Genomic DNA, 72,089 nt, shown 5'->3' on the forward strand with positions numbered 1-72,089 from the left:
AACGTCCTGTCATGATTGTGACAGTCATGCCCAGTTTTCTGCCTTCCTGACTTCCTTCCACCTTCGCCCCAAGTTTGGCATAATTAGGCTCAATCTCGATCGGTGACCACACTTCATCAACAATTCTACAGGTGTGACAACATTTGTCATATGAGGGGTGGTCCTATAATGGAAAAGAAAACTTGCTAGTTTAGTCACAATAGAATCTCCAGACAATTTCTTCATAACAGACTTTGAACATCTGAACTGCTCTCTCGACCAGTCCATTAGCAGAAGGGTGGTATGGTGAAGTTTTTACATGAGTAATACCATTGAGGCTGATAAATCGGTGAAACTCAGCACTCATAAATACTGTTGCGTTGTCTAATACAACCAGTTCTGGTAGTTCTTTGATTGCAAAACTTTGCCGTAGCTTGTCAAATGTAGTAGAAGATGTCGGCAACTTCACTTTATATATGTCCATCCATTTTGAATGTGCATCGACGATAAGCAGAAATAATGTTCCCTTAGAGGGTCCCACATAGTCGATGGGTAATCGCACCCATGGCCTTCCTGGCCATTCTCAAGGGTGTAATGGAGCTGTTGAAGGTAATTTTTGCACTTGCTAACACTGCATACAACTTCTCACTAAGTTCTCTATTTCTCCATCCATCCCAGGCCACCACAGGCAGCTGCGTGATCCGACCTTCATTCGGGAAAATCCTGGATGTGCGTGGGTAAGTTCAGACAACAATGGCTTTTGTCCTTTTGGAGGAACAATCACTTGTGCTCCCCACAATAAGATGCCTTCCTGGCTGGTTATTTTGTATCTTCTCTGAAAGTATGGTTTCATTTCGTCAGATTCCTGTTCTTATGACCAACCATAAAGAACTTGTTCTCGTACTTTGGATAAGACTGGGTCTTGTGAATCTACCTTGTGATCTAGGTAGGTTACCTCTTTTGCTTGGAATGTATATTTTTCTTTTGCAAACATACTCCCAACTGCGAAAAACATTTTAAAACTTCTTCCAAGTTTACCAATCTCTAATCTGTCTAGCACATATCAGTGATTAACCCAGGAAGTTCAATAATAAAATTAATTCTTGAGGAATTGGAACTTCCTCACCATTTACTTGCATGGGCAAATGACTAAGTGCATCAGCGTTTGCAATTTGGCTTCCGGGTCTATGAATGAAAGTATACTTATATGCTGCCAAGATCATCTTTGTACTCATGCTGAGGCTATAGGTGGTACAGTCTTGTGTTCACTGAATAATCCCAGCAAGGCCTTGTGGTCCGATATGACAGTAAAATGACGACTGTGTACATATTGGCGAAATTTCTTAACACCAAAGATAATTGACAGGCCATCTCTTTCTATCTGTGAGTATCCCTTTTCTGCTGTATTGAGCATTCTCAATGCATACCCTACAGGCCGTTCGAATCCATCGTTCATGTGATGGGAAAGCACTGCTCCCACTCTAAAGGGAGACGCATCACATGTCAACATCAGCTCTTTCTCCGGGTCAAAATGTATTAGTAGGGTAGATGATTGCAACAACTGTTTCACTTGTGTGAAAGCTTCTTCCTGTGGTGTTTGCCAAGGCCATAATTGTTTTTTCTTGAGCAAGTAATACAGTGGTGCCAGTTCGGTCAACAAATTAGGCAAGAAACATCCATAGTAATTGATTATCCCCAAGAATGATTTGAGTTTGGATGTATTCTTCGGTGCTGGTGCCTCTCTAATGGCTTTCACTTTTTCCTCAACTGGGTGTAGGCCTTGTGAATCTACCTTGTGACCTAGGTAGGTTACCTCTTTCGCTTGAAATATGCACTTTTCTTTTTAAAACGTGTTCCCACCTGCGAAAAACATTTTAAAACTTCTTCCAAGTTTACCAAATGTTCTTTTTCAGTGAACCCTGTCACCAGAACATCACCTAAATAAACTACAACGTGGGGCAGTCCCTGCAGTAAACCTTCCATGGTTCTTTGGAATATGGCGCAAGCTGAAGACACACCAAAAGGTAAGCAGGTGTATTGGTACAACCTTTTGTGTATATTAATGGTGACAAAATGGGAGGCCTTCTCTAGCTCCAATCGTTGATAAGCATGACTTATATCAAGCTTTGTATAGGCAGTTCCACCTGCCAATTTAGCGTAAAGGTCTTCAATTTTTGGTACGGGGTGTCTGTCCAACTTAGCCACTTTATTGACTGTTAATTTGTAGTCCCACAAATTCGAACACTTTGGTCAGGTTTGAGAACAGGCACAATTGGTGCTGCCCATTCTGAAAACTGCACTGGTTGTATCGCTCCCAGTTTTTCTAATCTGCCTAGTTCGGTGTCTATCTTTTCCTGCATTGCCTTCATGAATCTGGGTGTTGCTTCTGGATCCACATCAATTTTTGCTTGTAGCAACTCGGTCTTTCCAAGTTCGTCTTTGAAGACTGAGGCATATTTTTGTAGTAGCTCTGATAGCCCATTAGTTCTCTGTTAGAGGATACCAGCCCATTCCAATTTAATTTCTTTCAGCCAGTTTCATCCAAGGGGGCTAGGTCCCTTGCCTGTTACCACCATCAAGGGTAATTTCACTGTTTGACATCCGTAGTGTACTGTGACTTTACTTATGCCCTTGACTTGTATGTCTTCTCCTGTGTAAGTTTTCAATTTGGCATCAGTTTCTCCCACATTTAGTTTACATTCCCCATGATTCAGGTATTTAAAAGTATGATCACCTATCAACGTAGTGGCTGTACCAGTATCTACCTCCATTCTTATCGGCCTCTCATTCACTCTCATGGTTACATAGATAGGTTCCGTTCTTCCTACCTTTAAACTAAACAAGTGAATATCTGAATCTATTACTTCAGGTTTTTTAATGCTGTAGGTCTCACTGGGATATGTTTGTTTGAAAATCTGATTCTATCTTTACAATGTCTCATGAGGTGTCCATTTCAATGACGGAAAAAACATTCGATTTTTTTAAACTGTGGTTCATTCACTACAAGGTTGTCTGCTTCCACCTCTGTCACCATTATGCCATGTTTTTGCTGCTAAGTCATCTTTTTTTATTTGTCTGCTAGCGGTGGCTGCTTCCCACTTCTGAACAAAGCCGTGTACTTTCGCACTCTTTTTGGCTGAGGCTCCCCACCCAACGTGGAGGACGGCACCATTTTGCGCTCCTTGTATGGCTTCCGAGTTCCTGTCCCTTCCATCGGCAGAGCAATTTTCAATGGCTTCTGAAAATTAAAATTTGTTTCAGACAGTAATCTCTTCTGAATCGCATCTTCATTTGTACCGCACACCAAACGATCTCTAAGCATATCATTGATAGATGTACCAAACTCACAATATTTTATTAATTGTTTCAGACTTGCCACATAATAAGCAACTGTCTCCCCCGTGGCTCTATTTGTTGAATTAAATTTGAGCCACTGCATTGTTACCGAGGGCTTTGGCTGGTAATTATTCTTTACAAGGCTCACTAAGTCAGCAAAACTTTTCATATCTGGGGCACTGGGTGCCAACAAATTTCAAAGTAATCCATATCTCTTACTCCCACATGTGGATAAGAGGATCGGGCACTTCTTCCCCTCCCCCGCAATGTCGTTTGCCTGGAAGAAGGACGCAAGGCATTCAACATAATGAGACCAATCGTCCGAGGCTGGATCAAAAGGTTCAACTCTTCCAAATGTGGCATGCTCTGAGGGGGTTGTTTTGATGATTAGGACAGGAATTTTTCTTTCCTTGCAATTACCGTGCGAGGTACGGCCTGATTTCGATTCTCTTGATTTCCTTCGTTCTTTCTTGCTTTTTCTCGGCCCTTCATGTCTTTTTCTTGCTTTTTACTCTCGTCGCCAGTTTGTTGGATCCTGTACCCTGGTTTGTTGGGGCTAAAGGATCCAAGTTGCACGCTTGTTTCAGGGTGACTGAGTTGGCACCAAAGACAGAGAAGATCAGTAGACCGTTCTTAGAAGAAACACATTCTGTTTATTTACAAAAGGAACTCAGCAGCTATACTTGTGTGCTTACAACGCAAAACTCTGTCTTTACACTTCAGACTCTAACTCAACACTACCGACTGCAGAGGTAGCCCATGCTACTCTGCTATTGGATACAAAGATCATGTGATTTTCCTTTATAACATCCGTCTTAAAGGTATATTACACATCAGGTTACTACACACCTCCAAGCTCAGCTGATCAGGAGAGGGATACAGACTCCAGGGGCCAGCACTGAAATGGCACAACAGCAACTGCATGTGTTGGCAGGCCTGCCAGGCACACTGTCCACAGTAATAGAGAGGAAAGAGGATTCCAATTTAAACAAAGGTGGGATGGTTCTGTAGAACTTTTCAATGATGCAATTTACCATGGATTGTTTGGCAAGTGTAGCGGGCACTGACATGAGTCATTGCTGATAGCTGTTGTGTCCTACATGCAGCCTCAGGAGACAGCTCTGTGAACACTGGGCACGAGTGTGAAATGATACATTTTGGAAGGAAGAACGGGGAGAGACAATGTAAAATAAAGGACACCATTCTAAACTGGAGCAGAGAGAACTGGGGCAGAATTTCACCCATGTCAGGCTGGCTCATCGGGGGCGGGTGAGGGCGGTCGGGAAGCCGACCACTGCCCGCGATCAAGGCCGGAAGGCAATTTCATGCTGGAGGTCCAATTATGGCCCTCCCAGTGTGAAACGCAAGTGACAGCACTCAGTGCTGCCTGTGCAGGTGGGGGGGGGTGGGGATTGCAAGCCAGCCGAGCGCGATCTTCACGCCTGCGCACAAGTACGCACGTCATAATCTCCCTGAGGCACAGAGCTGCCTCCGGGAGATGAAGTGTTATATAAAAAAATAAAGAAAATAAAAATGTAATGAAACATGTACCCTCATGTGACTCTGTCACATGAGCAGGGACATGTCACTAATTAAGTTTTAACATTTTTATTTTATTTTTATTTGCTTTAGGAAACCTCATCCCGCCCGTGGATGAGGTTTCCTAAAAAGTGCAAAGGCTGCTAACCGTAAGGTTAGGCAGGCAGCGAAAAATTCAAGTTAATTGATCATTTAATGGCCTTAACGGGCCTTTTAGTTGTCGGCGGTCACGCTGCCCACTTCGGCATGTACCTGCCGGCCGAAATATCGCGTGAGTGCGGGATGACGTCGGGACACTGGCCCGACACCATCACGCGCCATTTTACGCTCGGTTAGCGGGTCGCGCCCGCCTGCCGAGCTAAACATTTTACCCATGGGGAATATGTGCACAAATCCTTGAACAAGGCAGGTTGACAAATCAGATTATGAAGTCTTCAATGGGACCCTGGTCTTTATAATTAGAGGCATAGAGTACAAAACCAAGCACGTTATAGTGAAACAAAAAACAAAAAGAGCTGGAAAATCTCAGCAGGTCTGACAGCATCTGCGGAGAGGAAGACAGAGTTAATGTTTTGAGTCCGTATGACTCTTCATCAGAACTAAAGAAATATAAAAATGAGGTGAAATATAAGCTGTTTGAGGGGGGTGGGACAGGTAGAGCTGGATAGAGGGCCAGTGATAGGTGGAGGCAGAGATTGCCAAAGATGTCATAGACAAAAGGACAAAGGGGTGTTGATGGTGGTGATATTATCTAAAGGATGTGCTAATGGTGACATTAAGGGTAGAAAGCAGGATGAGCAAGTGACAGATGGCCCTAGTGGGGGTGGGGTGGGGGTGAAGGGACCGAAATAGGCTAAAAGGTGGAGATAAAACAATGGTTGGGAATAAATTTTAAAATAATAATAGAAATAGGTGGGAAAAGAAAAATATATTAAAAAGATATCTAAATTATTAGAAAAAGGGGGATCGGAAAGGGGGTGGGGATGGAGGAGAGAGTTCATGATCTGAAATTGTTGAACTCAATGTTAAGTCCAGAAGGCTGTCAAGTGCCTAATCAGAAGATGAGATGTTGATCCTTCAGTTTGCGTTGAGCTTCACTGGAACAATGCAGCAGGCCAAGGACGGACACGTGGGCATGAGAGCAGGGTGGTGTGTTGAAATGGCAAGCGACAGGGAGGTCTGGGTCATGCTTATGGAGTTCCATTTCCATTACTTTTTCACCATCGTCGTATCCTGGGTCAGTGCCCCATCACTCCTATCACTCTGCTGCAGGCCAGCTTGGTGAGATCAGTAACCTGTTGTTAAGACAGCAGGATAAGTTTGCATACAGAGCCTGCACAGACTAATTTCAGAGCCTTTTTTGGAGCTATAAGGAGGTGTATGCTCTGTCTTATTCTTACTTCATTGTGTGCAGCCCATTCATTCGGAATGAACATTCCCTTTAATTTTTTTTGAACAGCTGCACATGCATGGTATCTTGAAGAAGGCAACTTGTGCGTGACCTGTCTGGTCCCTTCCTGGTCGCTGCACAGCCACACGCACATGCAGCTTACAGGGAACATTAAAGGCAACCTGCTCTCCATAGCAGGCATTCTCACTATTCCCTGTACCACCAATCCACTCCGTATGAAGTTAGTCTCCTCAATCCTCTCTGCTATTATGAGAGTGTGAATGCCCTAGCTTTTCATAGCTGGTTAAGTTGCTAATCAACCTCTAGAATTCTCCTTCTCAATGGTAGCCCCTGGGGTTCAGCTTCTGCATTTAGCATGATCAGGGCTTGGAGAGCATTGCACCACCCAAAGTGGACTCGCTACAGCTGCCACTGCCATCAGTGTTTGCTTATGCTCATTTGTGAGTATGAATCACAGATGAAAACCCAGTTAACTGTCCAATCGGACCCACTGCAGTGTGGGTATTTGCACTGGGGAAAGCCTGTAGATCCTGGGATGGTGCACTCTCAGAAGGAATGAATACCTCTGAAGGATCATCCTCGTGGATGTTTTGGGTACACTTGCTCTATTTAAAGGGCTTGGAAATCAAAAGAAAAGGATATGATTCTGTCTTAGAAAAGTCATAATGTTGGTAGTCACTATACTCAGCATTCCCTTTGTTCAGTCATTTATGAAATAAAGTCAGTATATGTGTATAATTCTGTCAACAGCTATCTGTAAGCTCCCAATTTCTCTTCATCTCTGACTGAGAGTGACACAGTTGCTCCACTTATCTCCAGGACTTCCTCCTCTCTGAGCTGTACTATCTGTGATGGTCCACTTCCAATCCTGACCCTCTCTCTCTCTCTCTCTCTCGCATTTTCCACTCTCTTTTGCAATAAGGAGCTGAAAAACAGACCTGAGAGTGAGTGAAAATGAGGCCTTCACCCAATGGATGACAATGGGCGGAGTTCCCTGAATTGCACTGAGTGCAGTGGCAGCTGTGAAAAACTGTTTTTCCCATTGGCCGCAATGGCAGTTTTTTTGGGCCATACCATCTGTTTCAGGCCTCATTAATAATGCATACACAGGAAACATATCCAATCGCTGGTGGGTAGCCTCGGATTTGCCCGTAATGCTGTCACCAGAGGACTTCTGCACTCCAGGCGCCATACTTAAAGCGCACCAGAGCACAGCCTACTTCATACCTTCAGACCAGGACGGCTCCAGGCGACAGATGGCTCTGAAAGCCAGGAAGATGGCAGCCCCCAAATGTAGTGACACCTCACTGGAGTGCCTTTTGGACCCCGTTGAGGCCCACCGCGATGTCCTCTACTCCCACTCTAGCCACAGGAGGTCTACCAGAGTCATCAATCCATCCTGGGAGGCAGTGGCAGTGGCGGTTAGCGCCAATGGAGCACAGAGGAGGTCAGCCATCCAGTGCAGGAAGATGATGAAAGATCCTAACTGTTCCGCCAGGTTAAGTCAACCACCTCATCACTCTCAACACACACTCCCAAACCCGTTACACGTGCACAGGGATTTCACACCTCAAGAGACAACACTACTAACTCTCACACACACCCTCACATCTCTATCAGGCTCATATCCCCTGGAGCTCGCATCCTCAACCCATCCATGGCTCCGCTCATCATAGAAACATTTCACATATCCTTAACATCTGCTGTGGCATGCATCCGGCTCACGCTCTGTCCATCTGTTTTCATACAGGAGAAGCTGGCTCACAACAGGAGGAGGTGATCCCAGACCAGGGATGGAGTGGCTGATATTCAGCCCCTCACCTTGAGTAGCGCGCCATCGCGCTGGCTGGTGAGGACGTGGACCATTCCTGCGGTGACGGGGAGGTCAGCAGTGAACATCCAGGTGAGGATCCTGCACCATTTCATCCCTCTCTCAACACAACTGTGAGTGCTCTCTCTCCTGCTTTTGACTCTGCTGCCCTGCACTAATTATCTCTACTTTGGTTTACAGGGAGCTCTGCCAAGTGAACAACACCCTCAGCCAGCCAGTCCCTCAGCCTCATCCATGTCCTCACCTCCAGCCAAGAGGACACCTCCCCCATCGAAGAGCCGGAAATAAGCAGCCTGGAAGACCTGTCACTGCTCTTACCCACACTCTCCACCAGCGCAGAGACACACACCTCAGCGGGACCTAGATGAAGAGTAGGCTCAGGTTCACAATCTGGCGGTCACCACGCGGACAAGTGTCTGCAGCAGGAGGGGGCAGGTTTAGCCAAGCTCCAAGCACCCAGAGGACTGCTGGGGAAGAGACATCTTTGAGGTCCGAGTCAGATGACGAGCCTCTGGACACAGCCTTCCAACTCATCGTGGAGAGCCAGTAGAAGGCGGGGGAACATCACACAAAGCTGTTGGAAGCCCCGAACAGAGTGGTACGCAAGTTGGAGGGCTATGCCCACCTGCTCGTTGATGAAGTGGTGCCCACAGGTGCGTGCATGGAGGTCTCTGTGGGAAGGATGGTGGACGCCATGGAGACTCTGATCCAGCAGAGCATGAAGATGTGCACAGACCTGCACCCCAGTGCAGTAGACATGGGTGAGTTCCTACAGTGGCAACGCGAGGGGGGAACAGGACACCTCAATGTCCCTTCAGGTGCTCCATTCCCTCAAGGAGTCAGACCGGGGCCCTCAGGCACCCAAAGGGAGGAGGAGCAGCAGCTGGACACCCCTGGGTCATCCACTCAGGAAGCTCAGAGGCTGCCCGGTCCCTCCTAGTTCCCTTTGCCTGTGACCCCCCTCAACCTCATCCACTGTCACCGCAGAGGGAGCAGCCGTCCCACAGGAGGACAGCCAAAGCAAGCCCTCCAGACCTTGCCTCTCCAGAGGACACATGCTAAAGTCATTAGAGGAACAGGGTCAACCATTGCAACCCCACCCTCTCCCCCCACAAGCAGTTCAGCTGCATGCAGCCAGGCCAGGAGTGAATCTGGAGGGAGAAGTGTGTGTGTGTCAGGGCCTTTCGGAGCCTCGTGCAAGCACTCTCCCACGCACACAGAGCCTTCCTCAATCACACTCATCTCAATTCCCTGAGCATTTGCAATGCTGCCTGCTGGGGTTCGCTTTCAGTTGTCCATCTGAGCTGACCTGCATCTCCGCTTACCCACTGACCATACTCCAATGCAGCACCTGTGCCTGTCCCACACGAGGCTCCTCTCACTTTCAATTTGTAAAGCATATTCCCCATCTTTTCCCCTCCCCGAGTCACCCATGTCCTTTCCCCCATCACAGTGGACTCCCCCGGCAACACCTTCCACCTCCCCACCGTTACCCTGCAGCTCGAACCTTTCTCCTTCAGATAATGCCCAGGTGAACATATACGTTCCCTACCTTCGAGGAAATCCCACCCCCATCCACACTGACCTTGCGACCTCCTCCTTTCCACCCCCAGGGTCCATGTTTGCCTTCGTGTCCCCACCAACCACCCTCGTCGTCCCTTCTACTGGTACCAATGCACCCTTACCCTCCCACCCTACCAGCTCCCTCTGCCCCCTCTCACCCTCATCATTCCATCCTCCCACACCCATTCTGAGTTGGCTCCCCAGTTGGCTCACATTGACTCCACAGATCCCTCCCTTGCACGTTCACCTGGATATTCCACCCTTCTCCCCACCCCCTTTTACACCTTCCCCTCTCCCTACACCTTCCCCCTCACTTACACCTTCCACCCTCCATCACACCCCCCCTTACACCATCCCACCTCCGTGCACTTTCCTCCCCCTTGCACTTTCCTCCCCACTTACACCTTAGCCCCCTCCCAACTTCACTCTCGCAACACCTTTGCGTCCCTTCCTAACTTCACCCCCTTAACATCTCTGCGTCCCTTCCTAATTTCACCCCCTTAACACCTTCACCACCCCCTCCCAACTTCACCCCACAACACGTTCCCCCCACAACACCTTCCCCACGCAACTCCCAACCTCACACCACCCCCACCCTCCGGTACACCTTTTACTCCCACTCATACTTGAACCTTCCTCTCCCTCTGCCCCCCCATCACCGCCCATCCGTACCTGCCCATAGCGAAGTCCTTGAGAGATGGTACAAGCCCATGGTGAAGTCCCTGGAAGATGGTGTGAGCCCATGGTGAAGTCCCTGGAAGATGGTGCGAGCCCATGGTGAAGTCCCTGGAAGATGGTGCGAGCCCACGGTGAACCCTGGAAGATGGTGTGAGCCCATGGTGAAGTCCCTGGAAGATGGTGTGAGCCCATGGTGAAGTCCCTGGAAGATGGTGCGAGCCCATGGTGAAGTTCCTGGAAGATGGTGCGAGCCCATGGTGAAGTCCCTGGAAGATGGTGTGAGCCCATGGTGAAGTCCCTGGAAGATGGTGCGAGCCCATGGTGAAGTCCCTGGAAGATGGTGCGAGCGGATGGTGAAGTCCCCGGAAGATGGTGCGAGCCCACGGTGAAGTCCCTGGAAGATGGTGCGAGCCCATGGTGAAGTCCCTGGAAGATGGTGCAAGCCCACGGTGAAGTCCCTGGAAGATGGTGCGAGGCCATGGTGAAGTCCCCAGAAGATGGTGCGAGCCCATGGTGAAGTCCCTGGAAGATGGTACGAGCCCATGGTGAAGTCCCTGGAAGATGGTGCGAGCCCATGGTGAAGTCCCCAGAAGATGGTGCGAGCCCATGGTGAAGTCCCTGGAAGATGGTACGAGCCCATGGTGAAGTCCCTGGAAGATGGTGCGAGCCCATGGTGAAGTCCTGAAGTCCTGAAGCAGATCTAAAGCATCAGTGAAGTCCATGAAGGTCCGAAGCCTCAGCAAAGTCGAAGCTGCTGCGTGGGGACCTCCCACCTTCTGAGAGCTGCTTCGCGACGGAGCCACGTTCATGAGGATCCACCCAGAATGGGATGCACGTGTTCCTCCAGGGTCCAGTAGGTGCAGGGCTCCGGTATCTTCATCTCCTCGGATGTCCGCGATCTGAGCAAGGCCCGAGGGGTAAGTCCCGACTTTTGCATGTCATGCTTGCCCAGACGTGACTTGGGCCGACATGTTTTCCCGCTGGTATAACAGTAAATCAGGCGTGGGGGGAACAATTCCAGCCGGGCCTTACTTTGCATCCCACTGGCAGGATAAAAATCGTTTTCACGCCGGCCTCCATGGCGGAAACCATCGGATGATCCCACTGTGATTTCCAGAGCATGAAACCAATCTCGGTCCCTCCCGCCAAATCTCCCCCTCCCCCCTCACACACGCCATGATGCCTGCCACAAACTGGAGTGGAAAATCTTAGCGTATGGAACACATGCAATACATTATATAAAGAACTGAAGTGAGTGTCAGCTGTGGGTGAATATATAGTAATTTGATGAAGCGCATAGAAAGGCTGTGTGCTGCTCAAGTTGAGTGGTTGTGAAGGTTGATTGACATGATGGAGTGCACTTGGCAAGACAGAGTGTGGGGCGAGGGTGCAGGGGGTCTTAAGCCATAGGGTGTAGGTGAGTAAGAAAATGTACTCAATTTTCCTGCCTGGTTAGGTCATTAAACCACTTCCTATATTGCACCCATGACCTAGATACAATGCCTAAGCTGTTCACTTCCTCAGCTACCTCCAACCATGCCTTTTTGGTGACAGCCGCAGGTTTCTATCTCCCATTTTTGGGGAAAGTGTGTTCTTCTTCTGAAGAAAGCAGTATTCCAGCAAAGTATCATTAAATCCAAATGCTGTCCTTGCTCATCCATCCTGAAAACCTCTAATTTACATTTGTGGTGTCTCCCTTTAAATACAGCTGCATCACTTCATGCTGCTGTGCATCACACCTGCTGCATAGCATGGAGATAAGAACTCAGAAGTCAAGGCCCGAATTTTTCCCATGTCAAGCAGGATCAACGGGAGTGGGCAGGGGAGGTCGGGAACCCAACCGCCACCCACGATCGGGTGCGCACCACCATTTTACACGGGTGGGCCAATTAAGGCCCGTCCGTGTAATGCGCATCTCCGGGGTCAGTGGGAAGGGGCGGGCAAGGACAGGAGCCCAATGTCTGCGAGGTCCAATGCTGGCCCGGCAGCCTATTCAAAAGCAGCGCAGGCAGCCGCGCGAAGGCTGCCATTGAATTTGCAGAGCAGTACGGACGCAGAACGTCATTGGAGAACAGGGCAGGTGGGAGGACAGGTCAGCGGGGTAGTCGGCCCTGAGGTTTTCAGACAAGTGTCTCGCTGCCGTCCTGGAGGAGGTGGCAGTAGGCCGGATATCCTTGTCACAAGGGACAGGAGGAGGAGGCCCCCCCCGGCTACCTAACCAAACATGCCTGGGAGGAGGTGGCATCCAGGGTCAGCTCCCATGATGTGGTGAGGCGCACATGGGTGCAGCGCCACAACCGCTTTAATGACCTCCTGCGATCGGGAAGGGTGAGTACCGTGTTGGATTGGGTCACTTAGCACAGCAGTTAGGTGGCCCCCTCCCCGGACCTTAGAGTTCTTAGAGTGTGAGTGGAAAATGTCAGTGAGGCAGCATCTGGGTGAGGGGGTGAGCCCTGGCTATATGGAATGAGTGTTTTGCAGCTCCAGGATCACAAATCAGCTGAGACCTGCAAGAGTTTCTTCAGGTAGGGTTGGCCAGGCTGCAATGGCAATGCAGGTACAGGGTGGACTAATCAATGCTCCTCTCTCCTTCTAGGAGAAGACAGCCCACAATAACGCAGAGAGGCTGCAGACTGGCGGAGGGCAGTCCCACCTTCTAATCTTGACCAGATATGAGCAGGAGGCACTGGAGCTGGAAAGGCGCCATACGCCCAGATCAACTGACCGCGGTGAGGTTGGGGTACCACAGGGATGTAAGAGCGTAGTGCACTGAGGTCAGAATGTCTGTCATTGCAATTATTCCACTGTTGTCTCTATATTGATTTGAGCCTCCAACATGGGATCCCCATTGATAATGGAAAGACGAGGGCACCCTGATCCGGGTGCCAGGCAGGCACAGTAACAGTGTAACGACTTCAACTAATCACATGTCCTTGTTCTTCATTTCAGGCTCACCAGAAAACCCTCGGGGTCAGGAGGCTGAAGGACCGCCGGTCACCCCTGAGGACATAGAGGACCTAAGCACACTAGCATCACACCCTCTCAGCCAGGCAGGCACCAGCGCAGATACCAGCACCTCGGTGCGTATAAACTCGGCTAGTACCTCGGTGTACAGCAGTGAGACCACTTCACACTCGCTTGAGGTGCAGGCAGAGGCAGAGAGTGCCCAGGACGCCAGCAGTCGGAGGATGGCTGGGGACCAGGAATATGCTCAGTCGGTGGCTGATGATGTGCCTCTGGAATCATCCCTGAGGCAGCAGGTGCTGGAAGTCCAGCAGGGTGTGTGGGAGGATCTCGCGGAGATACATGAGGGAATGCGTGTCATGGTCTCCGTGTTGGAGGAGTCCATATGGAGTATGAGCAATGCAATGACCCTCATGGCCGAGTGCACTACCTACTCCATGGAGAGAGTGGCGACTCTCATGGAGAGTCTCCTCCGGGGACTCAATCAGGGTACCTGCAAGTCCTCACAGTGGCATTGGCCTCAGCTGGTCAGATCCTCCCACACACCCTGCTGGACTTCCAGCATCTGCTGCCTCAGGGATGACTCCAGAGGCTCATCATCAGCCACCAACTGAGCATATTCCTGGTCCCCAGCATTTCTCCGACTTCCGGCATCTTGGTCACTTTCTGCCTCCACCTACACCTCACACGAGTTTGAAGTGCCCTCACCGCTGTGCACCGAGATACTAGCCAATGATCTTATTCCCACCGAGGTGCTGGTACCTGCGCTGGTGCCTGCCTGGCTGAGATGGTGTGATGATGCTGCGTTAATGACTTTTGTGCCCTCAGGGGTCAGTGGCTGTCCCTCTGCCTCCTGCGTGTGGGCGTGCTCTGGTGAGGCTGAAAGGAAGAACAAGGACATTTGATTAGTTGAAGTCGTTACACTGTTAATGTGTATTCCTGGCACCTGGCTCCTCCTTCCATTATCAATGGGAATCCCATGTTGGATGCTGAAATCAATACAGTCAACAGTGGAATGTTTGCACTGACAGACATTGTGACCTCAGTACACGGCGCTCTTACCTCCCAGTGGCACCCCAACCTCACTGCGGCCACTTGACCTGGGCACATGGCGCCTCTCCAGCTCCAACACCTCCTGCTCGTATCTGGTGATGATGAGAAGGTGGGGCTGTCCTCCGCCAGTCCGCAGCCTCTCTGCATTATTGTGTGCTGTCTTCTCCTGAAAGGAGAGAGGAGCATTGATTAGTCCACCCTGTACCTGCATTGCTACTGCAGCTTGGCCAACCCCACTTGAGTGAAACATTGCAGGTATCATCCAATTCATGACCCTGGAGCCACCATACACTCACTCCAAGCAGCCACGGCTGACCCCCTTGCCCAGATGCTGCGTCCATCACACTTGCCACTCACACTCTAAGACCTTCCAAACCCATGAACGCTACCACCTAGAAGGACAAGGGCAGCAGATAGATGGGAACACTGCCACCTGGAAGTTCCCCTCCAAGTCACTCATCATCCTGACTTGGAAATGTTTTGCCGCTCCTCTACTGTCGCTGGGTCCAAATCCTGGAATTCACCCCCTAACAGTGGTGTGGGTGCTCCTGCAGATCCAGAAGGTAGCTCACCACCACCTTCTCACTGGCAACTAGGGATGAGCAATAAATGCTGGCCCAGCCAGCGAAGCCCACATCCCGTGAATGAATGAATACAAAAACAAAATTCTGAGTTGTGGAGTTGTGGGTGGAGGTGCCGGGGAGTTGGGGTAGGGGGGGAGGGGGGGGGGGGTTGCCAACCTAAGCGCTGTGCTAAGCGACCCATGCCAACATGATACTCACCCTTCCCGATCGCAAGAGGTTATTAAACCACTTGTGGCACTGCACCAGGTGTGTCTCACCATATTGTGGGAGCTGACCCATTCTCCATTCTGCCACCTTCTGCCAGGCACATTTTGTTAGGTGTGGGGGCCTCCACGTCACATCCCTTGTCACCAGGATCTCACGGCGTGCTGCCACCTCCTCGAAGAGGGCAGCAAGGCACTCATCTGAGAATCACGAGCAGCGCTCGGCTCCACGCCTGCCCTGCCCACTTCCGCCCTGGCCGATCGCTATCGGAAACATCCTGGCCATTGGCTCAATTGAGTTGAGATCGCAGATTCTGATCTGTTCAATTGACTTGTGGGTTTCCCCCACTCAATTCCACACCCTGCACAGGAACCGCCTTCAGATTAATGTCAGGGCCATTAACTCAGCTTCTCTCTCTACAGATGCTACCTGACCTGCTCAGTATCTCCAGCATTTTCTGTTTTTATTTCACATTTCTGATATCTGCAGTATTTTTCTTTTGCCAAATTAGTTTAGAATGTTCCAGTGTTCCAATACATGCTGCACAAAACCTAATGACGCCTTTGGCAGGACCATGGCAAAATGGACCATTGACCTCATTGATAAAATCATTGGCTGCCAGTCACAGCTTAATGGTCATGGAAAGTAAATTCAGCCAGCTAGGTGCCAGCTGAGATGGTGGGGGAGCGAGGTGGGGTGGTGGCATGTGGCAGGCATTGGGGAGGAGATGCAAGAAGTTGCCAGCAGCAATTCATGGGTTTGATGTGGACACAGGAGAGGTGCACCTTGGTTCTACATTTAGGTAAGTAAAGAATTTTTAACTTAATTTTTTGGTAAGAAGGTCTTGTGGTGCAGTTGGGTGGTGTCCCTGCCTCTGAGCTAGAAGATCTGGTTAGGAGTCCTACTACAGGTTTTGATGGCCATGGAAGGTGTGTTCATAACGTGGCCAAACAGGTTGATTATCATCCTGTAAATCCTGCCAATATGCCCGAGGCAAGCAATAAGAGCAAGGAAGCCTCCTGGTCAGCCATGTTCAAGCTATAGCCTCTGGCGACAAACAAGTGATCTGTTCCAGGAAAAAAATACCTATGGAAAATGATGTGCTTTGTCTGCCTCATGCATCATTGAATGCAGAAAGTGTCTACGTTTTGGGTGGTGGCCTCCAATGGTCCCTTTAAAGACCACTAATTTGGCTTTAGTGCATCTGAAAAAATTGACACAGCATGTACAGTTGCAGTCAGTTGCAAGTAAGTTTGAAAGAGACATTGGACCCCTGATTTCATAAGCAGTAGGCCTATCGCCAGTTTCAGATGAATTCCCTAGTGCCACAGGGTGCCCTATCTGATATGGCGTATGGCACACCTCTGACACAGACTGCTGCCTGTACGTTTTTTTAAGAGGAAAACTATGAATACCTGCATTACCATTCTTATTACAGTGATTATTGATTTTAATGAATTGGGTTCATAATACTGTTATCAAATCATTGATATTAACACTAATTTCGCGGTCAGTGGTGAAGCAATGGCACTATGCCATTGAACTTGAAAAAAGCTCCCCATAAAGATCCATAACTCTCAGTGATGTGTGCTTTCCCTTTCCCAATTTCAGTTTGAATCTGTTGCCCAGTCAGGGGGAATCTCCAGGTATCCAGCAACAGTGATGTCATCATGCAGGGTAGGCAGCCAATTCCCTTTAAGTATTCTCATAGGCAAAAATACAGGAAGTAAAATTCCCTAATTTTCCTTCACTTCTAATGGCATTTTTACAGATAGTGAAATAAATGGGACATACATATGGGATTAAGGTAAGGTAATGGTAATTAGCCATATTGCAGAAAGGACAATAGGCATCTCTCCCCATTAGAGACAATTGGTTAGATATAGCTTAAGGGGCATGACTCCGCAAGCATGGGAAAGGTAAGTAGGCAAGCTTCCATGAACTACCAAAGCCGATACAGGGATTGAACCCACGCTGTTGGCATCATTCTGCATCACACAGTGAGTTAACCAACCCCAAGAAGCTGAAATATCATAAACAAACTTTTTTTAAAATGTAAATTTTTTTTAATGTAAAAGAGGAATTTGCTGTTCCACAAATATATAATTAGCTTCCCAGGGCCAGCTAGAAAATACAGTTACTCTTCATTTAACATGGTGTAATTTCATTTCCAAGGATTTTTTTCAGTGAGATTAATAGCATAAAAGGAAAAATTCTCATCAGTTCAGTGGCTCCTATTTGATTGCAGTCAGCAGGGACAGCAGGCCCTAAGGAGAAGCACGGAATCACTAACCACTGCTGGATCTCCACACACATCAGCTCATGTGATGACTCCAAAGGTTTCAGTTTCAGAGGAATAATGAGGAATAATGATAACTAAATAACAGTGACAATTTCACTGCCGTTACTATACCAAAATCCAGGCCAATATAGGTGATCTCCTGTGGCATTACAAACAGGAGGCCACCCAAATTGTTAGATGGAGCAAAGTTAGAAGGCAGGGAATTATTGAAACAGGTGTGCACATGCAATTCAGTTTCCATTTAAATGGCTTATTTGATAACTTTTTATATCGACATGAATAAAGGATACTCGACACCTAAGTGCCAAATCTGCCGGGCTAGGAACAGTTACTAAGGGCCTTGTTAATGAAGCTGAATGTCCAACCAAGCTCTCATTACAGTTTTGGAAACCATCCACACGCAGAAGAAAAGAGGCACCTTCAGCCATGGTGACATATCTGAATTTATTCTGTCAAGCAAACCAACTTATTCCAAAAAAAATGAGAATAGTGTTATTAAACAAAACAAATCATAAGGACCTCACCTCGGGCCAACACTAAAAAGCACCAGTGAAAAAGCCATCGTGTGCCGAAAGTGCCTTATGCTTTCATTTCCGGGTGCTACATTTTGGTGCTGCCACATTGCTCAGAGCGGCATCTGAGACAGTCTGCTCAGTCTGCTGTCATGTTGGCCTCGATGACCTTGGTGGTCGTCCTCTGGCCTGTGGAGCCAATGCTGGCCCCGCCTGGGAGGGACCTGCCAGTTCCACAGCTGGCATCTCCCCAGTCGTCACAGCCTCATCAGATGCCACAGTCACTGGGAGATGGGCGGAGGAGCTGGTGCCCTCATCCGGAGCTCCCTTAGAGGTACCCGCAGAGACAATAGGCAGTTGCTGCGCCAACATGAGGTCGCTTCGGACCAGCCTGCTCACCGTGGATGGATGGACACCAAGTTGGGAAAGTTGATGCCCAAATCATCTCCACACTGGCACTGACCAGCTGAGGTCAATGACGATGTGAGGGCTTGGTGGTCAGAGCGCATCCTCAAGAAGCCCTGACAGGTCTCCTGGAGGTGCCTCTCCACTAGAGTCGCCACTCTCTCCATGGAGGACGGCATGGTGCTCGGACATGTGGCTTATTGCATCGGCGATGGTCCATGTAGACTCCTCCACCACGGAGACCAAGCCAAGCATAGCCTCATGTATCTCCACCCGATGCCCCCACGCACCCAGCCGCATTTCCTGTGTTTGCTGCTTCGTGGACAACTCCAGGGGTACATCATCAGGCACTGACTGAGCATGTGCCTGTTCCCCTGCGGTCCTCCGACTGCTGGCGCCATGGGCACTCTCTGTCCCTGCCAGCTCCTCCAGTGCCCTCACTACTGTGCCCCGGGACACTAGCCGATGTTCCAATTCCCACCGAGGTCCTAGTATCTGCGCTGGAGCCTTTCAGTAATGGTGTGATGCTGGTGAGACTTCAGGGCCCTCAGGTATGAGAGGGGGCCTCTGCTGCTCCTCCTCCCGGCCCTGCTCCGCTGATGCTGAAATGAGGAACAAGGACATTGGATCAGTTAACATGGAGACAATGTCAAAGCGTATCCCTGTCTCCCGTATCATTACGTACTCATCATTCCATAAGCAATGGTCAAGCCATGTTGCAAAATTAAATCAATTAACATTCAGCAGAGCTATGGCTGTTGGGAGAACAATGCTGACCTCACTGCTGGGCATAAATACCTGGCTGTAGCACCCCAGCCTCACCGACACCAATGGACCTTGGCGCATGGCACCTCTCCAGATCCAGGGCCTCCTGCTCAAACCGGCTGAGAATGGCTAACTGCGCCTGGCCACCGCCAGCCCTCACACACTCTGCCGCGTTATGAGCATTCTTCTCCTGAAAATGAGAGACGAGCATTAATTAGTGAAAATTGCACATGGACTCTCTTCGCGCACGGCCCACCCCAACCAGAGTGGGGCATATCAGGGCTCCAGAGCCTCCTCACCCCGCTACTGCTGCACACTCACACAAAGATGCTAGGCCTGCTCCACACCCCTCCACGCCCGCCTTGGCCACATGCTGCCTATATCACATTAGGCACCACACAGTATATCCTTCCACAGCAAGGAGGCACAAGCACGTGGAGTGCAGAGGGCAGCAGATGGTTCGTTGCCATGCCACCTTGAAGCTCCCCTCCCAGCCTGTCATCACCCTGACTTGGACATGTCCTGCAGCTCAAGCACAGCGCCTAGGTGCAGCTCCTCCAGGTTGCCTCCAAACCAGTCATGTGGGACTCAGTGTAACACATGCTGCGGAGGCAAAACACTTCTCTTCATTGCCCTCTCAGACTGACCTCAGCATGGACAGTATCTGCTTGCCCACCCAGCAAAGGACAAATGCCGTCAATCATTCAATGCAGTCCCTACATTCAGACTTGTGGGGGAGGGGGGCAGCAGGGGGATAAGCCGACTTGCTGGGTCACATGACTAATGCCGCCATGGTACTCACCCTGCCAGAGTGCAACAAGTCGTTGAAGCGCTTGCGACACTGGATCCAGGTGCACCGCAGGAGCTCACCACCTCCACCACCTCCTCCCAGGCACATTTCATCATGTGGGAGGGGGCCTCCTCCTCCCATCCTGGGAAACCAGCACCTCCCGCCGTGCTGCCACCTCCTCGAGGAGGGCAGCAAAGCAGTCATCTAAGAAACAAGAGGCACACTGGCCCCCGCCCTACCCTCCGGCCTAGCCTGTCCCACTGGGCTACCCTCCGGACTGGCCTGGTCACCAGAAGCCCTCTGGTGAGCCCTTCCTCCTGACATTGTGAATAGCCTTGCAAAGGCTGCCAGAGCTTCTGATAAACAGGCCGCCGGGTCACCATTGGATCCAGCAGACAATGCGCTCCTGCCGCAGCCCACCCACTCCCACTATCCTCGGGAGTCGGGCATTATGCTGGGCGGACCTTAATTGGTCCGCCCGCGTAAACTGGCGGTGCAGACCCGATCGCAGGCTGCAATTGAGTCCGTGCCTGCCCACACCCGCTCCCGCTCTGCCTCCCCCACCAAACAAAAAATTCAGCTCAGTGAATTTATTAATAGACACTTAAGAACTTTATTTAATCTCAGCATGGCTGCTGAGGTCTGCCCATGGTGGTTACTTGATGAATTGGCATGGAGGGTATAAAGGCAAAAGGTGGTGGGTGGGGGGAATGGGTTGCCATGAGTTGGTATTAGTTTACATGGGGGCTATAAAGGGCCATGGGGTGGGAAGAGAGGCATTTACATGGGGAGGTGGGTTGGGGGCATAGGTTGGCATGGAGAGTATGAGGGGCCATGGGGGATTGTTGGGGGAGACATAGGTTGACATGGAGGGTATGAGGAGCCACAAGGGGTGGGTGGGGCATATGTTGGCATGGAGGGTATGAGGGGCCATGGCGTGTGGGTGGGGAGTATGAGGTTGGCATGGATGGGGCATGGGGAATGTGGAGGGGAGGGCTGGAGGACTGCCTTTTGTTCTATTAATATTTTCATATCTTCGACCCAAGTGGTAGAGCATCAAGGCCAGCCTTTTGCCCAGCCAACCTCCACATCCAACAGCCTCCGAACCCTTTCCAGGATCACCCACCGCAATTCCCATTTTCACCTGCCCCAGGCCCCGGACCAAAAATCCGACCTTCTGGGGCACTTTTTCTGGGTCAGGTCTGCAGAGCTGGGAATTGTCCCAACTCTACGCTCCCTCTCCAAGAGTGAAAATTCAGGCCGTGGAGCCAAAGGATGCAAGAGGGAATATACAAGTGGAGAAAGTCTTTAAGGTAGGGGGCCATGGAAGAATTTTAAGATGAGTTTAAGGGTTTTAAACTGCTTTGGGCAATTGGGAGCCAGCATAGGTCCAAGCGGTTAGGGTAATGAAAAGTTGGTGCTCAGTGCAGGACAGAGTGCCACCAGTGTGTTTGGGCAAGTTATAATTTGTGGAGATGGACATCGGAAGCCCAGCAAGTAAATCTTTGGAGTCAATCTGTAGTTAATATAAGCTCATATATATAATGCCTTCAGTAGCAAATAGGCTGAGGTAGATGTACAATGTTGTTGAGATGGAAGTAAGCGGACCTAACAGTGGACAGGACATGGGGTATGAAGCTTAGCTCAGGATTGAATGAGATATCAAAGCTACACAGTTTTGTTTAGTTTTAATGACTGGCTCAGGAGAGCGATAGCATTATTGGCAAGAAAAGGAGTGCATGACGAGCACTGAAAACAATGGCTTTGGTCTTCTAGACGTTTAATTGATGGAAGTTTTAAACTTGATGTTAAATAGACTATCTGAAAACAGGGATGGCCATGCGGTCGAAGTGGGAAAATGTTAGAGCCGTCGGTGATCAACATGTCTATGGAAACTGTGCCTGGCGAGGTGCAAATGGGCAGCATATAGAAAAGGGAAAGAAGGATGGGGGGTTGGGGAGTAAGAATAGGTTCTTGGGGTGCTCTGCAGCACAAGGACAGTCATGAAAAGCTGAACAATGCAGGAAAGGCTGTGGAAGAGAGGCCATGCTGTTGGTCAGCTGTGTAAATGTTACACAGAGGTTAAGGAGGACAAGGAGAAATAACATACTAAGGTCCCAGTCACAGAGGATGTCATTGCAGCTGCAGCTGGAACCATTTTGGCAACTAGACTAGAAGTAATCAAACAGCTAAAACCATTTCCCTACCAATATTATTATGCTTTGCTCCTTGTTTGAATTCTTTTCCCTCAGCTCAAGGTGCTTTTTCTTACTTCTTTTTCCAATGTATAAATTGCTTCCTGCTGGTTCCTGTTGTAAAATATCTTTAAGGGATTGCAGCATGTCATCACTAGAAAGGAAGTGTGTGATGAGATCCAGGCTTAGTTTCACTTTTGCTTTTAAGCAGAGCACATACACACAGCTCTGCATCTCTGATGTCTTCAAGCTTTATACCTCTGTATAAATGTTCCCATGTGCCTACTCTCACTAAATGAACCCACAGTGTGTTTACATGATCCCTTATTATAAAAACACAGCTGTTCCCAAGCAGATATTGGATTCAAATATCAGTGTGAGCGGAGCTCTTCGGTGCTGTTCCCACTTCATTGCTAAACCTTTGCCAGAAATACAGTGGAAAGCCTACTTATGTGTCTAAGTGGGGTTTTTACTCAACTTCTGTTGAAGTGGGAATGGGTCTGAACAAATTTCACTCCCCCCATGTCAATGGTCAAGTACAGGAAGTTCCCTGCCAGTTACCTCTGAACTGATGGTGTTTGAATGTTTGACTGGTACATGTAATTTGTTGAACAGGCTGGTGATACACAGCATATGTTGTAAATCTCTAAAAGTCTTGCAAGGTTTGTTTTCTGCTGAACTTATCAGGAAACAGTACACTTGTTTTGAACTTTTTTTTGGTATTAATTTATTGGATTGTTCCTTGGAGCATTTCAGATGATGGAGGTTGGAATTGGTCCAGTCCCCTTTCCTGTATTTGAGTTAGTTTTCAAGAAAAGGGGGCTAACACTGACGGGGAGGGGAGGAGTGGTAGTGATGACAGGAGAAAGCATCATGTCTTACAGTAAATAGAAGGAGTTGTCAAGGGAAGCAGCAGTTCAGAAAATGACCTGTTAGTGCAAACAGAGAGGTGCACTGAGCTCTGCCCTCAGTGAAAATGGAAAGCATTGAGGTACTGTCAGACTGCGTGAGTATTAGGGTATAGCTCAGTTGACCATTACATACCGGGAATCAAGAGAAATGGGAATAGGGCAAGAAGTGGAGTTGAGATAGAAGATCAGCCATGATCTTATTGATTGTGCTGCAGGCTTGAGAGGCCATATGACCTACTCCTATTCCTATATCTCTAGTTCTTATTTGAGTGGGGTTTCCTACTATGACACAATATTGAGGCTATGGAACATTTGCCTGCACTGGAGCCAAGCTCTTAGAAAAGTACTGTTAAATATCATCACGCTGATTGAATTTCTGTGAGATGTAGTAACTGCCCACAGACAAGGGACCCTCGCTCCTTAGCTGGACCTGGTCCAACCAAATATTCACTATGTTAGAGAAGTGAAGTAGCCTGCTGTTCTCATGACAGCTCATTGATATGGCTGCAATGTTGCTATAATTTTGAATTCCCCTTTGGATACAAAAACTGCAATGCTCTTTTAAGCTGCTACAGGACTTTAAGACCTATAACTGCACATGATATTCCCCCTCTGATCCCAGGTATCACTTGTGTCCCCAGCTCACCCACAATATGGTGATTAAGTTGAACTCAGAAACTTGGCTGAGTTCAGTGGTTGTAGACTCGGACAGGTGGTAGTCCTGAGACCTGCCTCAGGTGAATCCCAGAACTAGCCGTCTGGTGTGTGACATCTTCATAGGCTAGTCCTAGCTAATGCTCGAATGAGTGGTAATGGATAGACAGGTGGATGGATTGGGGTAATTTTGTCTTTGGGTAAGAGTGTGAATACCTGTTATACATCTCTCTCGATTTGCTTTTCTGTTGACTATCAATTGATCCAATACAATATATTTTACACTATTGCGAAAAGTCAAAGTTACTTCTATTGCTCGATGCAAATTCTGAGCGAATGTTTACAACTAAGATAATTGCTAATTTGTTAAAATTCAGTGCATGAATAATTTGACAAAACATATACACAAGAAAAAGGTTTTGAAATAATAAGTGATTATACATTTTGTTAACTATTAATATTCATCTTAATAGTATACAAATTTATAATATGCCACAAGTTTTAGAAGCTGAGAAAGTGCAAAACTAATATGCTGAATATATGTGATACATTTCAGTAACAGTTTCATTTTCTATAATTGATCTTTTATAAAATTTGAAAGAGCATTGCATTTTTGAAACAGTAATGTGTCATTTAAAAATAATTTTCATCAGCTCCCAGGAGTACTGAAACCAGGATATTTTGCTGTCCCAAAAATAATTTTCATCAGCTCCCAGGAGTACTGAAACCAAGATATTTTGCTGTCCCAAAAACAATTTCCATTACTATTAAGTGTGTCTCCAGGCACCAGTACTAGACACGTGAAATTACCCAGCTCCAAATACTGTTCCTTAATAAAATTTATGAAATGTGACCTTTAAGATAATCAGCCGTAGGATGGATTCAATGACAATAGAGCAAGAGGCAGGAGTGATGGACAATTCCCTCGGCACATATATTGTTGACAAGTTCAGGAAAATGGAAATCACACACTGACATCCAAGACTAATCTTTCGATGGCAAAGGTTCTCAAATATTAAGAGTAATTTTATGACCTATACTATAAAATAAACACTTCAAGCAAAATCTTAAATGAAACCCATTCAATTCTTCCTGCCTTCGCTGACCTGCCCATCACTTTTCCTTCTTTCCCGGTTTTTTCTATTAAATTTAAGTTTTACTTTTTCTGTGTGATCTAACCTTATTTTCTAACTTGAAAGTGCTTGCTCCTTCTGACTGCCACCACCCATGGGAGCAGCATTCAAACTGATTCATAGGCTAAATTTAGGGCAGGAAAAAGGACACGAAACTTTATGAGGATGCAATGTTGCGATGTATTTTCAGCGCCCATGTATTGGTGGTCATGATGACCTACACTGGGGAAGAACCATGGGCAGAATTCCGGTCGGCGGACTCGCGCGAGAGTCGTCAGCGTGCCCGCTGACAATTAAGAGGCCTATTAAGGCGATTAAACTAGTGATTGATTTATGTTTTTCGCTGCCTGTCCAACCTTACGGTTGGCAGGCTGGCGAATAGGCCAGGCGGCCTTTGCAATTTTTAGGAAACCTCATCCACAGGCGGGATGAGATTTCCAACAGTAATTTTTTTTAAAATTAAAATTTTGAAACATCATCTTCAGTAGGCCTTTATTTTTATTTTTATTTTATTTTATTTTTTATTTTTATCTTTATTCTTCATTGTAAAATTCTTCAGCTTCCTAAGGCAGCTCTGTGCCTTCAGGGAGCTTTCAGTGAGCGCTCGCCCCACACACGTACAGACTTTAGCGCACACACCCCTCCCGCCCCCACCCTGGCAGCACTGAGGTTCTCAGCGCGGATTTCACATAGGCTGGCCGTTAATTGGCCGGCCAGCGTGAAATCACTGCCGGGACCCGATCGCGGGTGGCAGTCCATTTCGTGGCCACTCCCGCCCGCTGTGCCCGCCCAATGAAGGGAAAATCCTGCCCCATGTGTCCATCAAATCAGTGGTGGCCTGTATGAAGCAGCTTGGTTGACTCCATGGTGATGGCATGTCATAGGTTGCAGAAATTTAGCTTGCACCGGAGTTCCGATGAAAGGTTATGACCTGAAACGTTAACCCTGTTTCTTTCTCCACAGATGCTGCCAGACCTGCTGGGTACTTCCAGCATTTTCTGTTTCTATTCTAGTTTCCCAGCATCCACAGATGGTTTGTATTCCCTTGTGTTTAAAAAGTTGATAGGATTCTAACCAAAGTTTTAAAATGATGTTGATTTGCTTCTCTAAATGTGGATGCTGGGTTAACCGAAATGCTCAAGACTGAGATTGATAGATTTTTGGTTCATAAGTGTGTCGAATGATATGGAGAAAAGGTAAATGAATGGTTGAGGTGCAAATCAGCCATAATCTATTAGAATGGCAGAACAGGCTTCAGGGCAGAACGGTCTCCTCCTATTCTTTTGTCCCTATTTCATTATGATATTCAAGTCAAGATGTTAGTTGTGCATTCTGTTCTATAATTTGTTGAATTGCCCCATCCACCACGAGAAACCAGTGCAGTACTTGCTTGAGTACCTCAGTGCTGTCATCATATGTGAATGAGTTAAATTTAAGGTTTTCATTCAAAAATTAATCTAAAGACTGCTCTCAAATCAGCAATAATCTATAAACATGAGAAGGTTCTTAGAGCACAGTGCCAAAACTCCCATGGTTAAATATAATATCAGACTTGAAATTTACAATTATAATAAAGGTCACATTTTATAAATTAACATAATAGGTGTACAAACTTTGTAATTGCTTTGTATATCAGATAAATTTGATTTAGGAGATTACTGCATGAACTATTGCTTCCTGTCCCACCTGCATCTCATTTGCACAGTAGCTAACTGGAGATCTTGGCTGCACCTTGTTAATTATCACATCAGGGACTGTGAATATATCGCTAATGATCATGAAATTTGTTTCCTTACCACAGCAATACACAAAATGAAACAGCACAAATTGAGATGAGATCTGAGTGCAGCTATATTAGATGTAGACAATTCATTTGTCAATTTACATAATCCTTATTATAAATATATAATTTGGATACATATAAAAACTAGTTATGATAAGCTACTTAGAGATGAAACCACAAATCAACTATTTTATATTAGAGATACTAGACTACTGGAGGGTGTCAGTGGGAATTTAGGGCAAGTTTAATTTGTTAACTTAGTTTGGTGTCTTACTATCCGGTTTTAGCACTTGGGCCATCTATCCTTCCATCTATCTGTACCTATCTGTCTGTCTATCTGTCTGTCTCACTGTTTCTGTAAAAGTCAATGGCCCAAAATGCCTTTACCGCTGGTAGCATGCACATTCTATCACCCAACACTGGCCCCAAAGATGAAAAATCTGCCAACAGTTGGTTAGTTATGTTGGAAAGGCCTGGAAAACTCAGGGCAGGGAGAAGGATAAGATGGTGAACAGCTTTAGCTTATAGAGCTGAGCTGCTGTTCAAAGGAGTATACAGAGGCAAGTGGTACTTGGCAAATTAGCTGCTATCTCTCGGAGTTCATCAAGAGAAGGGAAGAGAACACTGAAACCAGTGCCAATGGCCAAAGAGTAGAAATGTTTTTATTAAGCTCATTCTAAAGAGACCCTCACATGAACAAAATAGGAAGGAAATAGTACAGAAAAGGTTACATTTCTTATTCTTCTTATCACCACAGAAGCACGAAAGACACTACAGAGAGAGAAGGAACCTTCAACATCTAACACAGCAGAACTTGCTTTACTCGCTTGCAGTCACCAACCCAAACAAGTTAAATTGAGGTAATGAAAATAGTTTAGATGAGGAACTGATGTAAGGTGATCAAAACACTGGATGATATATTGGACCTAGAGAATGAACGGAGGTTTTGGAAATGTCAGACCCCAGCTGAAGATTGTTTGGTTAATGATTTTAAAAGTAAAGGATTTTGTTTTCGTTCTTTAGTGAATGCACAGTCAGAATCAACCAAGGATGGAATACCTATATCTAAATAAAAACAAAACATGCTGGAAATGTTCTGCTGGCCTGGCTGCATCTGGAGAGGGAGAAACAAAGTTAATGCTTCAATTTGATCACTTTTTGTCAGAACAGTTCTGCCGAACGGTCATCAGCCTGAAATGTTAACACTTTCTTTCTCCACAAATGCTGCTTTTTTTTCAGATTTCTAACTCCAGTGGTATTTTGTTTTTGTATTTTTCTAAATAATTAGTTTTATTGACATTAAGACACAACCATTTGTTGTGGTTCTTCTAAATGAATCCGCTGGTATAATTTAGAAGTAATATTGATCAAATCCTGAAGAGAGGGATGCTCGCAGAGAATCAAACTCATAAAAAACACACTGAAACGCTACTCCAAAAAATGTCAGTTAGCTGTCAGAGCTGGTGGCAGAGCCCATTGCAATGTTTTTGAGGGGACATCAGAAGACATTTCTTGATAACGCAGAGTAGGTTGGAGCAAGTAGCAGCTGAAAAAAACCTCTGCCTATGTCCCACAGATCACAGAAGCATGGACTTAAGTCATCATCTCCGACCAATGGCATTCAGGCCCTGAGTGACAGGGATGAAATTCATTTTGGGTGGAAGCCCAAAAAAGGCAATAGCAAATTGACACCGAATCTTCTTTCCTGTCGAAGGTGGGGTGGGCCTACACCACATGGGCTGCAGTGGTTCAAGGAGGCAGCTCACCACCACCTTCTCAAGGGCAACTAGGGATGGGCAATAGATGCTGACACAGCCAGCAAAACCCACATCCCGTGAATTGAATTTTAAAAACCACTGATTCGCTATCACCTATATTGTTTTCTTACCCAATACATCTATCACCCTCACTCTCTCTCGGACATTAAAAGATATTATTGATTTAAAATGGTCTGTTCTACCAAGGTCAATGGCAACCAATAACCTGCTTCCCATGACTAATGGGAGATGGCTCAAAGGATATTGCTGTACAGAAGAACCAGAGACTTCTCTGCTCAGTCTCTTCAGGTACCTTCATAGTTGAAGAGAGTTAGCAATACAAGGTAGCAGAGATTCCAAGTGTAAAAGCAGCGCCTGTCATAGGTTCTCCCAGGGCTCTAGCCCTGAGACGGGGCCATCTCTGTTCCAAGAGGCTCCTTGCCAAATATAATACAGCCATCCCCGTCTCAGAAACTGGGCCTTCAGGTGGTACTTACAAGTGTTAGAACAGAACTAGGGAAAAATTAAGAAGTCACAAGGGGATTGTACGGTGGTATGTCTAATGACTTTCCAATTCTAAAGTGCCAGAAACCTTATATGACTGTTGTTATCTAAATTCTTTTTACCAATATTTGTCATTTTTTTTGTTGAAAACATAATGTTGCATGAAACTGAAAGAGTTGGTTGTGGACTGGGACCAAAATGGAACTTCCTTTTAGTGACGATGAATAGAGGATCTTTGGTTTAAATTATGTTGAGCATCTTGGATATTACAGAAACTATAATGTGATCAGGCATTACTGAAAATCTCTGTGCATTTGTCTCGCAGCTTCCAACAGCTATCTGTCACCTTGCTGTGCCCCTCTAAATGGCCAAGTTCTTCTACCTCAGGCTGTCAGCTTCTGACTCTGTCTCCTCCTTAGAAATCCGAATTACAGGCCTTTCTGAAGACAGAAGCTGCGGAGGATTTTGCAGAGACAGAACTTACTCTGGATAAGGAGCTTCAATGTCCATCCCCAAATGTGATTATTTTTCTTCCTGGATGTTGTTCAGGTTCATAAGCAAACAGGCATGGACAGCTTCATTATCTGAGGAATTGCTGACAGCGAGTATCTCAATTTCTGACCTTATGAAGGTGGGAAGGTCATTGATGAAGCAACTAAAAATAGTTGGGTCAAGGGTTCTGCCTTTCAGAAGTCCTGCAGTAATGCCTTGGGTTAAGGTGAGTGGCCTCCATCTTACCTTGTATCAGATCTGATTGCAGCTACTGGAACATTTTCAATCTGATCCCTTTGACTTCAGTTTCACGAAGTCTCCTTGGTCCCACACTTAGACAGATGCTGCCTTAATGTCAAAGACATTCACCCTCGCATCAGTCTCTCATGTCAAGTTTGGACCAAGGCTGGTCTGGAGTCAAATGGTTTTGATGAGCCCAACTGTATACCAGGGAGCAGGTTACTGGTGAGTAATTGTTGCTTGGTAACAGTGTTGGGATTTTCTTCTCTATCACTTTGCTGATGATTGAGTGTAGGCTGATTGAATGCTTATTGCTCAGGTTGGATTTCTTCTGATTTTATTTGGTAGTTGACTTCTTTTGAGTGCAGGGTGTTGCAAATGGTACCCATGTGGGTACCAGTGTTTTTCTACCAGCTCTATGGCCTACAGACGAAGAAAGGGAGTGTTCTCAATTAATGTTCTGACCACAGGACTGTCATTATGCACATCAGTCATTTTTATTCGGGAAAGTTCCATGAAGACCTTAGTAAATAACAATGCATGGCTGCATTTTTAGAAGTAGAAGAAACCTGTAGGGAAGCAAAGTTGTTTTTGGAGAGCAAAACATCTGTTTTCTGTTTCATGTCCACCACATCAACCTGCAGGAAAAGTGTGAGATACAGCTTTAGCACAATGAAAGAGTGTAAGTAAAGGGGCATTGATTATGTCAATATCTAAAATGTGGAAGTTCACAATTTAGTTTTGTGCCATTATGATGGACATTATCATTGCCATCACTCATACAAACTAATTTCTTCCTGATTTGTGGGTGGATATAGATGGACTTGGGTGACAACCTCTTTCAGTCCTCCTTCCAACTGTGCTTTTACTGGAGGGTAGCCATCAACTCTGTCAGAATTTGTAATATTGTTGATTAACTTAATGGTCCTTGAAGTAAAATTTGTGGTTGAGATTTGCGAATGCAATTCAATCCAGGGGGGCATTGATAGTTCAGATAAAAGCCAAAGTGCTTTTTGCTTTAACCAGCTGTCAGGCTACTTTTTCCAAAGATAAACACAGCCACTGAACTGCAGTGAAAACAACACTTTCAGGCAAATGGTATATCAGGCCAAGAGGCCCAATGGTCATAAAATCAGGCTGAAACCAGCAAAGAGCCAAATATTTCAAAGCTGTGTTTAACGTTGATGCAAAGTTAGAACTTTAACTTCATGTTTCAATAAGTCTGATAAGAAATGAAACTTGTCGGAGGCAAAATATCTGTTTCGGGTGGTTATTAGACCCAAACCAGAGACAAGGCCAAGATTTTCCAGTCCTGCAGTGGTGGGCTCCCCTGCAGCAAATTTGGTGAGCCATTCAAATGTCCATTGACTTTCAGCAGGAAGATTCCGGCAACAGGCGGGGCCAGAAAATCTCAGCCAAGGAGTCAGTAATTTGAGGGACTCTGATTGTTTAATTATTTTGATAGACTTGAACTTAGTTTAAGCCAGGCTCGAACCGTGGGGTTTGAGCAAAGAATTCGATGCCCCATTGCCCATTCTACAATTATAGTTTAAAGTGGATTTTGATAGGACAGTACGACCTGACAATGAAACATCAATGCCCACCTTGGAAGAAAAAGTGTAAAGATAATTGTAAAGAGCTGCAGCTGGTCAGTTGCTGAATAGTATGGTCTACTGGAGATGACAGCTCACTAGGCTATTGTATGTATAACTTCTTGTAATGTATTTGTGACTAATAGGGGTATTGTATTGCTGATGGCTGTATTGTATTGTTAACTGGTATTCCTACCAAACCTTGAATTTGAGCATTGAATGTTCCCTCATATTTCTTGTAATTCTTGCATCTGAACAGTAGAGTAACCTGTCAAGGGTTGAAGGTTACCTCTCAAAGCTCCATAAGAGACCAGCCTCCTTTGGTACACCTCCTGCAGCAGGTGAGGGAGTAGCGTTGCTCAGGTATCCTTGCTGTACCGTTCCGATCAGTTTGCACACATTTTTGACCCTGCCATTAATCACTCCTTAATGAGTAGCTGCAGCCCTTTATTATTTGCTGCATTGTTGGCTTTCCAATATCCCGGCAAACTCTCTGGACAAATATTTCCTGTGGCCGCAGCTACTCAAATTAGGGCATGTCCAATTGTCTATTATAGTACTGGAAATCAGATCTCATGTCCAGGAAATCTGCCCACCACCCCCCACCCCCACTCAAATACAGTAAACTCCCACCATTTGTGACCTCTATTTTGGCGAATTTGTTTACCTACACAAAAAGGTTTGTACACCCACTTGCACATCGCAGCCCAAATCCTCACCCACCCACGGTATTGGTCCCAAAATATCTTCAGAAATTGGAAGGATTTCTATTGAGGCTCATTTTAAAATACCTGTTTCTCGTCTTCAAGGTATTACAAATGAAGGAAAAAGCCTAAAAGTGAGGGTTTGACTTCCTAGATGGTCGAATTTGGAAACAAAACACTGTGTAGATTGTAGGGGTGGAGGGGGCGGGCAGTCAGCTGGTGAGCTACTTCATAGAGTAATGCTTTGCACATTTTAATTTGTTGAAACAGAAAATAGATTTGTTTGGGTGAAAGGGTTAAAAGTGCTTCTTTATGAAGTGTGAATAAGCTCAAAGCCAAGCGGCTAAATAACATGCTTGTACTGCAGAACAATTATATGCTTGGTAAAGTTAAGACTCGAATTGCATGTTGTGGTGATGGTGTTTTTGTTTATGATGACTGTGTTCAAGGACATTTTTTTTTACACTTGGGGTGTGAATTTGAGGGATGTCACAGGAGAGATAGGTAAAGAGCTGGAGAGGTTTCTACATCTGGAAGAGCAAAGCTCAGATGTACAGCAGGCAAGTAATTTTGCAACGGCTGGAACCTATCTAATTCACTCCCATTATAAAGTATGTTCGCTGTTCGCAATTTCACTCTTCACATGATTTTGCAGGAGCGTAACCCCCTGAATAGCGGGACTTTACTGTAAATGAAGAAAGTGAGCAGGACCAGCCAGTCGCCACAATATTAGATGTGGTAGAACCAGATGCAGGTCATGTCATGATGCAGCACGAGCAGAATCCAGCTCAAAGCCAAGACCTTCCTACTCAAAAACAGTCAATGACAATATTGCTAGGAGTGACCAGCACAGAGTCCTTGTGGAGGCGAGGTCCCACCATCACATTTAGAATACCATCCATCGCGTTGTGTGGCACAGTACAGAACAGGATAGATTCAGGGCAGATCCAGCAGCTCATAACTGGACATCCATGAGACACTCTGGGCCATCACCAGCAGCAGAATTGTATTCAACCTCAATCTCTAACCTCATCGCCTAGCATATCCCCTACTCTAACATTACCATCAAGCCAGGGACAAACCCTTTAATGAAGAGTGCAGGAGGGCATGGCAGGAGCAGAACCTTATGCATTGTCACAGATTTATGCATGAGGCAGAGTAACATGTAATGCACAATGTTTGCATCATTTTGTAATTCATTCTCAGGATGTGGGCGTCACTAACAAGACTAATATTTATTGCCCATTCCTAGTTGCCGTAACAAGGTGGTCATAGATCTTTTCCTTGAACCACTGTGTTGGTTTGAATGGTTTACTTCAGAGGACAGTTGGAGTTAACCACATTGATGTGAGACTTGAGTCACATCCACATGTGACTGGGTGACTACCGTAGGTTATCTTTCCTAAAGAACATTCGTGAACCAGCAGGGAGTTTTATGACAAATCAACATTTTCATGGGCACTTTTACTGGTACCAGCTTTTTATTTGTTTCCAGATCTTTTCACACTGAATACAAATTCCCTCAACCTCTGCAGCATTCATCACTTCATTGTGAAAACAAGTCTGATTCGAGGATTCACAATGTTTAGCAAACATAGTTCCAAATAACAAACTATTTATTGTGCAAAATGGGACAAATCATTACAGATTTAATCTTTTTCAAGCTGCAATCAATTTAATTTTAATTTGCTCCTTTACCTACCACATAGGCCCAGATTTTCGCCATGACAGGGAGCCTCTCCGTCGTGTCAAGAATAGCGGAACTGCACGAAATCCTAAGTCCCACTCCGAACAAGTCACTTCCCATTTTTGCAGGGGTGGGAATGGGGGCAGAACGTGCTTCGTACATGTGCATTTTACAGAGGAAACTAGCCATTTAAATCTTCAGCTGCCTCCACTCTAGTCAGATTTTGGTAGCCCAGGGCCTGAGTTTCACACTTGATGTGCACACGAAGTCGCTGGGCCCGAAAGCGGATGTAGAATCCATTCCCAGGCGAGATCGTGTTTTCAACGCGATTTCACTCTGGGTGGCCAATTAAGGCCTGTCCAGCGTGAAACATTTCTTTTTACTGGTCAGAAGGGCCGGTCGGGGGCAGGAGCCTGTCCGGCACTGGGTCCAATGATGACCTGGTGATGGATTCAAAAGCAGCAGAGGCAGCTCCCTGAAGGCTGCCAGGGGACACCGAGGGAGGTGCCGAGTTCGAGGAAGAAAGATTTGTGTGAAATAGCAATGGTATCTGCACCTGCTGGGCACGCCAGGCAGACGGCAAGTCCGGTGGGCACTCATTCCCCCCCACCACCCCGGTTCTTGGATGAGCACCTGGGAATCCTTGTGGAGGAGGTCAGTGTCAGGTGCAACATCTTGATACCCAGGGATGGCAAGAGGAGGCCACCGCACCTCACCAAGAAGGCACAGGCAGAGGTGGCAGCCCAGGTCAGTAGCCATGATGATGTGCAGCACACATGGGTGCCGTGCCATAAAAGGTTCAATGGCCTGCTGCACTCGGTAAGGGTGAGTACCGAGTTGGCATGGATCTGTGTGGAGAAGTGTTACCGGCTGGCCTCAGGGGCGTAAGAGTCAAAGTGCCAACTGTCACTGACATCAGTGCTGGCCAAGGCAGTGAGCTCTGGCTGATTGGCCTGACTGCTTTGTGGCTCGAGAGACATGACTCGTATGTGCCCTGCAAGGTGTTCCTCAGGTGGGGTTGGCCAGGCTGCAATGGCGCTGCAGGTAGAGGTAGAGAGTGGACTAATCAATGCTTCACTGTCCTTTCAGGAGAAGAGAAGCCATAACAACATCAAGAGGTCAAGGACAGGTAGAGGCCTTTCAAATCTAATGATTCTGACAAGGCACGAGATGGGTGCCCTGGAGATGGAGTGCCGACACCCAGCTAGGTCGTGGAGAGGCTGGGGTCTCTGACAAATGTAAGAGTGCACAGTGCACAGATGCGAGAGTGTCGGAGTGTGTAAACATTGTTGTGTTGTCTCATCTAAAATGGAAACCTCAAATCTTCAGTCCTCATTGTCCATTGAAAGATGATGGCACCATGATGCAGATCTCTGTCGTCTCACCAGCCCACCTAGCACCTAGCATGCACCGTGTAATGACTGATACTACTGAAATGTCATTTTACTCCCCTAGGATCGCCCTCCAGCAAATGATTGCAGGACCCCGAGGAGCCACCCTTGACACAAGAGGACCAGTGCCCTTCAGATGAACCTGCATCACACCATCTCTCTGCACCAGTCACCAGCACAGATACAAGCACCTCGGTGGCCATTAGATCATCAGCTACGATGTCAGTGCACAGTGGGGAGGGCAGAGCACACTTGCATGAGGAGCTGGTGGAGGCAGAGAGTGCCCAGGGCGCTGGAAGTCAGAGGACTGCTGGAGAACAGGACCATGCTGAGTCCGAGGCAGATGATGAGCCTCTGGAGTTGTCTATTAGGTGGCAGATGCTGGATGTCCAGCGGGATGTGCGGGAGGATCTGGCGGAGATCCCTGAGGGTTTGCGTGCCATAGTCTCTGTCATGGAGGAGTCCATGCGGAGCATGAGTACTGTGTTGACCCTGAGAACATAGCACACTGCCTCCTCCATTGAGAGAGTGGCGACTCTCATGGAGAGGCAGCTCCAGGAACAGAGTTAAGGGTCGCTGGGGTTGCGTTCGGACCTGCAAGCCCTCATACAGGCAATGACCACAGGGGGTCACTGCCAACGTGAGAGATGGAGAGGGACCTAGACTCTCTGCCAAGTGTCCGTCCATCAGTGGCGAGCAGGGAGGGCCAGACCGGCCCCACATTAGCGAGCTACGTCCTGTCTCTGCGGGCTCCTCTTAGGGTGCTCTGGATGGTGGCAGCAGGTCCTCCGCCCCCCTGCCAGTCACTGTGCCATCTGATGAGGCCGCAACAACTGGGAAATGCCCAGCCCTGGCGCTGGACCCACCCTCACAGGCTGTGGCCACGCAGGCTCTGCCTGCCAGAGGATAACCGCCAAGGCCATCAGGGCTGGCATGACACCCGAGTCAGTATGTTGCCTCCAATGCCAGAGCCAGCAAGGGAGGGGGTGGGGGAGCACCAAGACGCAGCTCTCGCAAATGTTCGTTTAAATCACCATGAGCAAAGAGGGACTTTTCATGGGTGATCTTCCGTTCTGCCATTATTTGTTAAGTTGTTTACAGGTGTCACTGTTAACACCTGATAATGTTATGTTCAATGTCTGTAAGTGCCAAGAGCATATAAATGTTGCTTTTGTGTTAATGGCCTGAGTATGCTTCACTTGTTTTATAGATGCCAGTATCACATGCTGAACGTGAGTGGCTCTAAACCTTATTGCACAGGTCCTGAGTGGACTTTGTGTTCAATGGAACAGGTCATTGCAAACAGCTGGTAAGGAGGCAGCACCCCTGGCATGAGGTGGAAGAAGTGCCTTGGCAGCCCAGCTGATGGAGCATTGGATCAAGCCTTCCCTGATGTTCCTGCCTTCCTGAAGGTTCCAGAGGCCTAGCTCCACATCCTCATCATGTTCTTGCGCGGGCTCCTCTTCTGATCCACCACAGGATTCAACCTCTGTGGCCTGTGGAGCTCCCTTGAGATCCTCTTCCTCCCTTGCCAGAGCCAGATTGTGGAGAGTGCAGCATGCAACCACTATAAGAGACATATGCTCTGGAGTGCTCCGCCTGAGTGGACTAGGCATCTGAATCTCATCTTCAGCAGACCAATGGTCCTCTCTATCACTGTCCTTGTGGAGGCATGACTCCTATTATACCTATGCTCTGGTTCTGTTCTTGGGTGGTAGAGAGGTGTCATAAGCTACCATTTCAATGGATAGCCCTCGTCACCCAGCAGCCATCCATCCAGTCGAGCTGGAGTAGTGAACAGCCTTGGCATCTGTGAGTGTCAGAGGATGTATGCAGCTTGGGAGCTGCCAGAGAACCTTGCACAGACTTGCAGAATCTGCATCTTGTGGTCACAAACCATCTGGACGTTCATCCCTTCCTGTTCACGAAGGTACCTGGCTGACCCGCTGACACCTTGATGGCCACATGTGTGCAGTCAATTGCACCATGGGTGCGGGGGAAGCCAGCAATCGCTGCAAAGCCTCTGGCTCGCTCAGCCTGGCTGGCCTCGTCTGTACGGAAATGAATAAATGGCATTACCCACCTGAACAGAGTTTCTGTCACCAGCTTCATGCAACTGTGGACAGCTGATTGGGAGACGCCGCACAGATCCCTCACTGACCCCTGGAAAGAGCCAGAGGCATAGAAGTTAAGAGCCACTGGAACCTTTAGAGCCTCTGGCATGGGGTGTCCACCCACACAGTTGGAGGAGATCTCCGGCCCAACCATCTGACAAATGGAGGTCACAGTTTCCCTGGAGAGGCAGAGCTCCTTCAGCATTGCACTTTGGGCATGTTGAGGTAGCTGCATCACTGTCTGTAAGCCCTGGCAGCAGAATTGTCGTGCCTTCTGCAGCCCCTTCCTTGGATTCTCTGCTGGCCCTGCGTCCCTTGTGTCTGTGCCTCTCCTTCCACAGGTCACTCCCTTGGACACTGCCTGCGGACTCCTGGCCTCCTCTCCCTTCTGCCCCTCTCTTCCTCCTCAGAGGAGGTGCCACCAGTGGAGTAGACAATCCCCATTAGCAGAGAAGCAGAAGGCTGTGTGGTGACTGGAAGGGTCCACATGGTATAAACCCTCCAGGGGCCTGGGAGACACCAATGATCCTGAAATGAAGTCTAGCAAAGCAAAGACTGAATCTAAAAACAGAGATGAAGCTGTCAAGTTTCACTTAGCAACTAAGCAGCAAACTATCTCCTAAACTCCTCACTACTTACAATGGCAATGCTCCAGGCCCATTTTATCCCGCCCTTGGATGACAATTTGATAAAAACGTGCCGCTTGCCTGCCTATTTTGCCCATGCGACGAGCACAAAATCGCACAGACAATGTAAAATCTTGGTCAATAGGCTTTTTACTGGCCTTAATTGGCCCTTTAATTGTTGGCTGGCGCCGCGCTCAATATTGCACGTGTGTGTGATGACGACAGCAGGTATGTGCCATGTCATTTCGCACAATTTTACATGCGTTCGGGTTGGGCACGCGCCCAGCCTCAGAATGTAAAATTCAGGCCCAGGAGCGAGGAACCCGAAGTGTGTAAAGTAGGTCTGGTAAGCGCAGGCCTGAACTTTGTGATTTCTTTGGAGAGATTGGTTGAATCTGCCTTAAAATTTTACTGACATCCCCAGAAGTGGCACAAAACCAATTCCAACAGCCTTTTCTTAACCCAAGGGAGCAGGAGAGTGGGGCTCCTGGTGTCACAGGGCAATTATTTTTGTCCCTACTGACTCATGCCCCAGGTGCCAGGAAGAACTTCATACTGGAGAAGGGCAATAGCACTCCATACAAAGGAACATAGAAGATGGGCATGGCACAGTTATTTCAACCACAAACATGGATCTGTTGTTGGCTTCTAGGGAACAAGGGCTACCTGTTAAGAACTTGGATAATGACCACCTTCAGGAATACACAAACTGAGGCAGAACACACCTACAACAGCAGCCATGTCATCACCAGGAGTACCATCAAGCAGGCAACTGGCATTTTGAAAATGTGCTTCAGGTGCCTCAATTGCTCAGGTGGAACTCTGCAGAGTGCCCCAGCAAGGATATCAAAAGTAGTAGTGGCGTGCCGCACTGGAGGGGTCTAAAAATCTCTGACGATGACACCATGGGCAGAGTTCCAACCTCTGAGGAGGAAGGAGATGAGGAGGAGGAAGCCCCTGTCCATTCAGAAGCTTCTGAAGCAGATGACGATAAAGAGGCCATCAATGGAAGTGAGTGGGTGTGTGTGGTGTGTGTGTGTGTGTGTGTGTGGTCGGTGTGTGTATGTATGTGTGTGGTCTGTGTGTGTGTGTTTGCGGGTGGTTTTGTGGGATGGTGGGTAGGTGTGTTTGTGTGTGTGTGGCTGTGGGTGGGTGTGTGTGTGTGGCTGTGGGTGTGTGGCTATGAGTGTGTGTGTTAGTGTATGGGTGCACTTGTAGATGTATTTGTAGGATAGTGGGTAGGGGTCTGTTTGGGTGTATATGTGTGTATAAGTGTGTGAGTGTGTGTGTGGGTGTGTTTGTGGGTATGTGTGTATGTGTGTGTGAGTGTGTTTGTGTGATGATGGTAGGGGCCTGTGTGGGTGTATGTATGTGTGGCTGCATGTGCGTATGGATGTGTGGGTGTGGGTATGTACACATGTGGGTGTGTGTGGGTGTGTGTGGGTGTGTTTGTGGGATAGTAAGTAGGGGTGTGCATGTGTGGGTTTATCTGTCATCAGGCGAAGAAAGGAGTGGACTTGCTTCAAGATTTGTTGGGTCCACCATCCAGAATCTAATTGAATGGCAGTAGAACAGACTCGAAGGGCTGAATGGCACACTTCAGTTCCTATATTTGTCTGGTGCCTTTTCAGACCTCGGGCGGGATGAGGTTTCATGAGTGATTTAAAAAATGCAGAATATTTTACAATAAAAGTTATTGACGTGTCCCAACTCATGTGACAGTGTCACATGAGGGGACATGGCAGGGAAATTTTTTTCTAATCTTTATTCAAAGTTTTAAATCGGAGCCAATCTCCTGAGGCAGTGCTTTGCCTCAGGGGGATTTGTGCGCTCTTTCGCGCCCATGTGCAAAACAGTGCACTCCCGGCTGAGGGAATCCACCCCCCCCCCGCCCGCACAGGGAGCGCCAACAGTTTGGACACCAATGGGGAACAACCAGGAAAAGATGAAGGAGCAACATAATTAATTAAAACATCACTAGAAGGGAAATAAACCAACCATTTCCACTGAATGAAAAGAGGAAGGGAGAAATTTAGAGGATGGCTGGAAATCTGAAACAATATAGAAAAAGTCATGGAGCTTCCTGGCACACTTCACACTGGGCGGGCCTTAATTGGCCCGCCCATGTAAAATGGCGGCGTGCCCTCGACTGGGGGTGCCAGTCGGAAGCCCGCCCGCTCGTGCCCGCTCCCACATTTCTCCCCCGACAGGGGAAATGTTGCCCCATGTGAGTGTAGAATCCAGTGGAGGTGGGGAGAGGGTGACCCTTGTTGTTGTAAGTGGCTGCACCATCATGGAGTTCAAGAGATTTATCGCAGTATGTGTGGCATGTGGAATCATTTCTGTATATCCATTGCTTGCACTCTGCTGAACTGCCCCTGACATTCTTTGTAGAATTGCTTCCTGTCCAATGTTTCTGTCTGTGCAAGGTCTTATCGGATCTGCACATCATTTAGACCTGATTACAGTTGCCATTGCATTGAGATTCACTGTAAGTAGCAAATCAACAGCACTGTCCTCTGGTTGAGAAATTGTTCATTGGTTGACCAGATTCAAAGCCAAACTTTGACCACTGCTCTGAAAGTACTACATGGAGTTGTGCTCAAATGAACCTCCCTCACACAATAAACAAGGATCGGCCCATTGAAAAAGCTTCGTGGCAACCCTAGCATTCCGTGTGGTTAAGGGACTGTTTTGTCCAGTGTCAGCAGTCAATAAAGGGTTGCTGCAATCGTATTGTTTTTCTTGCGTGTGATGGGACACTCCTGAAGAACTGGCTGCTGAAGGCCTCCCATAAGGTGGGTAAAGTAAGAGGAGCACTAAAGAGGGAACTTGCATTTTATAATGTATTCATATGTTCTGAACATGCTAAGTGCATGATGATGTCATTAAACACACACCTACCCACACATGCACACAGGCCCACCCACAGACACACACCCCCATTCAGACTCACGTACCCCCAGCCACATAGATCCTCCACACTCACAATCACAACAGATACATATACACATACACATTACTGGAAACCCACAATGATGATATAAATCAGCTGTATCGTAAGACAGCTGAAAAGGATGATTATTTACAAAGGCCAACAAAACTGAGGAGATTTTGCAGTCTCAAGAAGAAGAAATGGCTGCTAAGGTGACAGCGGTACAGAGGCAACTAGAAAAGTTACGAATCAATTATCAACTGTTACTTCATGATGAGGAAAGTCAGAATACAGAACATGGGCATCCACCAACAGTGACAGAACTGCAGGCACAGCTAGCACAGAAAATCTCTCTCATTAATGATGCTAGACTCCAGGAACAGGAGCTTGGAGAACAGGTTCATTCACTTGAGGATCAGCTCAGTTTCCATGTGCCTTTGGCAGGCGTGCCCGATCGACAGGCCTGGGTGCAGTCGGGAAACGGACTGCTGACCGAGATCAGCCCCCAACTGCAATTTCACGCTGGATGGCCATGTTCAGTGCTGCCGGGGTGGGGGGAGGGCAATGACATCACCGCGGGCACGGGTAAGCCCTGCGAGAAAGCTCCCTGAAGGCAGACAGCTGCCTCAGGGAGCTGAAGACCTGAAAATCATCAATGTTTTAAAAGCTGAAAAATAATGTCCATGCATCACAATCAATCTCCTGAAAACAAAGCTGATAAAAATGCTGCCCACAGGTGTTTATTTTAATTTTATTTCATAACGGAAATTTCATCCCGCCCTTGGATGAGGTTTGAAGAAAAATGCAAAGTTCGTCTGGCTGATTTGCCCATCTGCCAGCCATAAGGTTGGATGGGCCATGAAAAATCAGAGACAATTGTGCCACTAATGGGCTTAATTGGCCTCTTAATTGTTGGCTGGTGTGCTTCCAACTTTTGTGCGCACCCGCCAAGCGAAATATCACGCGAGTGCGTGATGACGTTGGGACGCTCGCCCAACGTTTTCTTGTGCAATTTTACACCCGATTGGGTTGGGTGCACGCCTGCCCATGGGGTGTAAAATACAGCCCCATGAGAAAAGATCCCTGCATGTCACCATGTGAGATACCATACAGAAATGGAAGATATGCTGTTGATGATTCTGTGACAACAGAGACCACAGAATTAGAATATCTTAATAAGGTGCTTTTTGAACACATGAAGGGAAAGGGAATTAAGACTTTGGTGAAAGTTATCACTACTTTGCTAAAGTTTCCAGCAGATCAGATACATAAGGTAATGGAGCAGGAAAATTCTCAATCTATGGCTGGAACAGGAAAATCTGCAACTGAAACACAATTCCACTCTCAAACAATTAATGTGAGAATTCAATACGCAACTAGCTTAGGAAGAACAAGAGCTAGATATATCTGTCAAAGAGACCATATTGACTGTTGCAAAAAGGTAAACAAAAGATTGCAACTGGAATTGAACCAAGAGAGGGAGGAAGGCTTAAACAACATGAAAGCTAATTATGAAAAGGTAATTAGCCAAGAGCATACATAGAAAGTACAAGCTGTTAATAAACTTGCTGAGATTATGAACCACAAAGATAAAGTGGATCGAATAAAAGCAAACATCAGATATCCAAAAAAAGAAAGAATCAAGATCTTGTGTAAGTCCTGAACTGAAACCAGACAGTCCAAAGCCTAACTCTCACCAAAACCTGTATAAAGATCAGGAAGACTTTGTAAACCAGTTGTTAGACTTGACTTATAGATATAGTTTAAAAAGTAAAAAAGAATCAGTTGTTATTTTGCCAAGTTTGCATATTTGCAAATTTGTTTTCTTATAAAGTTGTATAGTTAGCGTAAATTTAAATAGTTCACTAAAAAGAAAAGTAGCTTCTTTTAAAAGTATACATAATAGTATACATAAATGGTTTGGAGGAAAATGTAACTGGGCTAATTAGTAAGTTTGCAGACAACACTAAGGTTGGAGGAGTTGCAGATAGTGAAGAGGATTGTCAAAGGATACAACAGGATATAGATCGGTTGGAGACTTGGGCGGAGAAATGGCAGATGGAGTTTAATCCAGACAAATGCGAGGTAATGCATTTTGGAAGGTCTAATACAGGCAGGAATTATACAGTAAATGGCAGAACACTTAAGTGCATTGACGGGCAGAGGGATCTGGGTGTACAGGTCCACAAGTCACTGAAAGTGACAACGCAGGTGGATAAGGTAGTCAGGAAGGCATATGGCATGCTTGCCTTCATTGGCAGGGGTATTGAATATAAAAGCTGGGAAGTCATGCTGCAGCTGTATAGAACCTTGGTTAGACCACACTTGGAATATTGCGTGCAATTCTGGTTGCCACATTACCAGAAGGAAATGGAGGCATTGGAGAGGGTGCAGAGGAGGTTTATCAGGATGCTGCCTGGTCTGGAGGTTATTAGTTATGAGGAGAGGTTGGAGAAACTTGGATTGTTCTCACTAGAGCGACAGAGATTGAGGGGCGACTTGATAGAAGTTTACAAAATTATGAGTGGCATGGACAGAGTAGATAGTCAGAAGCTTTTTCCCAGGGTGGAAGAGTCAATTACTAGGGGACATAGATTTAAGGTGAGAGGAGAAAACTATAGAGGAGATGTGCGGGACAAGTTTTTTACGCAGAGGGTAGTGAGTGTCTGGAATTCGCTGCCAGAGGAGGTGGAGGAAGCAGGTACGATAGTGGTGTTTAAGAGGCAGCTTGACAAATACATGAATAGGATGGGAATAGAGGGATACGGACCCCGGAATTGCAAAATGTTTTAGTTGACGGGCAATATGATCGGCGCAGGCTTGGAGGGCTGAAGGGCCTGTTCCTGTGCTGTATTTTTCTTTGTCCTTTCTTTGTTCTATAAGAGGGAAGCAGTGTTCATATGTTCTGAGCAGGCACAGTGCGTAATGATGCCATTAAACATGTGATCTGGCCATCTTGGTGTCTGTTTCTCTTTACAAGTGTTGCATGATGCTGAGTGTGCCTGCATGCCATTGTAACATAAAGGTGCTCGGCAGACCAAGGGTTAACATGGGGCTAGAGAATAGCACCACCCATGGTATTAAGTCACATGGTAACAGTCTAGAGAGAACACTCTAGAAGCAGCCTGCATAGAGACAGCAGTGCCATGCATGACAATAACTGGGGTCTGTGTATAGTTCAAGACTACCAATAAATGGTTCATGTTTAAACATACAAGTCTCACAATCTCATAATTGAGACATTGCAACAATGGCACCATAACAACAACATGGTGATCAACAGTGATAATACAGCATGGTGAGTGGCAGCGGTGATGTGAAAGGTATATTTTAAACAATGAACCCAGAACAGGATACCAAGGTATGAGGAACTAAAAGCAACTGAAACCTGAACAGAGAGATGTACACCTAAGAAGAAAACTTGAAGAAACAGTTGAAGAAGTTTCACTACAAACACCAGCTGGCACATGGTGACAGAGTAAAGAGAGAAACATGCAGAGCGTGGTTAAAAAAAAGGAAAAAGCCTGCAGAGTTTAAGAGAAAGAGAACTCTTTCAGTCGGGTTCCTGGCCTCTTGTACAGAGGAACAAACTGCTGCTGTTTCAGAAGTACTGAAGAGTTGACAGCTCACAACTTTAAAAAAAAGGCGCACTCTCAACGAAACTCTCAAAGCATAAGACGTTCAAAACAAATGGACCTGCAGAGGTTAAAAAAAAAATGGCCCAGAGAAGAAATTGCTGCAGTTTCAAAAGTTGAAAAAAGAGAAGGCCCACAATCACCAGAGAGCCTGCTAAAATCAGAAAAGCGCAAGAAACCCACAGGTCTGAATCTTTGGCTCAGTAAGCGAGGGCAAGGCCCGCTCCCTGAGGCGTAAAATGACACTGGGTGACGTCGGGCATGCATTCCGATGTCACGGTGCATCATTCAGACTTTCAGCTCAGCGGGCGCACACCCAAGTCGGCTGCGCGCCCGCCGAATTGTCAAAGGCCTATTAAGGCCACTTAACTGTCAATTAAAATAATTAACGGAGCTGTCCATCCAACCTTAAGGTTGGCGGGCAGGTGAAGAGCCCAGGCGGCCTATGCATTTTTCATGCAACCTTATCCCGGGTGGGATGAGGTTTCATGAATGATTTTAAATTTTGGAAAAAAGATTTATTTAAATTAATGCACATGTCCCAGCTCATGTGACAGTTTCACATGAGGAAACATATCCGAATATTTTTTTAAATCTTTTTTTCCGTTTTTCACACTCAAACTAATCTCCCTGAGGCACAATTTCTCCCGACTCAGGGAACCCGTCCCCCCACCCGCACAGGGAGCGCACAGTCCTTCCGGGCACGCGTTTAGGCCCGCCCATGTAAAATGGCAGCACGGACCCGATCGGGGGCGCCAATCGGGTCCATGCTTGCCGGTGCCTGCACATCCCCCCCAAGGGGGGGAAATTTCTATCCACAGACAGAAAAAACTGACAGCCTGAGTGGAAAAGACAGTTGCTGCACTGATAGCCTTACAGGGGCAATGACATTTAAAGCAGTAACTACAAGAAAAAAAAGGCCATGTACAGAAAATTAGCAGAGACCCCAGGGAGAGGGCAACTCCCAATAAAGCGCTGAGGGCAACAAGAGACCCCAGAGAGAGGGTGACAAAAGGCTCAAAAGAGAGGGCAACAAAACACCTCAGTGAGAGGGAGACAGAAGACCCCAGAGAGATGTCAACAAGAGATCCCAGTGAGAGGGAGACAGAAGATCCCAGGGCAAGGGAGACAATATTCAAGTAAACCACAAGATGGTTGCGGGTCAAGTCAATGTAATGAAATGCGTGAGCCGAAGAGTTTGGTGCAGAAGAAAGAAATGGCTGAGAAGCAGCTGAAAGACTTGAAACTAGGGCTTCTTGAAAATGAAGCCATTCTACAGGAAAATGTTCGCATCAGAGCTGAACTGGAAGTTTTGAAGTGCAAGATTCAAGCTGAGAATATACCTTTGAAAACGCACTGAAGTCTCCAATGATGCACTAAAGCCTAGAGTGAGTTGGCAAGAGGTCAACAAGAAAATGAACAGTTGAAAGAACAACTGATTGTCATTCAAGATCAAATGCAAAAGGAATGCGTAACTACTCAGCAACATGAAGAAATGAAGACTCTTAAACTGCAGAATAGAAGCACAGCAGGAGGAACTCAAGGAGGCTCTGTTGAATTACAGGGAAACTCAAGATGAAGCGAGTGAGCTTCACAAAAGAAAACCTGTTGAAGAATCTTCACACATTACAAGAACCCCTCAGGTCAAAGTTTATTGTTCTGGAGAATTTCAAAGAGAAGCAAAGTGAATTTAACATCACTCTGAACAAACTGAAGGACCAGTTCGTAGAGAAGGCTCAGCAATGTTCAATATTCCAGGAAGAAGCCAAAGGCTACAAGAAACAGACTGAAGAGCTGAAGAAGCAGTTGAATGAAAACGAGGAGGCATTGAAAGGAAAAGCCGGAGAGCTTTCCAAGCTGCAGACAGAGAAAGAAAAGACAGAAATGAGATCAGAAAATGTAAATCTGACATTGAAGCGCAAGGAGCTAAAAGAAGAGAAAACATTGGATGTCTCAGACATGCCGAGAGCCATTGAGCTTAATAAAAAGATTCACAAGCTTGCAAAACATTTGTAAAATTAAAACAGCAAACAAATGTTTGGCTGAAATTGTGAAACAAGTGCAAATGAAGGTTCCATTTGCAAGAACGTGGCGGACACCACGGAAAAAGAAAATTTGAGTCCACTCTAAGAACAAACGGAGTGCACATTCCCTTCGGAAGGAATGGGCCAAACCCAGTGCCTGAAAGAAACTGACATGTTGTTAATAAAGAAAAATGCAACACGAAGGAGAACAAAAAGCAAATCAAATGGAGATATCCAAGTACCAGAAACACAAAGCACTACTACTATTCCTCCAAATGTGACAGATTGAGATTTATAAGAGTTGTCAAGCCTCAAGATCATCTGAATTTATAAAGTCAGAGATGTGAGGTGGGGAAGCAGGAATAGCAAGTAAAGATTGTACTGTTATACTCCAATGGAAGGGAGGAATGTTTTCTTTAGAAAAGAAAGATGGTTGCTGCATGAAGCTGTGTGTGTCTGCATATCATTGTAATGTAAAGGGACTCGGCAGAACAAGGGTTAACATGGGACTGGAGAATAGCACCACTCACAGTATGATGTATAGAGTCACATGGTAACAGTCTAGCGAGAACACTCTAGAAGTAGCTTGCAAGGAGACAGCAGCGCCATGCATGACAATAACTGGGATCTGTATATAATTCAAGACTACCAATAAATGGTTCATGTTTAAACATACAAGTCTCATGATCTCATAATTGAGACACCACATGATGGCACCATAACAACATAGTGATCAGCCGTGATAATACAACAAGTTGCTCTCAATATGTAACATATTTATACAGCATTGTTCACATTTTCACAATGTCCAAATGCAATTTACAGCCAATAATATACTTCTGAAATGTAGATGCTGTTTTCATGTGGGAAACTTGGTGAGCAATTTGCACATAGCAAAGTCCCACATATAACAATGAGATAACAGACCAATCAATCTGTGTTTAATAATATTGGTGGAGGGAGGAATGTTGGCCAAGATTCTAAAAGAACTCTCCTAACCGACTTCGAGTAGTGTCATGAGATCTTTTGCACGCACCTAAGCAGACAGATGGGAACTTAGTTTGACATAAAATCTGAAAGATGGCATTGAAGTGTCTGCCTGGATTATGTGCTCAAGTTCTGGAGTGGGGCTTGAACATAGGACTTCTGACTCAGAGGTGAGAGTGCTATCAAAGCCAAGGCTGATACATAACAAAGAGAAAGCCAGCCCAGATTGACAACTAACATTTTTGAATCAGACTTTGCATAAGTGGACATCTAAGCTGTATTCTGCAAAGGGTCCAATTTTGTGCGTGTTAGGAATGAGTTTTAGCTTTAAAGTTTAAGTTTGATTTGTATTTCTGAGTCTGTGTGTTAAGAAAAGGTCAACTTGAGTTTTAGTTTCACTTTAAGAAGGTGTCTGCATTTCTAATGAGAGTTTTACAACTGTAAGCTAAATTAAACAAAAAAGAGTAGAAGAATTGGGCTGTTAGCTAGCAACAGGGGCCCAGAGAGGCAGGTCCCTCCCATAGACACACACAGAAAAACTAAAGAAACAGCAGTTTTAAGTTCAGTTTGAAGCCAGGACCCCAGAGAGACTGGACACTGGGAGAACCTGCTGCAGATTTTCCAAAAGAACCAAAAGATCCCAAGGCCAAAGGAGTGAGACAGAAACAGGGGAAAGTCCCAAGCAGACGTTCTAGTCAAAGGAAGGACAGGAGCCTGGAAATGGTGCTGTTAATGAAGTTAAGTGTGAGGGGAAGAGAGAAAGGCTCCAAGCTTCAGATTTAAGGAGATAAAAGCTGCAGAAAGCAGATTTAAAAGGAGAACAGATTGCAAGAGGCAAGAAGGTCCAAAGAGACAACTGAATCTCTGTAACTCTTTGCTATGGGCAGTGAAGCAGTAGTACTCTTGATGGCTGAGTCAGTGAGAGAGAATGTGTAGAAGAATGCATAAGTTGACCCAGGGAAGAGGAACATCAGAAGGAGAGTTCGAAACCCTGGAGGTGAACACTTGGGGGAGAATTTTACCCATGTTGGGTGGGCTGGTCGGGATCGGGTGCGGGTGGGTGAGGACCCAATCGCCACCCACGATCGGGTCCATGCCGCCATTTTACGCTGGTAGGCCAATTAAGGCTCGCCCAGCATACTTCATGGCTCCCGTGCATAGCGGGAATGGGCAGGAACCAGCGGGCGCACTCAGCCCGCCGGGTCCAATGGCGACCCAGCAGCCTGTATAGAGGAAGGCCCGCCAGACTTGGAAAGGCTGTTGGCAATGGCTAGGTGAAGGGCTCTGCAGAGGGGCAATGTTGGTGACGCAAGTCTGGAGGGTAGGCCATCGGGGCAGTCCAGGCCGGAAGTAGGCCATCAAGGCAGGCCAGGCCGGGGGGTAGGCCAGCGGGGCAGGCCAGGCCGGAGGTAGACCATTGAGGCAGGCCAGGGCGGTAGGGTAGGCCATCGAGGCAAGCCAGGCCGGAGGGTAGGCCATCGGGGCAGGCCAGGCGGGAAGTAGGCCATCGAGGCAGGCCAGGCCAGAGGGTAGGCCAGCAGGGCAGGCCAGGCCGGAGGGTAGGCCATTGTATCTAAACCAACAAATAAAAGTTAGGATCTATCAAGCTGGGTTCCACCCTGGGATCAGGCTTGTCCAGTGGTAACCTCAACTGGAGATCATAACAGGAACTTAATAAGCCACAGTTTGAGCAGTGATTCCAAGCGCCCTAAGTGCATCCCACCTAAATTCCGCTGCATTCGCCCCTCAGGCAAAGCAAAGGCCTCAGAAGTTGATGATATGGAAGCACGGAGCAAGTTATTAGCCGCATAAATCCAGACCAATTTTAGTCAGGTTTACTCAGAAGCTGTGGCTTTCCCTTTGGTAAGTAGGCTGCAATTTGATGGCCAGAACATTGAAGTCCTTTATTGGTTTTGTTTGTGCTCTTTGAAACAAGATGGAAGATCGGCCTGTTTTTGCGGGCATCATGTAGTCAAATTTGCAGCTATTATAGATTTTTTTGAACTATTTAAATTTACAGATTTAACAAGCAAACTGACCCAGTAGATTAATATGATATATAGAACCTCTGGTAGCAAAGACTGAAAATTGGTTTTTGAGCAGAAAGCACACTATGTTTTAAGGAAGCTGAACTGTTTGTACCTGTTAAACAGGATGTCAAATTTCTGGTACAAAATGTCATTGCTCACAGCAGATAAAGTTGAACATAAAGTTAACAAACATCAATGTAACAAGAAGTTAGGAAAGCAGAGAACAAACCAACTTCAACTGTACATCAAAAAGTAGAATAAAATAAAATATTCAACAGGAGACATTGGAAAGAGATATTCAAGTACTTCTTGTCACAAATTGAGTGCATTTTTTAATCTTATCTTGTGCAGTTCTGAAATAGATAAAATTAAAATGGAAAGAAAAAGACAATTTGTCTTTATGTAGTGCCTCATAAATCTTCAGGGTGTCTCAAACTGCTTCGCTGTCAATGACGTACTTTGAAAATGTACTACTGTCATTGTGCAGGCAAACCAATGTGCACACAGCTAGGTCCTGAAAACAAAATGGGATAAATGACCAGATAATTCGTTTCTGGGGTGGTAATTGAGGACACTGGGAGAAATCCCTTGGTCTTCTTCGAATATGTTATGTTTTGACTACGGGTCGCTTTGCTCACAAACTGGTTGCACGCTTATCTGTTGGCAGGCAGGCTGATTACAATATACAGCAGACGCAGAGGCCAATATGAAATGAAGCATGTACTATTTTATTTACACAAACACCAGAGCATTAACATGATGTATGCTTCTCCAGCCAGACCCTACTCTAGACTAACATTAACCTAATAGCCCATGCTACACAGCCATTGAGTCTTACAGTCACATGGTCAATCTGCTCACAGTCTCTTAAATGTGTATTACACCTCAGATTACCACAGAATAGTATCATGTGATCTTTTATCTCTACCTGGGAGAGCAGAGAGGATGCTGGTTTAATGTATCATTCAAACTATTGTCTCCTCCAACTGTGCAGCACTCCCTCAGTGCTGCACTGAGGTGTCAGGCATCAACGGCTCCCTTATTGTGTACTTTCAGAAGTAAGAAATCATTTTAATTTCCTACTAGAGAGCAAAAATTGTGCCATTAATTACAAAGTGATGTAAAGTCGGCAGAGCATCATAGGAAACCTGACTTACGCACTTAAACAAGGTTTAAACACAATGAAGCTTAGACTGTTTCTGAAAACTACTAGAAATATCTCATGATAATTTTGAGATCAAAGGCAGGGCTGGTGAACACTGAGACTGTATTTTAGGGGATCTTTGGTAAACTATTGTATGAATCAAAGCTTACTCCCAAAGGCCTGGGTTTTAATTGCCAGCACAGTTCTCAGCAGGAAACTGCTCTGACAAGTTAATTTCCCACCCACCTGAGGCAAAATGAAACCCAGCCGATTTTAGCGGCCAGGTCTCAATTAAATTCCCATCTGCTTTGGGCAGGAAGTTGGCAGAAATTCAGGCTACTAAGGTGCTGCCCACTGAGACTAGATATGTGGCAGGACTTACTACAGGACTCATCTCATGGAGACCTTGCGATAAAGATAGGTGTAACATGGGTCAGCGGCAGGGGAGGCCTCAGCATTTTTAAAACTTACCTTTTTTGGCCTCTTCAGTCCCCAATCCTCTTCCATGCTGGGTTGTGTAGTAGAAGGGTATCTGGCATAGCAACAGTTAATGTGGGACTGGGAAACAGCACTGCCCACAGTGTGATGTAAAGAGACCTGAGACCAGAGACAGTTGTGGACTGGACAGACACCTGTGTAGAAACAAGCATGGAGTTAGTTCACAGCTTTATCGATACCCCGTATATGCGCACATAGTTATGTGCTATCAACAAACACTTAATGTTCAACCAAATAAGACTCCGAACCTCTTCATGAGACCTACTGAGCATACAACATACAAAATGATGGCAGCTAATGGAAAAACCCAGGACCTCAGACAAGCTGGAGCAGAAAGTCAAAAGCTGGAAAATTAAAAGGAGTGGCATTCTGGCCTGACTGAAAGCACCTGAAGTGGTGGAAGGTCCCCGAAAGAGGGAGATCACCCAAAAGAAGGATCACTGCAGAATTGGAAGCATAAGGACAGAAGAAAAACTCCATTGTGCAGCTGCATACTCCAGAAGATCTCATGGAGGTCCATTGTGAATGCCCACAGAGTGCTGAGTCAAAGGATCAAGTGGGGTGAGCAAAATATTCAGTTCTAAGCCAGGACTAATTTAAAAAGCTTCAGTGCTGTAAAATGTCAGGGCAGCCCATTTCCGAAATCACTGCGGCCAGCCTGGGTTCAGAATCAACACCCTACCACATGGCGAGCAAGCTCATTGTAAGAAAGAAAAAGAAGCGGAGGGTTTAAAAACCTTAGCAAAAGCCAGGAATTGATTGTAAAAGGCCCGAAATCCTTCAATATTGCAGGGAAGGCCCCAGGTCATTGATTTAACAAATCGTTGCAAAAAACTAAAGAAAAGAGATCTGGATCGCCATTGCTGCGGGAGCCCACCAAAACTTGACAAGCGCGGGAAGACTTCTTGAAAAATGGTTACTGCAATGTTATCTTTAAAACCTACATAGCATTTAGAGCTGTACTGCCCTGAACTTTAAAGCAACCATGGACAACAAATCAAAATTACCAGACCAATTTGGACTAATCCAAGGGCCAGACCAAACACAAACTTGGGGACTTTGGCAGAAAAGAGTCTTAAGATACCTGATAGCTTCAGGATTTGGTAAAAAGACAGAAGTTGCACAAGTGAATGCACTACTTTATTCACTAGGTTCAATAGCCGATGGTATTATTGCAAGGCAAGGAATAAACAAATACCAGATAAATCTGATGAAGTTATAAAATCCTCCGTTACGTATTTTAATCTAAGAAGAAACAAAATTTTAGAGAGAGCGAAATTCAACAAATCTGTCCAACAGCCTGGAGGACCAGTTGAATCTTTTGTAAACGAATTATACAGATTAGCTGTAGGCTGTGACTATGATGACCTTAAGTCAGAAATCATAAGGGACAGAATTGTTATCAGAGTGGCTGACAATGCCCTTTCGATATACTATAGGCCAAAGAAGATCTGGCTCTAGAAGAGGCCATCCAAATATTCAGACATCGTGAAATCCGCCAATAACACCCATCCATTTTATGTGGCAAAAACAAGCCATGGTACAGAGCAACCCCAACTGTCCAGCCAGCCAAGCAACAAAGGGACTGAGAAACTCCAGGCCAAGGAACGAATACCGAAACCAACCACAAGAGGGTGGGTGGTCATGTCAGTGCTGTAGAACCAAATGGCCTCACAGGTGAGAGCAATGTTCAGCAATCTCAGTGCAGTGTTTCAACTGCCACTGCCTAGGCCGCCTTGGAAAGCTGTGCAGAGCTAAGACACCCTGATGGGCAGAGGATCCCAATAAAATCCATGAGATTGAGGTACCACACTAGGAAGAGACCCAGCCATGTTTCTTCAGTGAGGCCAAGGATCCTGAGTTCACTTTTGGAATGCAGACATCTCAGTAATGGTTCACCTCACCAACTTCAATATGGACATGGGAGCCAGTGTTATGGTTCTCTCAGATAAGGAATTGTGACTGAGAGACCTCTGGTCATGAACAACAGGCACACCACTCTACGGGCCTGGAGGAATCTGACTTCCAGTCATAGAATGATCCTTGAACCACTGAGATATGGTGACAAGCAGATATTCAAAGTCATGTACGTCATCTGAAAACAATCATTTTCTCTCTTCAGCAGAGATGCTTGTGTTACCCTTAACCTTCTTAAAATGGCAGAAGATGTCTAGAAAACCTCAGTTGTCAACTACATGGAACTACAAGTTTCCAAGAGGCTCAGCAGTAAAAAGACTCTTGACTTGGACTTCAGCTCTAAATTGTCTTCACTCTTTGCAGAGCCTGCTTGTCCAATTTCTTTACAAATGGCAGAGGCTCCTCTTTGGTCAGACCAGACAAACCTTAAGATACCTCGAGTGTACCTCAAGCGGAAGACACACAGGAAAATGACCAGCAATAGAGGAATGAGCCCCAACCCCAGGCTCCAACTGTAGCTGTCGCACTACCTGTAAACACCACAGACATTGCAACCTTCAGCCAACATGCAAAGCTGCAAAATGCTGCTGGAGCAAGGAACTAGCAACCATCAAATCATCAGAGCACACCTCAATGAGGCACGGAGATACAAGGCAGGACACTAACAGCCAAGCTGCAAAGTGAGCCCACTAATGAGGAACAGCCAAACAACAGTGAGAGACAACTTCAAATCCCACAAAGATCAGAGCAGACCACGCAGAAAAAAGCAAAACTGGATTTGTACCATGAATGAACGGAGTGACCACTCTTTCTGGAAAGAGCAGGACAAGGCAGTGGTTCCTGAGCAGAGCAGATGAAGAGTTCACAAAGAGAAGTTCGACTCCAAGGAGAGGAAAAAGCATATTAGAAGAAGACAACCAAGTGGCAGAAACACAGACTACAACTCAAACTCCAAATCAACAAAGGCTAAATCAACAGAGCCTACTACTCATCTGAATGTGACCAGAATGAGATCTGGAAGAATTGTCAAGCCTCCAGACCATATGAATCTATAAAGTCAGAGACTTGAGAGGGAGAGAAGGAATAGCATGACTGTATTGTAAATATGTTGGCTAAAGGAAGGTGTAGTATAAGGATATCCTATAAATATTAATATGGGACTGGGAAACTGTACCCCCGACAGTGTGATGTAAAGAGACACATGACCTGAGACTAGACTCAGTTGTGGACTGGACAGAGACCTGTGTAGAAACAAGACTCAGTAATTCTTTGTAAGACCTACGGGACATACAACAGGTTTGTCATACCAAAAACTCACTGTAGCTTCCCACTCAAGCTATCAGCTCCACTAAGTAACTTAGGGAATTTTAACTGCCCATCTGCCCGTTTTCCTCCACTTCAGTTATAATGTACTCTACTGGTACCGATAGACAGGTGTGGATGAATTAGTGAAAGCCAGCACAGATTTGTTAAGGGCAGGTTGTGTTTAACTAACTTGTTTGTGTTTTTTAATGAGATAACAGAGAGGGCCGATGAGGATAATGCAGTTGATGTGGTTTACTTGGACTCCCAAAAGCCATTTGATTAGGTTTCACACAACAGGCTTGTCAGCATGGAAGGGACAGTAGCAGCAGTAGCAACAGTTGTGCCAAGTACATGGCACCCAGTGTCACGGCTGGCGCAGTTCCACCGGGGTGGGTGGGAAATGAGGAAGATTGGAAAACCAGTAGTGAAAGGAGATTCAATAGTATGGGAAACAAGCAGAAGTTGCTGTGGCCACAGGCATGAACCCATGATGGTATATTGCCTCCCTAGTGCTAGGGTTAAGGATGTCACTTAGCAGCTGCATTTCACTCTGAGGGGGCACATGAACAGCCAGTGGCCATGGTCCACATCAGTACCAATGACATAGGTATAAAGAGGGATGGTGGTCCTGTAGTCAGGGAGCAGAAATGAAACTAGCCAGCAGGACCTCAAAGGTAGAAATCTCTAGATTACTCCTGGTACCACATACAATTAAGTATAGAATAGCAGAGTAGAGCAGATGAATACATGGCTGGAGAGATGGTACAGGAGGGAAGGCTTTAGATTCCTAGGACATTGAAACCACTTCTGGGGAAGATGGGACCTGTACAGGCCAGATGGTTTGCATCTGAACTGAGCATGGGTGAATTTCCTTGCAGGACAATTTGCTAGTGCTATTGGGGAAGGTTTAAACTAAATTGGCAGGGTTGTGGGAACCAGGCAATTTCATTTGAGAAGAATACCAAGGTGCACAGAGAATTGGAAGAGACAGATAGCATTAGAATAGTAAAGAGGAAGATATTAAATGGGGTCAGAGTAAGAGGAAATGTAATAAAGTCCAAATTAAGTTAACTGTGTATCCATGTGAATGCGCGGAGTGTGGTAAATAAGATTGGTGAGTTGCAGGCGCCGATAGCCACGTGGAAATATGATGTTGCTGTGTTAATAAAGTGCTGGCTCAAAGAAGGACAGGGATGGGTACTAAATATTACTGCATACAAAGTATACAGGAAAAATAGAGAATGAAAGGAAGGAGGAAGGGGAGTATTGGTTAGGGAGAACATTACAATGCTGGAGAGAGAGAGGATGCCCCAGAGGGGTCAAGGACAAAATCTATTTGACTAGAGCTCATAAACCGTAGCGGTACCATTACATTGCTCAGTCACCAACTAGTGGAAAAGATGCAGGGGAGCAAATTTGCAGGGAAATTACAAAGAAGTATAAGAATTACAGAGTAGGTATAATGGGGAACTTTAATTACTCTAATATAGTCTGGGTAACAGTAATGTAAAGGACAGGAAAGGGCAAGGAGAATTTTGTACAGCTGTATGTTTCCAGTCCAAAGAGAAAGGAGGCACTGCTGTACCTGAAACTTAGAAATGAGGTGGGCCAAATGGATCAAGTATCAGTAGAGGAACATTTAGGGGACAGTGGCCATTGTATTATGAGCCTTAGGTTGGATATGGAAAAGGACAAAGAACAATCCAAAGTAAGAATAATTAACTGGAGGAAATTCAACTTCAATGGTGTAAGAATGGATCTGGCCAGATAAATTGGAACCAAAGATTTGTAGGGGAACCCATAGCTGAATAATGGGCTGCTTTTTAAGAAGATCTAGTTTGGGTACAGTTATGATCCATTCCCACAATGGGCAAAAGTAGGGTAAACAAATCCAGAGCTTTCAGAATGACAAAACAGATAGAGGGTAAGATGAAGCAGAAAAATTGTGTGTATGACAGACGTTAAGTTCATGATATAATTGAGAATCAGGCTCAATATATATAGATTCAGAGGGGAATTGAAAAAGCAAATAAGAGATGCAAAGAGAGATTATAAGAAGAGGCAGGCAGCTAACATAGAAGGGAATCCAAAAGTATTCTATAGACATATAAATAGTAAAAGGGTGGTAAAAGGAGGGGTGGGGCTGAGTAGAGACCTAATGGGATTTACGCATGGAGGCAGAAGGCTGAGGTATTAAATGAATACTTTGCATCTTTCTTTATTAAGGGAGAAGATGTTGCCCAAGCCACTGTGAAACAGGAGGTAATTGATACATTTCATGGGTTAGAAATTGATAAAGAGAAGCTATTTGATAGGTTGGCTGTACTTAAAAGTTGATAAGTCACCAGGGCTGGATGAGATGCATCCAAGGATACTGGGGGAAGGTGGAAATTGCAGAGACACTGCAGCCATTACTTTCCAATCCTCCTAAGATACAGGGGTGGTGGCCAAGGACTAAGGAATTGCAAATGTTCAAAAAATGGTGTAAGGATAAGCCCAGAAACTGAAGGCCAGCCAGTTTAATCTTGGTAGTGAGATGCTTTAAGAAGGATAATTTGGGCAAAATTAATAGTCGCTTTGGCAAATTTGGGTTAATTAAGGAAAGCCAGCATGGATTTGTTAAGGGAAAATCATGTGTAACGAATTTGCTTAAGTTTTTTGATGAGATAATAGAGGGTAGATGAGGGTAATGTGTTTGATGTGGTTTATGTGAACTTCCAAAAGGCTTAAGGCACAACAGACTTGTGAGCAATAATAGAAAAGAAAAATACTGTGGATGCTGGAGATCTAAAATAAAAACAGAAAGTGCTGGAGAAACTCAGCTGGTCTGGCAGCGTCTGTGGAGAGAGAAACAGAGTTAATGTTTTGAGTCTAATACGACTCTTCTTCTGAACTTGTGAGCAAAGTTGGAGCTGATGGAATAAAAAGGACAGTGGAAACATGAATACAAAATTGGCTGACTAACAACAAATAGAGAGTAGTAGTGAAGTTTTCTTTTGGATTGGAGAAAGGTTTATCATGAGGTTCCCCAGGAATTAGTGTTAGGACTCCTGCTGTTCCTGATATATATTTATGACCTAGGCCTGGATTTCACTACCAAAGTGGATAGCTTGAATCCGGAAATGTCTTGACTTTATGAACCCGCCTCAGTAGAAAGGCCCCAGAATTTTCACTCTGGGTTGTGCAGATTGCGGGAGTGGGGTGTGCAAGTGTGGATGGAGTCAGGCCCTCTGACCCCAGAAGCAGAGCATAGGCAGCCACAGGGATGGCCAAGTGCTGAGGTGCGCTGGTTAGAAGGCCCACCTCAGTTCTTTGGGACTTGCTCCCAGTTACATTAAAGATTGTTAGGCACTCTATCCCTCACCCCTCACACTCCCTCACCCTACCCACTCCCCGTGCTACCTCCATGCCCTCCATGCCAACTCATGCCTGTCCAATCCCCATGGCCCCTTATAGCCCCATGCCAACTAATTTCAAATCATGGCCCTTCCACGCCCATTCACCCAGTATACAATATGTACAGAAGCAATGAGCCAATTAGTAACAATGGCGTGCGTGGATCTGCTTAGAAAAAAACACCCATTCACAAATCTTCCTTTGGAAAAAAAACTGATGTTCCTACAACCCTCCAAAAATATCAATCATACAGACCATTAACATATTAATAACAGAGGCTTCAAACACTTCACACCTCTTAATTTTGTGCAAATAAACATTGAGACATTGACAAAAGAGATCACAGGAAGAACAACTTACTATAACCGCTTAAAGATGTCAATCAAGCAAAGTAACCAGTTCTCTCCACTTGTCAAAACAGAACCCACTCCACCTCCACTGCCCTAGATAATCCTTTTATGAGATTGGGCTCTCAACCAAGCATGCAAGATTTGGGAATGGGTGTTTTCTTTCTGAGCAGTTCAACGCATGCCATTGTTACCATACGGGTCATTGGTTTTGTCCATAGTTTATACTGGGTCAATGAGCATGGAAGGGCCATGAAATTGCATTAGTTGGCATAAGGGCAACAAGGGGCCATAGAAGGATGAGGGCAGGAGTTACCTTTCAAAAAATTCCCGAATCCATACTATGGTTTCCAACTTCTTTGAGGAGCCATGAACCACAAGCCATGGAGAAGCTGACCTGACCCAGTGGGGCTGGAGATGCCTACCCCACAATGGAGCCAGTCAAGTCGAGAACGTGGGATGCAGACTCAGTACCTGTACCCTTATCCATGCCAATGAAAATTGGGGGTGCCAGGAATGGAGGTGGGAATTCTGGAATTGGGTCTGGCCCACCATTTTTAAATGGCTCCGGAATTATTCCAACACCAAGAAAACCTGGGCCCTAGACTTAGGTGTACAGGGCACAATTTCAAAATGTGCAGGTGATACAAAACTTGGAAGTATTGTAAATTATGAGGAGAATTGTGTTAAACTTCAAAAAAACATGGAAAGGTTGGTGAAATAGGCAGACAAGTGGCAGCTGAAATTTTTTGCAGAGAAGGATGAAGTGATTAGTTTTGAAAGGAAGAACAGGAAGAGGCATTATAAAATAAAGCCTCAGTTCTAAAGGAGGTGCAGGAGCAAAAGGACCTGGGGGTATATATGCACAAATCATTGAAGGTAGCAGGGAAGATTGAGGGTAGGGTATTAAAGCATACGGGATTCAATGGTTCTATGGCCAGAATTTTTAGCTCGTCAGGCAGACCCGACGTGTGCCCAACCCAAATGAGCGTAAAATGACGTGCGATGAAGTTGGGCAAGCATCCGGACGTCATTGTGCACTCGCGCAATATTTCGGTCAGCGGGCATGCGCAGGAGTCGGCAGCACAATTAACAGGCTTCTTAGTGGAGGCAATGGCGTAGTGGTATTGTCACTGGACTAGTAAACCAGAGACCCAGGGTAATGCTCTGGGACCTGGGTTCAAATCCCATCATGGCAGATGGTGGAATTTGAATTAAATAAAAATCTGGAATTAAAAGTCTGACGGTGACCATGGAACCATTGTCGATTGTTATAAAAACCCATCTGGTTCACTAATGTTCTTCAGAGAAGGAAATCCATGGTCCTTGCTTGGTCTGGCCTTCACATGACTCCAGTCCCACAGCAATGTGGTTGACTCTTAAAATGGCCTCTGAAATGGTCCAGCAAACCACTCAGTTGTAACAAACTGCTACAAAGACACAGAAAAGGAATGAAACTGGACGGACCACCTGGCACCAACCTAGGCACCGGAAACAACAATGGCAATCTCAGCCCTGTCAACCCTGCAAAGTCCTCCTTACTAACATCTGGGGGCTAGTGCCAAAATTGGGAGAGGTGTCTCGCAGACTAGTCAAGCAACAACCTGACGTAGTCATCCTCACAGAATCACACCTTACAGGTACTGTCCCAGACTCCACCATCGCCATCCCTGGGTATGTCCTGTCCCACCTGCAGGACAGGCCCAGCAGAGGTGGCGGCACAGTGGTATACAGTCAGGAGGGAATTGCACTGGGAGTCCTCAACATCGACACCGGAACCCATGAAGTCTCATGGAATCAGATCAAATACGAGCAAGGAAACCCCCTGCTGATTACCACTTACCATCCTCCCTCAGCTGATGAATCAGTGCTCCTCCATGTTGAACACCACTTGGAGGAAGCACTGAGGGTGGCAAGGGCGCAGAATGTACTCTGGGTGGGGGACTTCAATGTCCATCACCAAGAGTGGCTCGGTAGCACGTTACTGACTGAGCTGGTCGAGTCCTAAAGGGCATAGCTGCTAGACTGGGTCTGCGGCAGGTGGTGGAAGAACCAACAAGAGGGAAAACATACTTGACCTCATCTCACCAACTTGCCTGCTGCAGATGCATCTGTCCATGACAGTATCAGTAGGAGTGACCACCGCACAGCCATTGTGAAAACGATGTCCCACCTTCACATTGAGGATACCCTCTATCGTGTTGTATGACACTATCACCGTGCTAAATGGGATAGATTTTGAACAAATCCAGAAGCTCAAGGCTGGGCATCCATGAGGCACTGTGGGCCATCAGCAGCAGCAGAATTGTACTTGAACACAATCTGTAACCTCGTGGCCCAGCATATCCCCCACTCTACCATTACCATCAAGCCAGGCGATCAACCCTGGTTCACTGAAGAGTGCAGGAGGGCAGGCCAGGAGCAGCACCAGGCATACCTAAAAATGAGGTGTCAACCTGGTGAAGCTATAGCACAGGACTACTTGTGTGCCAAACAGCATAAGCAGCAAGCGATAGACAGGGCTAAGCGATCCCACAACCAACGGATCAGATCTAAGCTCTGCAGTCCTGATACATCCAGTCATGAACGGTGGTGGACAATTAAATCACTCACTGGAGGAGGAGGCTCCACAAATATCCCCATCCTCATTGATGGAGGAGCCCAGCGCATCAGTGCAAAAGATAAGGCTGAAGCATTTGCAACAATCTTCAGCCAAAAGTGCCGAGTGGATGATTCATCTCAGACTCCTCTGGATGTCCCCAGCATCACAGATGCCAATTTGATTCACTCCATGTGATAACAAGAAACAGCTGAAAGCACTGGATACTGGAAAGGCTATGGGCCCTGACAATATTCCGGCAATAGTGCTGAAGACTTGTGTTCCAGAACTTGCCAGGCCCCTATCCAAGCTGTTCCAGTACAACTACAACACTGGCATCTACCCAGCTATGTGGAAAATTTCCCAGGTTTGTCCTGCACACAAAAAGCAGGACAAATCCAACCCAACCAATTACCGCCCCATCAGTCTACTCTCCATCATCAGTAAAGTAATGGAAGGGGTCATCAACAGTGCTATCAAGTGGCACTTGCTTAGCAATAACCTGCTTACTGACGCCCAGTATGGGTTCCGCCAGGGCCACTCAGATCCTGACCTCATTACAGCCTTGGTTCAAATATGGACAAAAGGGCTGAACTTCCAAGGTGAGGTGAGAGTGACTGCCCTTGACATCAAGGCAGCATTTGACCGAGTGTGGCATCAAGGAGCCCTAGCAAAACTGGAGTCAATGGGAATCAGGGGGAAAACTCTTCGCTGGTTGGAGTCATTCCTAACACAAAGGAAGATGGTTGTGGTTGTTGGAAGTCAGTCATCTCAGCTCCAGGACATCACTGCAGGCATTCCTCAGGGTAGTGTCCTAGGCCCAACCATCTTCAGCTGCTTCATCAATGACCTTCCTTCCATCATAAGGTCAGAAGTGGGGATGTTCGCTGATGATTGCACAATGTTCAGCACTGTTCGCAACTCCTCAGATACTGAAACAGTCCATGTCCAAATGCAGCAAGACCTGGACAATATCCAGGTTTGAGCTGACAAGTGGCAAGTAACATTCGCACCATGCAAGTGTCAGGCAATGACCATCTCCAACAAGAGAGAATCCAACCATCACCCCTTGATGTTCAATGGCATTACCATCACTGAATCCCCCACTATCAACATCCTGGGGGTTACCATTGACCAGAAACTGAACTGGACTAGCCATTTAAATACTGTGGCTACAAGAGCAGGTCAGAGGCTAGGAATCCTGCGATGAGTAACCCACTTCCTGACTTCCCAAAGCCTGTCCACCATCTACATGGCACAAGTTAGGAGTGTGATGGATTGCTCCCCACTTGCCAGGATGAATGCAGCTCCCACAACACTCAAGGAGCTTGACACTATCTGGGACAAAGCAGCCCACTTGATTGGCACCACATCTACAAACATTCACTCCCTCCACCACCGACACACAGTAGCAGCAGTGTGTACCATCAACAAGATGCACTGCAGGCTCCTTCGACAGCACCTTCCAAACCCACAACCATTGCTATCTAGAAGGACAAGGGCAGCATGGGAATGCCACCACCTGCAAGTTCTCCTCCAAGTCACTCACCATCCTGATTTGGAAATATATCGCCATTCCTTCACTGTCGCTGGGTCAAAATCCTGGAATTCCCTCCCTATCAGCACTGTGGGTGTACCTAAATCACATGGATATTGCAACGGTTCAAGAAGGCAGCTCACCACCACCTTCTCAAGGGCAATTAGGGAAGGGCAATAAATGCTGGCCCAGCCAACGAAGCCCACATCCCATGAATGAATTTTTTTTTAAAAATTGAAGTAAATTTTTCGCTGCCCAAAAAGTCCAAGCAGCCTTTGGGTTTTTTAGGAAACCTCATCCAGGGGTGGGATGAGATTTCCATCAGCTTTAAAAAATTAAATAAAAATTTAAACATTTCATTAATAACATGTCCCTGCTCCTGTGACAGAGGTGACATGATTTTTAACAATTTAAAATTCTTTATTTATAATTCTTAAACTTTTTATCTTTTCCAGCGCCGCTCATATATATTAATGACCTAGACTTGGGTGGACAGAACACAATTTCATAATTCGCCAATGACACAAAACTTGGATGCGTTATGAACTGAGGACCTAGACAGATTAGTGGAATGGGCGGAAAAGTGGTGGATGAAATTTAATGAAGCTAAACGTGATGTGATTCACATGGGAAGAATAAGAAGAGGCAATATAAAGTAAACATTACATTTCTAAAGGAGTTGCTGCAGCGGAGGGAGCTGAGGCTATATGTGCACTGTCATTAAAGTAGCAAGGCAGGTTGAGAGAGCAATTAATGAAGCATATAGGAACCTGGGCTTTGTTAACCAGGGGCATAGAAAAAAAAAAGCAAGGAAGTTATGATAAACCTGTATAAAACACTGGTTCTGCCTCAAGAGGATATTGTATCCAGTTCTGGATACCACACTTAATGAAGCTGCATTAGAGAGATGCAGAAAAGATACATGAGGATGATTCTGGGGATGATGAACTTCATTTACTTGGATAGTAGGGCTGAATTCTACAGGTGCTGGGCGGGAGGGGGGAAGGAGGGGGGAGGGTGGGGGCATATTGCTCACACCACCCCCCCCCCAAAGGAAAGTCGGTGCCGCTCCGAACAACACTCAACAAGGCCACCCCGCAGCAATAAAGCGCTGCTGGTGGAGGATGTGCCACTGAGAGTGTTTCCCTCTGCAACTCAGAGAATGCCATTTGTTAATATTAACAATGTTCAAATTTTATATGCAGCAGTGTAATTAAAAAATGAGTTAAGAGTGGGACTTCTGCCCCTCAGTGGGAGGAAGTCCCTCCCTCGAGAGCGGCAGGCAAATCTGATGGGCCAGCAGCTCTAGGAGTCCCAGCAGCTCCAGAACTCAGTAATGGGCTCTGCTGGGACTGCAGGTAGGTTCCGGGGAGAAGAAGGCATGGATCCCGGAATGATGTAAGTCAGGGTATTGGACAGGGAGGGATCAGGAAGCTTATGAAAGAGGGTGAGCAGGGGGGTGGGTTTTGGAGGTCAGTCAGGGAGGAACAAATAGGGCGGTAATATCTTGGGATTGGTGCCCCCAACAGGCACAGGGCCCCAAAGGATGTAACCTCTTCCTTCCCACCTTTTAAGCAGGTTGCTTAAAAAAAACAGCCTACCCATTCCTGCCCGCCTACCCATGCCAACCATTTCATGGTATGGGCAGCGTAATATTCAAGTCAATTGGCTTGGTAACTATTTATTAGTTAAAAAGGCAGACAGGTCGCCAAGTTCAGCTCAGCTGCCATATTTTGTAGACTGGATCAGGCTGGGCCGAAAGGCAGTGAGCTAACAACCCATCATATTTTACCTGCCCCGCCCTGCTGAAAACATGCCCGGTGGGAGACCGTAAAATCCAGCCCTGGGTCTTTTCTCCTTAGAGAAGAGGAGATTTGATAGAGGCGTTCAAAATCACGAGGGGTGTGGACAGAGTAGATAGAGAGAAACTGTTCTCACTGGTGGAAGGATCAAGAACTAGAGGACACTGATTTAAGCTGAATGACAAGAGAAGAAACGGTGAATTGAGGAGAAACGTCTTTATGCAGCGAGTGGTTCTGATGTGGAATGCGCTGCCTGAGAGTGTGCTGGCTCACACATCAGGCAAGAAACACTCATTTATAAATGTTGTGATACAACAATACCATGCAGATTCCCCTGTGATTAATGGGGATGTATTTACTCCATGTGGAAACCTAATCTCAATTGGCTGAGAGCTCAATTAACTTGCTTCAGCTTTGCTTCATAACTGCGAGTAAGACTGGTGGATTTGCGGGCAGCAAATTCCATATTGTGAAATGATTGTCCCTTAATGGCAGCTTCTGAGTAACCTTTTCATTATTAAGCTGGTTTGCTGCAACATCCCAGTTGTATCATTTAAGTAATCTTCTAGATATTGATGAAGCCAAACAGGTTAACTTAATCTAATCTCTCATCTGTGTTTAATATTGGGTCCAGAAACAGCATTTATTCATAGCCCTGCTTCATTATCCATCCATTGAAAACTGTAGATTTTATAAGCTTACTGCAGCAGTGAGAAATGTAAATAGGTTTCTGTATATTGGGAATAATACTGAATGCCCTAATTGCCATTGCACATTCATTTGCAATTACTATTTTCCTTATTGTATTTTGTAGTCTCAGATCTTCATTGCTATTCCTTTAAGACAGCTATATGATAGGTTCAACTGCATAGCAACAGCACAAATCACATGACTGCAACTCGAACTGTCCTGCAGAAAACAAAATATCTCTATATTCCAGCAACATGAGGATTATATGTGAACAGAATCAGAGGGAGAAGGAATGGAGCCTGGGCAGCAGGGTGGAAGTTGAAGAGTGAATCTTACCGCCTTTGACAATCTTCCATCAGGGACAAGTGCAGTTCCCGCACTGATGGTTTGTGAGTCTTGCCCGCCTACAAGAGTTTCTTGGAGACAGCCAATTAAGAGGTTGCCTCTGGGAACCACATCAAATTAAGGATAGCGGACAGGTTCCTGAGGCTGAAGGCCCAATCAGAAGGCCTGTATCTTTGGAAGACCGGCAGTCTCACCGGGAAAGGTGTGCGCTGCTCAGTCAGCAAGGAAAGTGGGAGGGCACTTCAAAACAGAGGCATCCAAAATATTCAAGATTGATGGGGCAGTGAGGGAATCAACTTGATCGGCTCCCCGGAGCTATGGAGAGAGCCCCCCAGAAGAATCATTTTGGTCATTTCGTCATTGGGCATGGAGCCCCAGGTTCTGATGGTCACCCAGCCTCCTTCTAAGGCCACTTCCATAGCTGTCAGACAGAGCACTCAGCGGGAGGTCACTCTGATGCTGGGAAGATTCTGGCGGAGTCCTCTCCATCGCATTCATTATCCTCCTAATTGGGCGGGTGGCCTGGGGGCAGGAACGTGTTGCCAACCAACCCGATGCCCTAATCTGCAAGTTTGCTCTCAGTCCCACCTTTAAACCTTCCTCCACAGGATCAGGAAGATTTCACCTAAAGTGTTAACCTTTACTGAGATTGTCCATATGAGATTGCAGTCACTGGTATCATTCAGTTCAGTCAGTTATTAGTTTGGCCATGACCAGAGTGTCTCATGAAGGCAAAAGGTAGACTGTCCCTCTTACCCCATGCATTAAGCGCCACCTACTGACCAGGCAGGATGTGCCACTGAGAGTGTTTCCTTCTACAACTCAAAGAATGTCATTTGTTAATATTAATAATTTTCAAATTTTATATGCAGCAGTGTAATTTAAAAAACTGCTTAACACTGTAACAGCTATGCTACCCTTGCTGACCAAGAAACAAATATAATTTTTTTGTTTTCACTCCGCTAGATTTTCTTATCTGCACTAAGTTAATTCTAACCCCTGCTTTAGTTTTAGTTTGAGTTTGTTTTGCTTAACAGAGCACATGTCCAGCTTTTCACAGACAAATGAGCCTAACAGATTTTCAATTGTGCTGCATCATAGCACTCAATTAGAGAGATGAATGGGAATTAGGACATGAGGCTCCAATGTTCAAGTTGCCGGGTTTCATTTTGAAGTAGGAACTCTCCACCTCTTTGTATATTTGAGAGAAAAGGTGCTAACAAAACTCCAAGAGATTTAACCCTGCCAACTCTCTGTGTAAAGAGGGTAGATTATCATGGGAGTGAGAGATAGAGAATGTGCGTCATGTATGCCTACAGGGAGACTGAGGCCAATTTTCAAGCTTGAAATATCTCTATGCAAAACAGACAGCTTGAACAAGATAAGGTATGAAAGTGGAAACAAATATAGCTGGGGTGTAATAAATGCATTGCTGTGAAACTGGGTTCATACATTGAATTTTAGATGAAATATACATCACATGACTTGAGGGGTATAGAGTTAAAATAGTAATGTGGAAGGACTAACATGAAACAGACAAGTGTAAATAGGGTGAAAAAAGTACTGGGAGAAATTCAAGCAAAACATTGAAAGAAAGACAACAACTTGAGAAGAGATGAGATAAGAGGGTAGAATGTGTCACCTAGTGAGATGATTGTATTTTTTTCTGTATTGCAATCAATTCCTGGGATTCAAGCAGCTAACATTAACCTCTTTCCACTGATGGTAGAAGTGTTGCCTGGAGGGCTTTCTGTTCCCTGCGGGAAATAGAATTTTCCACCCTATTACTACTGCCTGGACCAGGGCTTCCAAAACTCGGAAAGAACAAAGAACAAAGAACAAAGAAAAGTACAGCACAGGAACAGGCCCTTCAGCCCTCCAAGCCTGCGCCGATCATATTGCTTGTCAACTAAAACATTTTACAATTCCGGGGTCCGTATCCCTCTATTCCCATCCTATTCATGTATTTGTCAAGCTGCCTCTTAAACACCACTATCGTACCTGCTTCCACCACCTCCTCTGGCAGCGAATTCCAGACACTCACTACCCTCTGCGTAAAAAACTTGCCCCGCACATCTCCTCTATAGTTTTCTCCTCTCACCTTAAATCTATGTTCCCTAGTAATTGACTCTTCCACCCTGGGAAAAAGCTTCTGACTATCTACTCTGTCCATGCCACTCATAATTTTGTAAACTTCTATCAAGTCGCCCCTCAATTTCTGTCGCTCTAGTGAGAACAATCCGAGTTTCTCCAACCTCTCCTCATAGCTAATAACCTCCAGACCAGGCAGCATCCTGGTAAACCTCCTCTGCACCCTCTCCAACGCCTCCATATCCTTCTGGTAATGTGGCGACCAGAATTGTACGCAATATTCCAAGTGTGGCCTAACCAAGATTCTACACAGCTGCAGCATGACTTCCCAGCTTTTATATTCAATACCCCTGCCAGTGAAGGCAAGCATGCCATATGCCTTCCTGACTACCTTATCCACCTGCGTTGCCACTTTCAGTGACCCGCGGACCTGTACACCCAGATCCCTCTGCCCGTCAATGCACTTAAGGGTTCTGCCATTTACTGTATAATTCCTGCCTGTATTAGACCTTCCAAAATGCATTACCTCGCATTTGTCCAGATTAAACTCCATCTGCCATTTCTCCACCCAAGTCTCCAACCGATCTATATCCCGTTGTATCCTTTGATAATCCTCTTCACTATCTGCAACTCCTCCAACCTTAGTGTCGTCTGCAAACTTACTAATTAGCCCAGGTAAATTTTCCTCCAAATCATTTATGTATACCACAAACAGCAAAGGTCCCAGCACTGATCCCTGCGGAACTCCACTAGTCACAGCTCTCCATTCAGAAAAGCACCCTTCCACTGCTACCCTCTGTCTTCTATGACCAAGCCAATTCTGTATCCATCTTGCCAGCTCACCTCTGATCCCGTGCGACTTTACCTTCTGTACCAAAGCCCAGGGGTCCTCTGTAAATCTCTTGCAACCATTTTTCCTCTTCTAAATTTTCTTTGCTGTCAGCAGTTGAAGTGCACATCCCCTCTAAGAGGTGCTGACTGCCTTTAATTGGTGTTAGTTAAGCCTGATTACTTGCCTTCAAACAGGCATGCTGCCAATGAATAGCACAGGTACTACTGGCTACACGTCTCAGTCATGATATTGAACTGACAGCATCAATCACATGGGCCCTGCAACAGAATGGGCCCAATTGCTAATAAATCTGGTAACTTGTGAGCATGTACCAGAAAATGTAATGAATGCAGCCGAATTGCTGTAAAAACTCAACATGTTTACCAATGTCCTCCAGGAAGGGGAACCTGCCACTCCTATCATGTGACTCCAGGCCCACATTATCTGGTTCAATCTTAAAGCAACTAGGGATGGGTAACAAATACAGCCTTGCCACTCTCGCCGCTTTCCTAAGAACAAATAATAAAGACATTATTATGACTGCTGTAGTTTTCCTCTGTCAATGTGTAGTCACTGATTTTCTGCTTTGAGATCAGGTGCTGAGACAACCCAGCTTAATTTTCAAAAGTTAGGGCGGAATCGTCCCAGATTTGCAGTAAGTGCGGTAGCAGGAGAGGAAAAGGACATTTTACCCGCCGTCCACAATGGCGACTTGTCATGCCATATCATCCCATCTCCACCTCACTAACTATGCATTCCAGGTCACTGGTTTTCCTGTCCCGCTGTCATCTCAGGCCTTCAGTAAACTGGGCACCATATTTCAAGGCTGCCCCTGCACAGAGCTAGCACTCTTCAAGGGATAGGAAGTTACTGGGAACTGATGGCTGCCAAAGGGAGGAAACATGCTGCCCCCCAGATTTAGCGATGCCTTTCTCGAGCACCTACTGGATGCATTGGAGGCCCACCATGAAGTCCCCTACCTCTGCTCTGGGTGAAGACTAGCAAGCAAGGTCACCAATCCAGCATGGGAGGTGGTGGCAGCGGTTGTCAGTGCCAACACCCTACAAAAGAGGACAGCCATCCATTGCTCTCATCTCAATGATCTCATCTATTCCACCAGGTTAAGTCACTCTTCTCATCACTCTCACAAACTCATCACACATCCACAGGGATCTAGTATTAGATCGAAAGAGGAGTCATATAAAGTTGCTAGAAAAAGTAGCAAGCCTGAGGATTAGGAGCAGTTTAGAATTCAGAAAAGGAGGACCAAGAGATCGATGAAGAAGGGGAAATTGGAGCATGAAAGTAAAATTGCAAGGAACATAAAAGCAGACTGCAAAACCTTTATAAGTATGTAAAAAGAAAAAGATTAGTGAAGAAAAACGGAGGTCCCTTACGATCCAGAACAGGAGAATTTATAATAGAGAACAAGGAAATGGCAGAGCAATTAAACAACTACATGGTTCTGTCTTCATGGAGGAAGACACAAATAACTTCCCGGAAATGCTATGGAACCAAGGGGCTAGTGGGAAGGAGGAATTGAAGAACATTAGTATTACTAAAAAAACAGTGCTGGAGAAATTAATGGGACTGAAAGCCAATAAATCCCCAGGGCCTGATAATCTACATCCCAGGGTACTGAAGGGGATGGCCATGGAAATAGTGGATGTGTTGGTTGTCATCTTCCAAAATTCTGTAGATTCTGGAACAGTCCCAGCAGATTGGAGGGTGGCAAATGTAACCCCACTGTTTAAAAAAGGAGGGAGGGAGAAAACAGGGAATTACAGACTGCTTAGCTTAACATCAGTAGTGGGGAAAATGCTAGAGTCTATTATAAAGGATGTGATAACAGGACACTTAGAAAATATCAACGGGATTAGACAAAGTCAACATGGATTTATGAAAGGGACATCATGTTTGACAAACCTTCTGGAGCTTTTTCAGAATGTAACTAGCAGAATAGATAAGGAAGAACCAGTCGATATGGTATATTTGGATTTTCAGAAAGCTTTTGAGAAAGTTCCACAGAAGAGGTTAGTGTGCAAAATTAAAGCACATGGGATTGGGGATAATATATTGGCGTGGATTGAGAATTGGTTAGCAGGCAGGAAACAGAGAGGAGGAATAAATGGATCCTTTTCGGAATGGCAGGCAGTGACCAGTGCTTGGGCCCCAGCTATTCACTATATATATCAATGATTTGGATTAAGGAACCAAATGTAATATTTCCAAGTTTGCTGATGACACGTAATTGGTGGGAATGTGAGTGGTGAGGAGAATGTTAAGAAGCTTCAAGGAAATTTAGACAGATTGAGTGAGTGGGCAAACACATGGCAGATGCAGTATAACGTGGATATGTGTGAAGCTATCCACTTTGGTAGGAAAAACAGAGTAGCAGAGTATTATTTAAATGGTAATAGATTGGGAAATGTTGATGTACAAAGGGACTTGGGTGTCCTTGTACAACAATCACTGAAAGCAAGCATGCAGATACAGCAAACAGTTAAGAAGGTGAATGCTATGTTGGCCTTCATTGCAAGAGGACTTGAGTACAGGAGCAAGGATGTCTTACTGCAGCTGTACAGGGCCTTGGTGAGACCAAACTTGGAGTATTGTGTGCAGTTTTGGTCTCCTTACCTAAGAAAACATATACTTGCCATAGAAGGAGTGCAGCAAAGGTTCAACAGATTGATCCCTGGGATGGCAGGATTATCATATGAGGAGAGATTGGGCCAACTAGGCCTATATTCACTGGAGTTTAGAAGAATGAGAAGGAATCTCATTAAAACGTATAAAAATTCTGACAGGGATGGGCAGACTGGATGCAGGGATGATGTTTCCTCTGGCTAGGGGGGTCTAGAACAAGGGGTCACAGTCTCAGGATACAGGGTAGACCATTTAGGACTGAGGTAAGAAGAAACTTCTTCACTCAGGTGGTAGTGAACCTGTGGAACTCTCTACCACAGAAGGCTGTGGAGGCCAAATTACTGAATATATTTAAGAAAGAAATAGATTTTTAGAGTCTAAAGACATCAAGGGGTATGGGAAGAGAGCAGGAGTATGGCGTTGAGATAGAGGATCAGCCATGGTCATATTGAATGGCGGAACAGGTTTGAAGGGCCGAATGACCTATTCCTGCTCCTATTTTCTATGTTTCTATGTTTCCCTGGCACTCAGAGGAATGCTGGGGAAGAGGTATCTGTGAGGTCCAAGTCAGATAACGAGCCTCTGAATTCAGCCTCCTAACTCATCATGGAGAGTCAGCAGAAGGTGGGGGAACATCACGCAGAGCTGTTGGAAGCCCTCAACAGAGTGGCACACAAGTCGGAGGAGTACATCAGCCTGCTCTCTGATGAAGTGCTGCCCACATGTGCATGTATGGAGGCCTCCATGGGAAGGATGGCAGGCACCATGGAGACCCTGATCCAGCAGAACGCAGAGATGCACACAGACCTGCACTCCATCGTGGTAGCCATGGGTGAGTTCCTGCAGTGGCAACATGAGAGGAAAATGGGGCACATCGATGTCCGTCCAAGTGCTTATTCCCTTCAAGGACTCAGGCCGGTGCCCTCAGGCACCCAAAGGGAGGAGGAGCAGCAGTTGGACACCCCTGGATCATCCATTCAGTAATCCAAGAGGCTGTCCTCTCCCTCAAAGTCCCCTTTGTCTGTGACCCCCTCAACCTTGTCCTCTGTCACTGCAGAGGGAGCAGCTGGCCCACAGGAGGACAGCCAAAGCAAACCGGGGCCCTCAAAACCTTGGGTCTCCAGAGGACCCACGCCAAAGTCAGCAGAGGCAACAGGGGAAGCTGAAAACATACACCCCTGCTGTGGATGTCAGGGCAGCACCTCGAAGAAGTGGTAGGCCTAGAAAAGTTAAGAATTCCTGACCTCAAGGGGTTGCACAAGTGAACACATTTTTTCACTTTATAATCAGAAAATATATTCACTTTCCATGAATAATGTGTGGTGGTGTCTTTCAGCTTCATTTTCAGGCTTTGTGAGTTCTCCCCCTGCAAACCCCCCATCACCCCACCACCACCCACCTCCCCCCACCACTAGCAGTACAGCTGCATGCAGCCAAACCATGAGTGATTCTGGAAGGAGAAGTGTGAGTGTGTGGCAGGGCCTTTCGGAGCCTTGTGCAAGCACTCTCCCAGGCACACAGAGCCTTCCTCCCTCACACTCATCTCAATGTCCTGAGCATTTTCAATGCTGCCTGCTGGGGTTCTCTTTCGGTTGTCCATCTGAGCTGACCTGCATCTCCGTCCACCCAC

This window comes from Cetorhinus maximus, chromosome 4, assembly GCF_964194155.1.
Source record: "Cetorhinus maximus chromosome 4, sCetMax3.hap1.1, whole genome shotgun sequence".
Classification (NCBI taxonomy): Eukaryota; Metazoa; Chordata; class Chondrichthyes; order Lamniformes; family Cetorhinidae; genus Cetorhinus; species Cetorhinus maximus.